Genomic DNA, 72089 nt, shown 5'->3' on the forward strand with positions numbered 1-72089 from the left:
GCAATCCGGTGGGTGAGGGATGGAAGGTCAGTCCCTTGGGTGCGGGTGAGGTTGGCGGTAGGCTGGTTTGTGCGTGCATATGTGTGTGTGTGTGTGTGTGTGTGTGTGTGTGTGTGTGTGTGTGTGTGTGTGTGTGTATGTGTGTGTGTGTGTGTGTGTGTGTGTGTGTGTGTGTGTGTGTGTGTGTGTGTGTGTGTGTGTGTGTGTGTGTGTGTGTGTGTGTGTGTGTGTGTGTGTGTGTGTGTGTTTACACTGTCGTGTTATGGTGAGGAAAGGGGGGGGCTTGTCGGTGGCGGCGTAATGTAACACACAGGTGTGAAAAACTAGTACCAAGCTGAGACTCTCAAGCTACTTTTTTGTATTTTAACTTACGTCCAGAGCAAATTTTTATATAAAAAACACTGTACACTGTGTATGACTGACTTTGAGGTGGTGGTCCAAATTCTTCCCTTCTCAGTCCGCTGGTGCCACTGTCTTGCCACAAACGCGGTCTTTTTTCAATTTTTTCCTTATCCAACGTTATAATAATTCACTATGTTGCGTTATCACTGCGTTGCTGTACCCTTCATATGACCAAAAACTATGTTTTGGGCTCACTGGTACGTAAATATCCCGAGAATATTGAACTAATTCGCAGACTGCCGTCCTACATTTGTGCCTTCCCTGGCCACAGAAGTGTGTACAGTGGATGTGGTCTGGTGATACAGTGCTTGTCGTCTTGTGCTACAGAGGTTGTAGACTGGTGCTATAGTGGCTGTGTTCTGAAGATACAGTGGTTGTAGTCTGGTGATACAAAGGTTGGGGTCTGGTGCTACAATGGTTATTGTCTGGTCCTACAATGGCTGTTGTCTGGTAATGAAATAGTTGTGATCTTGTGCTACAGTAGTTACCGTCTGGTGATAAAATCGTTGTGATCTTGTGCTACAATGGTTGTGGTATGGTGCTACAATGTTTGTGGTCAAGTGTTATAGCGGTTATGGTATGTTGCTTCAATGGTTGTTGTCTGGTGCTAGAATGGTTGTTGTCTGGTGTTAAAGTGGTTGTGGTCTTGTGCTACAGTGGTTGTGGTCTGGTGTTAAAATGGTTGTGGTCTGGGGTTATAGTGGTTGTAGTCTGGTGTTAAAGTTGTTGTGGTCTGGTGCTACAGTGGATGTGGGCTGGTGCTCCAGTGGTTGTGGTTTGGTGCTACAGTGTTTGTGGGCTGGTGCTACAGTGGTTTTATTCTGGTGCTACAGAGGTTTTGGTCTGGTTCTTCAGTTTGTGGTCTTGTGCTACAGTGGTTGTGGTCTTGTGCTACAGTGTTTGTGATCTGGTGTTACAGTGGTTGTGGTCTGGTGCTACAACATTTATGGTTTTGTGCTACAGTGGTTGTGATCTTTTTGCTACAATAATTAATATTTTGTGCTAAAATTGTTGTGTTTTGGTGTTATAATGTTTGTTGTTTTGGTGCTATAATGTTTGTTGTTTTGTGCTACAAATGTTATCTGGTGCTGTAATGGTTGTTGTCTGGTCATACAATGACTGTTGTCTAGTAATTAAATAGTTGTGATCTGGTGCTTCAATGGTTGTGGTCTTGTGCTAAAATGGTTGTGGTCTTGTGCTACAGTAGTTAACGTCTGGTGCTAAAATGGTTGTGTTCTTGTGCTACAATGGTTATGGTATGGTACTACCTTGTTTGTTGTCTGGTGTTATAGCGGTTGTGGTACAGTGCTTCAATTGTTGTTGTCTGGTGCTACAATGGTTGTGGTCTGGTGTAAAAGTTGTTCTAGTCTGGTGCTATAGTTGTGGTGGTCTGGTGTTAAAGTGGACTTGGTCTGTTGCTACAGTGGTTGTGGTCCTTTGTTAAAGTAGTTGTGATCTGATGCTACAGTGGGTGTGGTCTGGTTCTGCAGTGGTTGTGGTCTGGTACTACAGCGCTTGAGGTATGGTGCTACAGTGGTTGTAGTCTGGTGGTACAGTGGTTGTGGTTTGGTGCTAAAATGGTTGTGGTTTGCATCTTCAGTGGTTGTGGTCTCGTGCTACAATGGTTGTGGTCTAGTGCTTCAGTTGTTGTGGTCTGGTGCTACAATGGTTGTGGTCGGGTGCTACAGTGGTTTTGGTCTGGTGCTACAATGGTTGTGGTCGGGTGCTACAGTGGTTTTGGTCTGGTGCTAAAATGGTTGTGGTCTGGTGTTATAGTGGTTGTGGTCTGGTGCTTCAGTGGTTGTGGTTTGATGCTATAGTGGTTGTTGTCTGGTGCTACAAAGGTTGTGGTCTGGTGAACAAATCCACAAGGGCCGTGACAAGGATTCGAACGTGCATAGTGTGATCTCTGTGTGTGATGATGTAAGGGCGAAGAGGGAGAACGGCTTATTGACATAGCTCGGGTGCAGGGGGGAGGTTGTGTAAAAGCCCGGTGTTTGCCTCAGAGAGGCGACGGGATCCAGTAAGTTCAGTAGAACTTCGGTTTCAACCCTTTTAACCCTGTCGTAGCTCAGTCGATTAAGGCAGCGTCTGGGATGCTCCCGGACGCAGGTTCGAATCCTCGTCATGGCCCTTGTGGATTTGTTCATTTGCTGCATCACGTTAGTGTGATCTCTGTGTGTGTTGTGCTTTGGTGCGACAGTAGTTTTGGTTTGGTGTTACAATGGTTGTGGTCTGGTGATACAGTGCTTGTGGTCTTGTGCAACAAAGGTTGTAGACTGGTGCTACAGAAGTTGTGGTCTGGTGATACAGTGCTTGTGGTCTTGTGCAACAAAGGTTGTAGACTAGTGCTTCAGTGGTTGTGGTCTGGTGCTACAAGGGTTGTGGTCTGGTGCCAAAGAGGCAGTAAAGTGGTCCTACAATGTTTGTGGTGTGGTGGTGTTATAGCAGTTGTGGTATGGTGCTTCAATAGTTGTTGTCTGGTGCTTCAATTGTTGTGGTCTGGTGTTAAAGTGGTTGTTGTCTAGTGCTACAGTGGTAGTGGTCTTTAGTTAAAGTGGTTGTGGTCTGGTGCTACAGAGGTTGTTGTCTGGTATTAAAGTGGTTGTGATTTGGTGCTTCAATCGTTGTGGTCTGATGCTACAGTGGTTTTGGTCTGGTGATACAATGGTTGTGGTGTGGTGCTGTTATAAACTTAAGTGCTGTTATGGAGGGTATAGAGTATTAAAGAGAAAGGCCAGCAGTTAGAATCAGGAAGTATCAAATTTAGTGGAGATCAGATAGGCCCGGCCCCCAATAAGAATAGAAACAATATTAATTTAGTGGCTTCAAGAACAAATTTCAGGCTATAGGTTGGATCATTGGGGGAGCCGGTCGGCCGAGTGGACAGCACACGGGACTTGTGATCCTGGGGTTCTGGGTTCGATCCCAGGCGTCGGCGAGAAACAATGGGCAAAGTTTCTTTCACTCTATGCCCCTGTTACCTAGCAGTAAATAGGTACCTGGGTGTTAGTCAGCTGTCACGTGCTGCTTCCTGGGGGTGGAAGCAGCACGTGACCGGGCCGCGGGGACACCAAAACCCCGAAATCATCTCAAGATAACCTCAAGATAACCTCCTACACAGGAAGAATGGATACTCCTTTAAAACTAACTTATTTATTAAAGCCTCTTAACAACCCTCCATATACATTGACAACAATAACAAACTACTTTACCACACTATTTTAATTTAAAAGCCTTGGTCCACATACGCAGGATACAAGGTCTTACAACTAGGGCAAGCTAGGGTAAAGTCTACTAGTGAAGAACTTGAAAGCTTGAGGCAGCTTGGGGTAGTAAGCCCACGGGTACCCTATCACAACACAAACACTTAGGGATGCCCAAAACACCGGCTTATACTACACAATAACCATACAAATCACACAAGCATATCTAGAGCACAGTCCACAGGTTTTGCACTTATCTTAGTAGTTAAGGTATGGGAAAGGGAGAAGGAGGAGAAGAATCGAGATAGAGCCCCCACAGGAAGTTGTTGACACCACACAGAGGTCCGCGGTTGTTCAACGTCCTCCCAGCAAGCATAAGAAATATTGCCGGAACAACCGTGGACATTTTCAAGAGGAAACTAGATTTATTCCTCCAAGGAGTGCCGGACCAACCGGGCTGTGGTGGGTATGTGGGCCTGCGGGCCGCTCCAAGCAACAGCCAGGTGGACCAAACTCTCACAAGTCGAGCCTGGCCTCGGGCCGGGCTTGGGGAGTAGAAGAACTCCCAGAACCCCATCAACCAGGTATCAACCAGGTAACACAGCCCGACCAGAGAAGAAGCATCAGCCTTCGCACTTCCTCCCTCTGAATCGCTGCCAGCCGGATACTCCGATAATCGTACAGCAGCCCTCAATCCAAGTTTACTCAGACCTACTTTATTAATACTTTCTAATCATTTCTAAACACAGCTGATAACTAGCTCACTAATTAATAATCAACAAGACGCTCAGAGTCTGAATGCTCTGTGAGTAACAATTTTCATATTACATCTGGCAAGGAAGATAGGAAAAAATGTGCATCAGCAATCCTATCAAATAATGTAAAGTAATTATTTAGATCTCAATTTGACCTCTGGTTTCCAATTAAGGAACCCAGGGTCGTAACACTCCTTCCCCCTTCAGAGAAAAAAAATGTGGCTACTAGAATAGTAGTCATAATTTTTTTGTAAGAGTATACAGAGAATCAAAAGGAAAACTAAGCAATGAAAGAAAATTAAATAAAAACAAAAATTCCTCTGCAAGAAAAAGCAAAAATGAATTCTCTGCAAGAAAAAGCAAAAATGAATTCTCTGAAAGAAAAAGCACACAAAAATAAATTTTCTGAAAGAAAAAGCACACACAAAGGAATTCTCTGAAAGAAAAAGCACATACAAAATAAAACGGGGAAGTAAATAAATTTGACACGGAATATTTAATGTCACAGGAGAACCTAAAAATAAAATAACTAAAGCATGACAGTTGGTGTATGGCTTCCTGTGGCTCAGATGAATGTTACTCAGGTAACTGGGACAGAGTGTCAGCTATCATGTTGAGCTGGCCAGGTAGGTGGGCAATGGAAAGATTGAAGTCCTGTAGGTACAATGCCCACCTGAGGATGCATTTATTTTTCGCCTTCATTTGGTTCAAGAACACTAGTGGGTTATGGTCCGTGTACACTTCCACTATATTACCTGTAAGGTATACTTCAAATTTTTTACATGTAACACTAGCTCCAACGCCTCTTTTTCTACCACTGAATAATTGCGTTTCGCCTTTTCAAATTTCACAGAGTAATAGTATACTGGGTGGTCCACTTGATCATCCCGTTTGAAACAACACTGCACCAGCACCTGAGTCAGACGCATCAACATGAATTTTAAACGATCGGTCGAACCTTGGACTAACGAGCACTGGGTCAGAAGCTAAGATAAATTTAAAATTCTTAAATGCCTCTGCACAGTCTGTTGACCACTTAAATTTAACGGCCTTCCACATCAAGTCTGTGAGAGGAGTGGCAACACTGGAAAAGTTCTGACAAAAGCTTCGGTAGTATGCACACATACCAATAAATCTTTGAACGTCGTTTTTTGACCGGAGCACTGGATGCTCCAGAATGGCACTGATTTTATCTTGCCGAGGTAACACTTTTCCTTGCCCCACTTCATAACCGAGGTATGTCACTGTACCTTTTCCAAAATGACACTTGTTTGCTTTTGGGTTAGATTCACATTTTTCAAAACTGTGAACAACTGGCGTAACCTAGCTATGTGGTCAGTCCAAATACTATCAAAAAGCACAATGTCATCTAAATACGCCCGACAATTTGGCACATTAGCGAGCAGAGAGTTTATTAGCCTCTGGAATATGGCAGGGGCATTACGCAAGCCGAACGGTAACACTTGATACTCAAAGACACCATAGGGTGTTACGAACGCAGTTAGTTGCTTGGCACGTTCGGTGAGCGGGATCTGATAATAACCCCTTGAGAAGTCGAATTTCGAGACGTGCGTGGCGTTTCCGATCTCGTCGATGCAGTCTTCGAGAAGGGGCAGCGGATAGGCATCCACGATGGTCACCTTGTTGAGCTGCCGATAGTCGGTGCATAATCGCCAGGAGCCGTCTGGTTTGGGGACCAAAAGGCAGGGTGAGCACCAAGAGCCCTGGCTTGGCCGGATGAGGCTGTGCTGGAGCTGGAAGTCGACCTATTTCTGTATGATGGCCTTCTTTTCTGGACTCATCCGGTAGGATTGAAGGCGAATGGGGGTGTAGGCGATCAACTTAACATCATGGGTAGATGGCATCAGTCTGGGTCGGGACCTCCCCGAACAGACTGGAGAATTCGTCAAGCAACAACTGCACCTCTTCACGTTGGGCCATCTGCAAATGGGACAGTCCCTCCACAACAGCATTCACAGAACTAGAATTATTAAGAATGAGATTAGTTGGGTCCCCAGAACAATCATCCCCTCCCTCACTGGAAAAGGGAACATTAGTTAGTGCGATGGGCCCGGGGGCCCTGGAACTTCTTCAGCCAGTTGAAGTGTACGAGCATTACCTGGTTACGCTTGTCAGAGTGCCTCACTTTTTACGTGAGGTCCCCAGCTTTTTCTGTCACAATATAGGGGCCTTCGTACTTGTGGGACATAGGGTTTCCTAGTTGAGGCTTTAAGACCAGGACAGGGTCACCAGGCTGAAATATCTGCAACTTAGCCTTAGCATCGTGTCATTCTTTCATATTTTCTTGGGCCTTCCCAAGATACTTTAGTGCAGCCGCATTGCAGTCCCGGAGTCTCTGGTGGTATTGCGCAAAGAAAGCCGAACCTTCGGTCAATGTTACGCTCCCTCTTGTAACATTTCCATGGGTCCACGAACTTTATGGCCAAAGACGAACTCAAAAGGCGAACAACCCAGTGAACTTTGTAACCCCTCTTGAGCAGCAAACAAAACATAAGGCAGGTTCTCATCCCAGAAGCTTTGGGAACTCTCGCACGATGTCTTCAACATCTGCTTCAGAGTTAGATGGAACCGCTCAATTACCGACTGACTCTGTGGATGGTATGGGTTGGAAACCTTATGAGTTATTCCATGGTCTTTACAAAATTTTTAAAAAATATTAGACTTAAAATTAGTACCATTGTCAGTTTGCACGACCCGAGGCAGTCAAAAAGTAGAAAAAATGCCACATACGAGCAACAACAGTCTTTGCTCCGATGTTCCTTACAGCAAAAGCCTCAGGGTAATGGGTCATGATATACATCATCGTAATTAGGTAAATATTACCAGACTTAGTTCTAGGTAATGGACCAACACAGTCCATTACCACATGAGAGAATGGTTCCTCTGGCATGACAATAAGCTTTAGAGGAGCTATAGGTGGTGTCTGGTTAAGTTTCCCAACAAGCTGACAAGGAATACATGAGTTACAAAATTTTGCAACATCGCTTTTCAGCTTGGGCCAAAAGAAATATTTGAAAATTTTGTGATAAGTAATATTAATACCTTGGTGTCCCCCCATAGGATCATCATGAGCAGCTGCCATAACTCTCTCCCTATAGCAGGTAGGCAACATAACCTGGTGGACTACCTCCCATTCATTTGACAAGGGAGCACTCTGTGGTCTCAATTTTCTCATCAAAATCTGACCATTGTCGTAGTACCCAGTTGCTGCATCTTAAAACTCCTCCTTGGAGAGAGCTACCTCATGACATTCTACAAGACTGGGGTCAACTTTCTGCAAATCACTCAAGGGAGCATCCAGGCCTTGGTCAGATGCCAGTGGCCGAGGTTCAATAGTGTTCTCTTCCACCTCCTCACTACTCTTGGTAGGAGGCGATGGTAGGCTCTCCACAATGTCCTCCGCCTCGTCATCGAGTCAGGCCATGAACGTGTCTGCAAGGTCCACTTGGCTTTCACCACTTGGAAAGTTCCTCGTGTCCTCAGGATTTACCACCTTGGCAACCACAGGGCTGCCCTTACATTTAAGTCAAGTCCCATAGACCTGGTCACTGCGCATACAGGATACACAACATTATCCTCTGCGGCGGGTAGATCCAGGGAAACCTTAGGGGTAGGCAACATAATAGGCAGTTTAGAGTCCCCTACCTTATCCCCTGCTAAATCATTACCCAATATTACATCAGCATTAGGGAAAGATAGGTATGAAGTGACTCCGACTATACAAACACCCTTGTGGAAATCAGATACCAGGGTAACCATATGGAGGGGTACTGCTTGAGTATCACTAGTCACACCCTCAACCAGTACTACCTCTCCAGTGTCGAGTGTTGGCACCTTGCAGTCTGGTTAAGTTTCCCAACAAGCTGACAAGGAATACATGAGTTACAAAATTTTGCAACATCGCTTTTCAGCTTGGGCCAAAAGAAATATTTGAAAATTTTGTGATAAGTAATATTAATACCTTGGTGTCCCCCCCATAGGATCATCATGAGCAGCTGCCATAACTCTCTCCCTATAGCAGGTAGGCAACATAACCTGGTGGACTACCTCCCATTCATTTGACAAGGGAGCACTCTGTGGTCTCAATTTTCTCATCAAAATCTGACCATTGTCGTAGTACCCAGTTGCTGCATCTTAAAACTCCTCCTTGGAGAGAGCTACCTCATGACATTCTACAAGACTGGGGTCAACTTTCTGCAAATCATTCAAGGGAGCTCTAAAATTAAAGTCTGGATGGCACTGGTGTCTTGGAAGATCACCACGTCCTTCCAGGAAGAACCCTCATTCAAAAGTAGTCTCCCTTTCGATAAGAATGGGGTAAGCAGGTCCAACCAATATGGGTTGGAGGTCTTACTCCCTAACCCTTCAGAAGGCTCTAAGCCCTGTGTCACAACTAGAGCATTGGGACTTTTTTCTGGATACAGTTGCCAACAATGACTAGTAATGTGGTTTGCACGTTTACAGTGACCACAGACTCGTTGGGGAGAAGAGACATTACTAACAGGGATTGTCCTTTGGTTCACCCTTAGGTGCCGTGGGGCTAGACAATTTAACAGGGTTAGTTATGTCTGAAACAGAAGGTGCCATAGTTATAGGGTTTGAATGGGCTAGTCTGGACTGGCTGTGGGCATAAGTTTTGTTACTCTGCGAGACATAATTATTTTTATTGGGCCTTTTGCCAGCCAACTGGTAGTTTTCTGCCATGTTAGCCAAATCCATAACATTAGGATCTACCTCTGTCCTTCCTCTAAGGTAACGTGCTACCGGCTCTGGCATATTATCTATAAAATTCTCTACTATAACTAAATTCATGAGTGCCTCATATGTTTCGGCTTTAGCCGAGCGAATCCATTTTTCAAACAATCTAATTTGGTCATTTGTAAATTCAGTGAGAGGTTGGTTGTGAGTAGGCCTAAGGTTGCGATAAGCTTGGCGGTGAGCTTCAGGCGTAATTTCATATGCCCTCAAAATTCGTTCCCTGACTTTACTATTCTCAAAACACTCGTCGTCAGGCATGTTTATAAAAATATCTTGTGCTTTACCCCTAAGCCGCCCCTGTTAGATTTTTACCCACTCTTCCCTTGACCAGTTCATGGACATGGCCAGTCTCTGAAAATGGTTGAAAAACCTTTCAGGGTCTGACTCTGAAAATTCAGGTAAATTATGCTTTTTATCATAATGCCTGGGGTTTGAGTCCTCGGCAGGTGGGGGTGGTACAGAGGTATCTGCTCTAATTCTTGTTGCCTCATTTTTGAGCCTTTGCTCTTCTACTTTAGCATTTTGTTCTAACAATTTAGCATCTTGCTCTGCTACTCTGGCCTTTTGCTCTGCCAGTCTTAACTGGGCTAGTTGTAATTATAACTTCATATTTCTCCTAACTACACTTTCAGCTAGACTGGGTTGGCATAAAATTGTATCACTTGGCAGTAGTTCTTGGTCTATACAATTCTGTAAAATTTCATTCACCAAGGTCCACTTTTTATCAGTGTCGTTTAAGTCGAGCCCAAATTCGTTGCCTAACAATACTAAATTAGATTTGGTGAGCTTCTTCACCTCTGCCACTGAAGGTTCATTTGCCAGTTCCTGCATTTTAGATGCTATCACTAATAAATTTAGCTCCTAGCCAAAGAAAAAATTAAAAAATAAAAATTGTAAAAAAAAAATTTGCTCGGCCCCTATCACAAGGCTACACTTACCTCAGTCGTGAAGAAATCCAGCTGGTTGTCCAGTCAGTGCAAGATATATCCTTTGCTAGTTGAGCGGGGCCCTAGGCTAACACACAACCGTTCTGCGGAAAACAAGAATTTTTAGTTTTGGTACTCAAAAACCTAATTTTTTACAATTAAAATGTTCCTCCTGGTCAGGCCAACCACTTGTTATAAATTAAGGTGCTGCTTGGTATAAATTTTCGGTCTTTTTGTTGTGAATTTAGTTGCTGTTATGCGGGGTATAGAGTATTAAAGAGAAAGGTCAGCAGTTAGAATCAGGAAGTATCAAATTTAATGGAGATCAGATAAGAATACGGCCCCCAATAAGAATACGAACAATATTAATTTAGTGGCGTTAAGAACATATGTCAGCCTAGAGGTTTGATCATTGATCTCCTACACAAGAAGAATGGATTCTCCTTTAAAACTAACTTATTTATTAAACCCTCTTAACTACCCCCATATATACATTAACAACAATAACAAACTACTTTACCACACTATCTTACTTTGAAAGCCTTGGTCCACATAGGCAGGATACAAGGTTTTACAATTAAGACAAGCTAGGGTAAAGTCTACTAGTGAAGAACTTGAAAGCTTGAGGCAGTTTGGGGTAGTAAGCCCACGTGGAACCCAATCACAACACAAACACTTAGGGATGCCCAAAACACCGGCTTATACTACACAATAACCATACAAATCACACAAGCATATCTAGAGCACAGTACACAGGTTTTGCACTTATCTTATTAGTTAAGGTAAGGGAAAGGGAGAAGGAGGAGAAGAATTGAGGCAGAGCCCCCACAGGAAGTTGTTGACACCACACAGCCCGACCAGAGAAGAAGCATCAGCGTTCGCGCTTCCTCCCTCTGAATCGCTGCCGGCTGGATACTCCGATAATCGTACAGCAGCCCTCAGTCCAAGTTTACTCAAACCTACATTATTAATACTCTCTAATCATTTCTAAACATAGCTGATAACTAGTTCACTAATTATTAATCAACAAGACGCTCAGAGTCTGAAAGCTCTGTGAGAAACAATATTCATCTTATGTCTGGCAAGGAAGATAGGAACAAATGCGCATCAGCAATCCTATCAAAAAATGTAAAGTAGTTATTTAGATCTCAATTTGACGTCTGGTTTCCAACTAAGGAACCCAGGGTCGTAACAGGAGCTATAATGGTTGTGGTCTGGTGCCTCAATAGTTGTGGTCTTGTGCTACAGTGGTTGTAGTCTGGTGCTTCAGTGGTTGTGGTCTGGTGCTACAGTGGTTGTGGTCTGGTGCCTCAATAGTTGTGGTCTTGTACTACAGTGGTTGTAGTCTGGTGCTTCAGTGGTTGTGGTCTGGTGCTTCAGTGGTTGTGGTCTGGTGCTACAGTGGTTGTAGTCTGGTGCTACAATTAATGTGGCCTGGTGCTTCAGTGGTTGTGGTTTGGTGCTATAGTGGTTGTGGTCAGGGGCTTCAGTGGTTTTGGTCTCGTGCAACAGTGGTTGTGATCTGGTGCTACAGTGGTTGCTGTCTGGTGTTACAGTACTTGGGGTTTGGTGCTACAATGGTTGTGGTCTGATGCTTCAGTAGTTGTGGACTGGTGCTATAGTGTTTGTGCTCTGGTGCTACAATGGTGGTGGTCGGGAGCTAGAGTGGTTGTGGTCTGGTGCTACAGTGGTTGTGGTCTGGTGCTACAGTGGTTTTGGTCTGGTGCTATAGTGGTTGTTTTCTAGTACTACAGTGGTTGTGGTCTGGTGCTTCAGTGGTTGTTGTCTGCTGCTACAATTGTTGTGGTCTGGTGCTACAGTGGTTGTGGTCTGGTGCTATAGTGGTTGTGGTCTGGTGCTTAAGTGGTCATCATCTGGTGCTTAAGTGGTTGTGGTCTGGTGCTTCAGTGTTTGTGTCTTGTGCTACAGTGATTGTGGTCTGATGCTACAGTGGTTGTGCTCTGGTGCTACAGAGGTTGTGGTCTGGTGATACAATGGTTGTGGTCTGGTGCTACAGAGGTTGTGGTCTGGTGCTTTAGTGATTGTGGTCTGGTGCTACAATGGTTGTGGTCTGGTGATACAATGATTGTGGTCTGGTGCTAAAGTGGTTGTGGTCAGGCGCTACAGTGGTTGTGGTCTGGTGCAACAGTGATTGAGGTCTGGTGCTACAGTGGTTGTGGTCTGGTGCTACAGTGGTTGTCGTCTTCTGCTTCAGTGGTTGTGGTCTGGTGCTACAGTGGTTGTGGTCAGGTGCTTCAGTAATTACCTAAGTGTAATTACCTAAGTGTAGTTACAGTATGTTAGCTACGCTCGTGGTGTCCCGTCTTCCCAGCACTCTTTGTCATATAACGCTTTGAAACTACTGACGGTCTCGGTCTCCACCACTTTCTCCCCTAACTTGTTCCAACCGTCTACCACTGTGGTTGTGGTCTAGTGTTACAGTGGTTGTGGTTGTGTGCTACAGTTGTTGTGGTCTGGTGTTTAAGTGGTTGTGGTCTGGTGCTAATGTGATTTTGTTCTGGGTCTTCAGTGGTTGTGGTCTGGTGTTTTAGTGGTTGTGATATGGTGCTTCAGAGGTTGTTGTCTGGTTCTTCAATGGTTTTGTTCTGGTGCTACAGTGGTTATGGTCTGGAGCTACAGTGGTGTTGGTCTGTTGTTAAAGTGGTTGTGGTCTGGTGATACAGTGGTTATGGTCGGGTGCTACAGTGGTTGAGGTCTGGTGCTTCAGTGGTTGAGGTCTGGTGCTTCAGTGGTTGGTGTCTCGTGCTACAATGATTGTGGTGAGGTGCTACAGTGTTTGTGCTCTGGTGCTATAATGGTGGTAGTCGGGTGTAAAAGTGGTTGTGGTCTGGTGCTACAGTGCTTTTGGTCTGGTGGTATGGAGGTTGTGGTCTGGTACTACAGTGGTTGTGGTCTGGTGCTACATTTGTTGTGGTCTGGTGCTACAGTGGTTTTGGTCTGGTGCTACAGTGGTTATGATTTGGTGCTTCAATGGTTGTGGTCTAGTGTTACAGTGGTTGTGGTTGTGTGCTACAGTGGTTGTGATCTGGTGTTTAAGTTTTTGTCATCTGGTGCAACAGTGGTTGAGGTCTGGTGCTACAGTTGTTGTAGTCTGGTGCTATAGTTGTTGTGGTCTGGTGCTTCAGAGGTGGTAATCTGGTGCTACAGTGGTTGTTGTCTAGTGTTACAGTGTTTGTGGTTGTGAGCTACAGTGGTTGTGATCTGGTGTTTAAGTGGTTGTGGACTGGTGCTAATGTGGTTTTGTTCTGGTGCTTCAGTGGTTGTTTTCTTGTGCTACAGTGGTTGTGGTCTGGTGCTTCAGAGGTGGTAATCTGGTGCTACAGTGGTTGTGGTCTGGTGCTACAGTGGTTGTTGTCTGGTGCTACAATGGTTGTGGTCTGGTGTTAGAGTGGTTGCGGTCTAGTGGTACAGTGGTTGTGGTCTGGTGCTAATGTGGTCTTGTTCTGGTGCTTCAGTGGTTGTGATCTGGTGCTACGAAGGTTGTGGTGTGGTGCTTCAGAGGTGGTGGTCTGGTGCTACAGTGGTTGTGGTCTGGTGCTACAGTGGTTGTGGTCTGGAGCTACAGTGGGGTTGTTTGCTGCTACGGTGGTTGTGTTCTGGTAATTCAGTGGTTGTGGTCTGGTGCTTCAGTATTCACCTAGTTGTATTCACCTAGTTGTGTTTGCGGGGGTTGAGCTTTACTCTTTCAGCCCGCTTCTAAACAATCAATCACCGGTTCAATGGCGTGGTTGTGGTTTGGTGCTACAATTGTTGTGGTCTCGTGTCACAGTGGTTGTGGTCTGGTGCTTCAATGGTTGTTGTCTTGTCCTACAATGGTTGTTGTCTGGTGCAAAAATGGTTGTGTTCTGGTGCTACAATTGTTGTGTTATTGTGCAAAAATGTTTGTGATCTGGTGTTATAGTGGTTGTGGTATGGTGCTTCAATGGTTGTTGTCTAGTGCTACAATAGCTGTGGTCTGGTGTTAAAGTAGTTGTGGTCTGGTGCTACAGTGGTTGTGATCTTGTGTTAATGTGGTTGTGGTCTGCTGCTACAGTGGTTGTCGTTTGGTGCAACAGTGGTTGAGGTCTAGTGCTACAGTGGTTGTGGTCTGGTGCTACAGTGGTTGTGGTCTGGTATTTCAATGGTTGTGGTGTGGTGTTACAACGGTTGTGGTTTGGTGCTACAGTGGTAGTGGTCTGGTGTTAAAGTGGCTGTGGTCTGGTGCTACAATGGTTAAGATCTGGTGCTGCTGTGGTTATGGTCTGGTGCTTCAGAGATGGTGGTCTGGTGCTAGAGTGGCTGTGGTTTGGAGCTACAGTGGTTGTGGTCTGGTGCTACAGTTGTTGTGGTCTGGTGCTACAGTGGTTTTAGTCTGGTGCTATAGTGGTTGTGGTCTGGTACTACAGTGGATGTGGTCTGGTGCTTCAGTCGTTATTGTCTGGTGCTACAGTTGATTTGGTCTGGTGGTACAGTGGTTGTGGTCTGGTGCTCCAGTGGTTGTGGTCGGGTGCTATAGTGGTTGTGATCTGGTGCATAAGTGGTTGTGGTCTGGTGCTTAAGTGGATTGTGGTCTGGTGCTTCAGTGGTTGTTCTTTTGTGCTACAATGTTTGTGGTCTGGTGCACCATTGGTTCTGGTCTGGTGTACCATTGGTTCTGGTCTGGTGCTACAATGGTGGTGGTCTGGAGCTAGAGTAGTTGTGGTCTGGTGCTACAGTGGTTTGGTCTGGTGATTCAATGGTTGTGATCTGGTGCTATAGAGGTTGTGATCTGGTGCTACAGTGGTTTTAGTCTGGTGCTATAGTGGTTGTGGTCTGGTGCTTCAGTGGTTGTGGTCTGGTGCTACAGTCGTTGTGGTCTGGTGCAACAGCAGTTGTGGTCTGGTGCTACAGTGGTTGTGGTCTGGTGCTACAATGGTTGAGGTCTGGTGCTTTAGTGGTTGTGGTCTGGTGCTATAGTGGTAGTGGCCATGTGCTTCAGTGGTTGTTGTCTATTGCTACAGTGGATGTGGTCCGGTGCTTCAGTGGTTGTGGTCTGGTGCTACAGAGCTTGTGGTCTGGTGCGTCAGTGGTTGTTGTCTTGTGCTCAAGTGGTTGTGGTCTTGTGCTACAATAGTTATTGTCTGGTGCTAAAATAGGTGTGTTCTGGTGCTATAATGGTTGTGGTCCTGTCTTACAATGATTGTTATCTGGTGCTACAATGTTTGTGGTCTGGTGCTTCAATGGTTGTTGCCTGGTCCTACAATGGTTGTGGTCTCGTTATTAAATATATTTGATCTGGTGTTTCAAATGTTTGTTATTGTGCTACAATGGTTGTGGTCTTCTGCTACAATAGTACTTGTGCTACATTACAATGTCTGCTGCTGAAATGGTTGTGTTCAGGTTCAACAATAATTGTGTTATGGGGCTACAATGTTTGTGGTCTGTAGTTATAGCAGTTGTGGTATGATGCTTCATTGGTTATTGTCTAGTGCTACAATATTTGTGGTCTGGTGCTACAATGGTTGTGGTCTGGTGCTTCAGTGGTTGTGGCCTAGTGCTATACTGGTTGTAGTCTGGTATTTCAGTGGTTCTGGTCTGGTGCTATAATGATTGTGGTCTGGTGCTTCAGTGGTTGTGGTCTAGTGCTCTACTGGTTGTGGTCTGGACTATAGTGGTTGTGGTCTGGTGCTTTATTGGTTGTAATCTGGTGCTACAGTAGTTGTGGTCTAGTGCTACAGTGTTTGTGGTCTGGTGCCTCAGGAGATGTGGTCTGGTGCTGCAGTGATTGTAGTCTGGAGCTTTAGTGGTTGTGGTCTGGTGCTATAGATGTTGTGGTCTGGTGCTACAGTGGTTGTGGTATGATGCTTTAGTGGTTGTGGTCTGGTGCTATAATGGTTGTGGTCTGGTGCTACAGTGGCTGTAGTCTGGTGCTACAGTGGTTGTGGTCATGTGCTACAATAGTTAATATCTGGTGCAAAATGGTTTAGTTATGGTGCTACAATGTTTTTGGTCTGGTTTTATAGCAGGTGTGGTATGGTGCTTGAATGGTTTTTCTCTGGTGCTACAATGGTTATGGTCTGGTGTTAAAGTGTTTGTGGTCTGGTGCTCCAGTGGTTGTGGTCTTGCGTTAAAATGGTTGTGGTCTGGTGCTACAGTAGTTGTGGTCTAGTTGTTTAAGAGGTTGTGGTCTGGTGCTTCAGGGGTTGTGGTCTGGTGCTACAGTTGTTGTGGTCTTGTACTACAGTGGTTGTGGTCTGGTGCTTCATTGTTTGGTGTCTGGTGCTACAGTGGTTGTGGTCTTGTGCTTCAGTGATTGTGGTCTGATGCTACAGTAATTACCTAAATGTAATTACCTAAGTGTAGTTACAGGATGTTAGCTACACTCGTGGTGTCCCGTCTTACCAGCACTCTTTGTCATATAACGCTATGAAAATACTGACTGTTTTGGCCTCCACCACCTTCTCACCTAACTTGTTCCAACCGTTTACCACTCTGTTTATAAAAATGAATTTTCTTTTATAACTTCGGCAGCTTTCTTTCTTTAGTTTAAATCTATGACCTCTTGTTCTTGAAGTTCCGGGTCTCAGGAATTCGTCCCCATCAATTTTATCGATTCCTGTTACTATTTTGTACGTAGTGATCATATCGCGTCTTTTTCTTCTATCTTCTACTTTTTGCATATTTAATGCATCTAACCTCTCCTTGTAGCTCTTGCCCTTCAGTTCTGGTTGCCACTTAGTGGCATGTCATTGCACCTTTCCTAGTTTGTTGATATGCTTATTAAGATATGAGCACCGTACAACCGCTGCATATTCCAGCCTTGGTCTAACAAAAGTCGTGAACAGTTTCTTAAATATTTCTCCATCCAAGAATTTAAAAACAATTCTTAAGTTAGAAAGTGTGGCATAGGCTCCTCGCACAATGTTCTTTATGTGGTATTCAGGTGACATTTTTCTATCTAGAGCCACCCCTAGATCCCGTTCTTTATCAGAATTCTTTAAAGGTTTCACACGCAATTTATATGTCGTGTGGGCTATATATTCTCCAATTCCAAATTCCATAACATGGCTTTTATTCATATTAAATTCCATTTGCTAAGTGTTGCTCCATATACTTATTTAGTCCAGGTCATCTTGAAGGGCATGACAATCATCTAGGTTTCTTATCTTCCCTATTATCTTAGCATCATCAGCAAACATGTTCATATAATTCTGTATGCTATCTGGTAGATCGTTTATGTAGACAATGAACATTACCGGTGCAAGAACTGAACCCTGTGGTACTCCACTTGTGACACTCCTCCAATCCGATACATTGCTTCTGATTACGGCCCTCATTTTTCTGTCAGTTACGAAATTTTTCATCCATGTTAGAAGCTGTCACCACTCCAATATGTTCTAGTTTCCAGAACAACCTCTTATGTGGAACTCTGCTAAAAGCCTTTTTTAGGTCCAGATAGATTCAGTCCACCCAACCATCTCTTTCCTGTAAAATCTTATTGTGGCTCGATCATAGAAACTGAGTAAATTCGTTACACAGGATCTTCCAGAGCGAAAACCATACTGCCTGTCTGATATTATATTGTTTTTCTCCAGGTGTTCTAGCCATTTAGTTTTAATGATTTTTTCCAATATTTTGACAATTACACTTGTCAATGATACAGGTCTATAATTGAGGGAGACATCCCTGCTGTCGCTTTTGTAGATTGGAACAATGTTAGCCTTTTTCCACACATCAGCTGCAACTCCGTTACACAGGGATGCCTGAAAAATCAGTTGAAGTGGAATGCTGAGCTCAGGTGCACATTCTCTCAGAACCCATGGGGAAACTCCATCTGGACCAACTGCTTTGTTCTTACTTAGCTCCTTGAGCATTTTTTCCACTTCGTCTCTAGACATCTCTATGTTGTTCTCTGGAATTATTATTGTGTCTGGTTCCCTGATGATTTCATTTTGTACCAACACACTTTGGAACTTTTCGTTTAATGTTTCAAACATTTCTTTTTCATTTTCCGTGAATCTATTCCCCCATTTTCAACCTCTGAATATTATCCTTTACCTGCAATTTGTTGTTTATAAATTTGTAGAATAGACCTGGTTCTGTTTTACATTTGTCCGCAATCCCTATTTCAAAATTTGTTCTGCCTTTCTCCTCACTGACGTGTAGTTGTTTCTCGCATCTTTGTATCGCTGGTATGTTTGGGGGTTTGGCCTCTTCCTATATTGATTCCATTTTAGTGTATTTTGGTTTCTGGCCCTCTCGCAATTTCTGTCGAACCAACCCTGTTTCCTAGTTCTGCATCTCTGCTTTGGTATAAATTTTTTTGTGCCTTTATCATATATTTCAAGAAACTTGACATACATCTCATTTACTTCCTTGCCTAGCAACAAGTCTGTCCAATAATACTCACTAAAAAAAATTCTAAGGTCGCCATAGTGTCCTCTCCTGAAGTCAGGTTTTTCAACTGCTTCAACCTCCTTATTTTCTTCCAGATTATAACGCATTGCATACTTTATTCCCAAAAAGACATGGTCACTTTTACCCAAGGGAGGAAGGTACTGAATGTCAAATATCTCTTCTTCCTTCCTGGTAAATATCAAATCTAGCATGGAGGGTACGTCCCCTTCCTTCATCCTATTACCGTGTTTAACATGTTGGTATAAGAATGTTTCCAGGATGAGGTCTATAAATCTACAGGTCCAAAAATCCTCTGTTCTGGCTTTATATGCTTCCCAGTCTATGGGTTTTAAGTGGAAGTCGCCGACTATCAAAAGTCGTGATCTATCTTTATCCGCTCTTACTATAATCTCTCTCATTATTGTTATAAGACCCTCTCTTTTACTATCTAGCTCCTCCTTTGTCCATGTGTTGCTTGGCGGTGGACTATATGCATTTATGATCATTAGTTTATCATCCTCATGGCAGATTTCTAGTGCTATTACGTCAACCTCTCGTGGATTAGCAATCATTATTACGATCACCTTTAGGTGTTCTTTCACCAGCACAGCAACGCCGTCGCCTTTTCTAATGTTTCTGTTCCGTCTCCAAATTGGGTAGGCCCTTGGGAATATGACCTCATTTAAAATAACATCTTCAAGTTTTGTCTCCGTAAGTGTAACAATATCTGGTGTCTGCAGCTGTATTACATCACTGAACTCCAGTATCTTCGATCTCACTCCATCTACATTGGTGTAAACTATTTTCAGGAACATGTTCCCCTTCTCCTTATTCTTCACTACCCTCTCTCTAGCAATTTTGTTGGTTTGCCTTTTTGTACCATTTTACAGGCCTGCCTACCCCTATCACTTTGTAGAAAAAGAATTGATTTTTTCTTCATTTCTGCACTTATTTAGCCATTTTGCCTCTACGAGGTTTAGTTTCAGCTTCTCTCTGTCTTCTGTTGACCATTGGTTGTGGTCTGGTTTTACAGTGATTGGGTCTGGTGCTACAATGGTTGTGGTCTGGTGTTTTAGTGGTGATGGTCTAGTGCTACAGTGGTTGTAGTCTTGTGCTTCAGTGGATGTGGTCTTGTGCTACAATTACTGTGGTCTTGTGCTACAGTGGTTGTGGTCTGGGGCTACAATGGTGGTGGTCTGGTGCTGCAGTTGTTGTGGTCTTGTGCTACAATGGTTGTGGTCTGGTGCTCCAGTGGTTTGGTCTGGAGTTACAATAGTGGTGGTCTGGTGCTACAGTGGTTGTGGTCTGGTGATACAGTGGTTGTAGTCTGGTGCTACAATAGTTGTGGTTAGGTGCTTCAGTGGTTGTGGTCTGATGCTACAGTGATTGTGATCTGTTGCTACAATGTTTGTGGTCTGGTGCTACAGTGGTTGTGGTATGGTACTCCAATGGTTGCGGTCTGGTGCTTCAGTGGTTGTGGTCTGGTGCTACAATGGTTGTGGTCTGGTGCTACAGTTGTTGTCGGCTGGTGCTATAGTGGTTGTGGTCTGGTGTTTCAATGGCTGATGTCTGATGCTTCAGTGGTTATGGTCTCGTGCTACAGCGGTTGTGGTCTGACGCTTCAGTGGTTGTGGTCTGGTGCTACAGTGGTTGTGGTCTGGTGCTACAGTTGTTGTAGTCTGGTGCTATAGTGGTTGTGGTCTGGTTCTTCAGTTGTTGTGGTCTTGTGCTTCAGTGGATGTGATCTGATGCTACATGGCTGTGGTCTAGTGCTTCAGTGGTTTTGGTCTAGTGCTACCTTAGTTGTTGTCTGGTTCTACAGTTATTGTGGTCTGGTGGTACTGTCGTGTTGGTCTGGTGCTACGGTGATGTTGGTCTGGTGCTAAAGTGGGTGTGGTATGGTGATAGAGTGTTTGTCGTCTCGTGCTACAGCGGTTGTGGTCTGGTGCTTTAGTGGTTGTGGTCTTGTACTACAGTGGTTGTAGTCTTGTGCTACAATAGTTAATGTCTGGTGCTAAATGGTTTGGTTCTGGTACTATAATGGTTATCGTCTTGTGCTTCAATTGTTGATATCTGGTGCTACAAAGGTTGTAGTCTGGTGCTCCAATGGTTGTTGTGTGGTCCAACAATTGTTGTCGTCATGTGATAAAATAGTTGTGATCTGGTTCTTCAAATGTTGTAATTTGTGCTACAATGGTTGTGGTCGTGTGGCACAATAGTTAATGTCTGATGCAAAAATGGTTTTAGTATGGTGCTACAATGTTTGTGGTCTCGTGTTATAGCGGATTTGGAATGGTGCTTCATTGGATGTTGTCTTGTGCTGCAATGGTTGTGGTCTTGTGTTAAAGTGGTTGTGGTCTGGTGCTACAGTGGTTGTGGGCTGGTGGTAAAGGGGTTGTGGTCTGATGGCACAGTTGTTGTGGTCTGGTGCGACAGCAGGTGTGACCTGGTGCTACAGTGGTGAAGGACTCGTGCTACAGTGGTTGTGGTCTGGTGCTACAGTGGTTGTGGTCTGGTGCTACAGTGGTTAAGGACTGGTGCTACAGTGGTTGTGGTCAGGTACTACAGTGGTTGTGGTTTGGTGCTACAGTAGTTAAGGACTGGTGCTTCAGTGGTTGTGGTCTGGTGCTACAGTGGTTGTGGTCTGGTGCTTCACTTTTTGTGATCTGGTGCTACAGTGGTTGTGGTCTGGTGCTACAGTGCTTTGGTCATTGTGCTACAATGGTTGTGGTCGTGTGGTACAAATGTTAATGTCTGGTTCTAGAATGGTTGTGGTCTGGTGCTACAATGGTTGTGGTCTGGTGCTACAGTGGTTGTGATCTGGTGCTACAGTGATTGTGGTCTGGTGGTACAGTTGTTATGGTCTGGAACGACAGCAGTTGTGATCTGGTGCTAAAGTACTCACCTATTTGTGCTTACCTATTTGTGCTTGCAAGGGTTGAGCTTTGGCTCTTTGGTTCCGCCTATCAACTGGTGTACAGTTTCCTGAGCCTACTGGGCTCTATCATATCTACATTTGAAACTGTGTATGGAGTCAGCCTCCACCACATCACTGCCTAATGCATTCCATCCGTTAACTACTCTGACACTGAAAAAGTTCCTTCTAACGTCTCTGTGGCTCATGTGGACACTCAGTTTCCACCTGGGTCCCCTTGTTCGCGTCCCACCAGTGTTGAATAGTTTATCCTAGTTTACCCGGTCGATTCCTCTCAAGATTTTGTAGTTTGTGAACATGTCTCCCCTTACTCTTCTCTCTTCCAGTGTCACAAGGTGCATTTTCCGAAGCCTTTCCTCGTAACTCATGCCTCTTAGTTCTGGGACTAGTCTAGAGGCACACCTTTGGACTTTTTCCAGCTTCGTCTTGTGCTTGTCAAGGTACGGGCTCCATGCTGGGGCCGCATACTCCAGGATTGGTCTTACATATGTGGTGTACAAGATTCTGAATGATTCCTTACACAGGTTCCTGAACGCTGTTCTGATGTTTGCCAGCCTCGCATATGTCGCTGACGTTATTCTTTTTATGTGGGCTTCAGGAGACAGGTTTGGGGTGATATCATCTCCTAGATCCCTCTCTCTGTCCGTTTCATTAGGTACTTCATCTCCTATTCTGTATCCTGTGTCTGGCCTCCTGTTTCCACGGCCTAGTTTTATTACTTTGCATTTACTCGGGTTGAACTTCAACAGTCATTTGTTGGACCATTCGCTCAGTCTGTCTAGGTCATCTTGTAGCCTCCTACTATCGTCCTCAGTTTTTATCTTTCTCATAATTTTTGCGTCATCGGCAAACATTGAGAGAAACGATTCTGTACCCTCTGGGAGATCATTTACATTCATCAGAACAGTAATTAAGGACTGGTGCTACAGTGGTTGTGGTCTGGTGCTACAGTGGTTGTGGTCTGGTGCTACAGTGGTTGTGGTTTGATGCTACAGTGGTTGTAGTCCGGAGCTTCAGTTTTTGTGATCTGGTGCTACAGGGGTTGTGGTCTGGTGGTACAGTTGTTGTGGTCTGGTGCTACAGTGGTTAAGGACTGGTGCCGCAGTGGTTAAGGACTGATGCTACTGTGGTTGTGGTCTTGTGCTACAGTGGTTAAGGACTGGTACTACAGTCGTTAAGGACTGGTGCTACAGTGGTTGTGGTCTGGTGCTACAGTGGTTGTGGTCTGGTGCTTCAGTGGTTATGATCTGGTGCTACAGTGGTGGTGGTATGGTGCTACAGTGCTTCAGTCTGGTACTATAGTGTTTGTCGTCTACTGTTAAAGGGGTTGTGGTCTGGTCCTACACTGATTGTGGTCTGTTGGTAAAGTGGTTGTGGTCTGTTGCTATAGTGGTTGTGGTCTGGTGCTTCATTGGTGGTGGTGTGGAGCTACAGTGGTTGTGGTCTGGCGCTACAGTGGTTGTGGTCTGGTGCTACAGTGGTTGTGGTCTGGTGCTATAGTGTTTTTTGTCTGGTGAAACAGTGGTTGTGGTCTGATGATGCAGTGGATATTGTCTGGTTCTATAAATGTTGTGGTCTGGCTTTACAGTTGTTGTGGGCTGGTGCTAAAGTGGTCGTGGTCTGGTGCTACATTGGTTGTGGTCTGATGCAACACTGGTAGTGGTCTAGTGTTACAGTGGTTGTGGCCTGGTGCTACAGTGGTTGTGATCTGGTTCTACAGTGTTTGTAGTCTGGTGCTATAATGGTTGAGATCAGGTGCTTCAATGGTTGTTGTCTGGTGCTACAGTGGTTGTGGTCTGGTGCTACAGTGGTTGTGGTCTGGTGCTACAATGGTAGTGGTCCGGTGCTACAATGGTTGAGGTCTGGTGCTTCAGTGGTTGCGGTCTGGTGCTACAGTGGTGTTGGTCTGGTGCTATAGAAGTTGTGGTCTGGTGTTACAGTGGTTGTGGTCTAGTGCTACAATGGTTGTGGTCTGGTGCTACAGTGGTTGTGGTTTGGTGCTATAGAGGTTGTGATCTGGTGCTACAGTGGTTGTGGTCTGGTGCTTCAGTGGTTGTGGTCTGGTGCTATAGTGGTTGTGATCTCGTGCTAAGTGGTTGTAGTCTGACTCTACAGTGGTTGTGGTCTGGTGCTATAGTGGTTGTGGTCTGGTGCTTCATTGGTTAAGGACTGGTGCTACAGTGGTTGTGGTCTGGTGCTACAATGGATAAGGACTGGTGCTACAGTCGTTAAGGACTGGTGCTACAGTGGTTGTGGTCTGGTACTACAGTAGTTGTGGTCTGGTGCTTCAGTGGTTATGGTCTGGTGCTACAGTGGTTGTGGTCTAGTGCTACAGTGCTTCTGTCTGGTACTACAGCGTTTCTGGTCTGCTGTTAAAGAGGTTGTGGACTGGTCCTACACTGGTTGTGGTCTGTTGATAAAGTGGTTGTGGTCTGTTGCTATAGTGATTGTGGTCTGGTGCTTCAGTGGTGGTGGTGTGGTGCTACAGTGGTTGTGGTCTGGCGCTACAGTGGTTGTGGTCTGGTGCTACAGTGGTTGTGGTCTGGTGGTATAGTGGTTGTTGTCTGGTGCTACAGTGGTTGTGGTCTGGTCCTATAAATGTTGTGGTTTGGTTTTACAGTTGTTGTGGTCTGCTGCTTAATTGGTTGTAGCGTGGTGGTACAGTGGTGATGTTCTGGTGCTTTAGTGGTTGTGATCTGGTGTTAAAGTGGTTGTGGTCTGGTGCTACAGAGGTTGTGGTCTGGTGGTAAAGTTGTTATAGTCTTGTACGACCGCGGTTGTGGTCTGGTGCTACAGTGGTTAAGGACTGGTGCTACAGTGGTTGGGATCTGGTGCAACAGTGGTTGTGATCTGGTGCTGCAGTGGTTGTGGTCTGGTGCTTCAGGTTATGTGGTCTGGTGCTACAGGGGTTGTGATCTGGTGCTACATTGGTTGTGGTCAGGTGCTACAGGGGTTATCGTCTGGTGGTACAGTTGTTGTGGTCTGGTACGACAGCAGTTGTGGTCTGGTGCTTCAGTTTTTGTGATCTGGTGCTACAGTGGTTGTTATCTGGTGCTAAAGTGGTTGTGGTTTGGTGCTACAGATGTTAAGGACTGGTTCTACAGTTGTTGTCTTCTGGTGCTACAGTGGTTAAGGACTGGTGCTACAGTGGTTGTGGTCTGGTGCTTCAGTCGTTAAGGACGGGTGCTACAGTTGTTGTGGTCTGGTGCTACAGTGGTTGTGGTCTGGTGCTTCAGTGGATGTGGTCTGGGGCTACAGTGGTTGTGGTCTGGTGTTACAATGGTTGAGGTCTGGTGATACATTGATTGTGGTCTGGTGCAATAGTGGTTTTAGTCTGGTGCTTCAGTGGTTGTGGTCTGATGATTCACTGGTTGTGGTCTGGTGCTTCAGTGGTTGTGGTTTTGTGCTACAGTGTTTGTGGTCTGGTGCTTCAATGGATGAAGTCAGATGCTTCAGTGGTTGTTGTCTGGTGCTACAGGTGTTGTGGTCTGGTGCTACAATGGTTGAGGTCCGGTGTTTCAGTAGTTGTGGTCTGGTGCTACAGTGGTTGTGGTCTGGTGCTTCAATGGATGAAGTCAGATGCTACAGTGGTTGCTGTCTGGTGCTACAGTGGTTGTGGTCTGGTGCTACAATGGTTGAGGTCAGGTGTTTCAGTAGTTGTGGTCTGGTGCTACAGTGGTTGTGGTCTGGTCCTTCAGTTTTTGTGATCTGGTGCTTCAATAGTTGTGGTCTTGTGCTACAATAGTTTTGGTTGTGTGGTACATTAGTTAATGACTGATGCAAAAATGGTTGTGGTCTGGTGCTACAATGGTAGTGGTATGATGATACAATGTTTGTGGTCTGGTGTTAAAGCGGGTTTGGAATGGTGCTTCAATGGATGTTGTCTTCTGCTACAATGGTTTCCGTCTTGTGTTAAAGTAGTTGTGCTACAGAGATTGTGGTCTGGTAGTAAAGTTGTTATGGTCTTGTACGACAGCGGTTGTGGTCTGGTGCTACAGTGGTTAAGGACTGGTGCTACAGTGGTTGGGATCTGGTGCAACAGTGGTTGTGATCTGGTGCTGCAGTGGTTGTGGTCTGGTGCTTCAGGTTTTGTGGTCTGGTGGTACAGTTGTTGTGGTCTTGTACGACAACGGTTGTGGTCTGGTGCTACAGTGGTTAAGGACTGGTGCTACAGTGGTTGTGATCTGGTGCTACAATTGTTGTGGTCTGGTACGACAGCGGTTGTGGTTTTGTAATGCAGTGGTTAACGACTGGTGCTACATTGGTTTTGGTCTGGTGCTACAGTGGTTAACGGCTGGTGCTACAGTGGTTGTGGTCTGGTGCTACAGTGGTTAAGGACTGGTGCTACAATGGTTGTGGTCTGGTGCTACAGTGGTTGTGGTCTAGTACTTCAGTTGCTGTGGACTGGTGCAACAGTGGTTGTCGTCTGGTGCTTCAGTTTTTGTGATTTGGTGCTACAGTGCTTGTGGTCTGGTGCTATAGTCGTTGTGGTCTGTTGGTAAAGTGGTTGTAGTCTGTTGCTATAGTGGTTGTGGTTTGGTGCTTCAGTTTTTTTGGTCTGGTACTACAGTGGTTGTGGTTTGGTGCTTCAGTGGTGCTGGTCTGGTGCTACAGTGGTTGTGGTCTGGTGCTAATGTGGTTGTGGTCTGGTGCTTCAGTGGTTGTGGTCTGGTGCTATAATGGTTGTGGTCTGGTGCTACAGTGGTTGTTATCTGCTGCTGCAGTGGCTATTGTCTGGTCCTACAATTGTTTTGATCTGGTTTTACAGTGGTTGTGGTCTGCTGCTTAAGTGGTTGTGGTGTGGTGCTACAGTGGTTATGCTCTGGTGCTTCAGTGGTTGTGGTCTTGTGATTCAATGGTGTTGGTCTGTTGCTACAGTGGTTGAGGACTGGTGATACATTGGTTGTAGTCAGGTGCTACATTGGTTGAGGTCTGATGCTACAGTGGTTGTTGTCTGGTGCTACAATGGTTGAGGTCTGGTACTTCAGTGGTTGTGGTCTGGTGCTACAGTGTTTGTGGTCTGGTGCTTTAATGGTTGTGGTCAGGTGCTTCAGTGGTTGTTGTCTGGTGCTACAGTGGTTGGGGTCTGGTGCTTCCGTGATTGTGGTCTTGTGCTATAGTGGTTGTGGTTTTGTGCTGCAGTGGGTGTAGTCAGGTGCTTCAGTTGTTGTGGTTTGGTGCAACAGTTTTTGTCGTCTGGTGCTACAGTGGTTGAGGTCTAGTGATACATTGGTTTTGGTCAGGTGCTACAATGGTTGAGGTCTGGTACTTCTGTGGTTGTGGTCTGGTGCTTCAGTGTTTGTGGTCTGGTGCTATGCTGGTTGTGGTCTGGTGCTTTGGTGGTTGTGGTCTGGTGCTACATTGGTTATGGTCTGGTGCTTTGGTGGTAGTGGTCTGGTGCTACAGTACTTGTGATCTGTTGCTTCAGTGGGTATGGTCTGGTGTAACAATGGTTGTTGTCTGGTGCTACAATGGTTGTCGTCTTATGCTACAATGATTGTCGTCTGGTGCTCTTGTGGTTGTGGTCTGGTGCTGCAATGGTTGTGATCAGGTGCTACAGTCGTTGTTGTCTGGTGCTTCAGTTTTTGTGGGCTTGAGTTATAGTGGTTGTGGTTTGGTGCTTTAGTGTTGGTGGTCTGGTGCTACAATGGTTGTGGTCTGGTGCTACAATGGTGTTGGTCTGGTACTATAGAGGTTGTGGTCTGGTGCTTCAGTGGTTGTGGTCTGGTGCTACAATTGTTGTGGTCTGGTGCTACAGTGGTTGTGGTCTGGTGCTATACAGGTTGTAATCTGGTGCTACAGTTGTTGTGGTCTGGTGCTTCAATGGTTGTGGTCTGGTGCTACAGTGGTTGTGGTCTGGTGCTACAGTGGTTGTGGTCTGGTGCTATAGTGGTTGTGATCTCGTGCTAAGTGGTTGTAGTCTGGCTCTACAGTGGTTGTTGTCTGGTGCTACAATGGTTGTGGTCTGGTGCTACAGTGGTTGTGGTCTGGTGCTATAGAGGTTGTGATCTGGTGCTACAGTGGTTGTTGTCTAGTGCTTCAGTGGTTGTGGTCTGGTGCTATAGTGGTTGTGATCTCGTGCTAAGTGGTTGTAGTCTGGCTCTACAGTGGTTGTGGTCTGGTGCTATAGTGGTTGTGGTCTGGTGCTTCATTGGTTAAGGACTGGTGCTACAGTGGTTGTGGTCTGGTGCTACAATGGATAAGGACTGGTGCTACAGTCGTTAAGGACTGGTGCTACAGTGGTTGTGGTCTGGTACTACAGTAGTTGTGGTCTGGTGCTTCAGTGGTTATGGTCTGGTGCTACAGTGGTTCTGGTCCAGTGCTACAGTGCTTCGGTCTGGTACTACAATGTTTCTGGTCTGCTGTTAAAGAGGTTGTGGTCTGGTCCTACACTGGTTGTGGTCTGTTGGTAAAGTGGTTGTGGTCTGTTGCTATAGTGATTGTGGTCTGGTGCTTCAGTGGTGGTGGTGTGGTGCTACAGTGGTTGTGGTCTGGCGCTACAGTGGTTGTGGTCTGGTGGTATAGTGGTTGTTGTCTGGTGCTACAGTGGTTGTGGTCTGGTCCTATAAATGTTGTGGTTTGGTTTTACAGTTGTTGTGGTCTGCTGCTTAATTGGTTGTAGTGTGGTGGTACAGTGGTGATGTTCTGGTGCTTTAGTGGTTGTGATCTGGTGTTAAAGTGGTTGTGGTCTGGTGCTACAGAGGTTGTGGTCTGGTGGTAAAGTTGTTATAGTCTTGTACGACAGCGGTTGTGGTCTGGTGCTACAGTGGTTAAGGACTGGTGCTACAGTGGTTGGGATCTGGTGCAACAGTGGTTGTGACCTGGTGCTGCTGTGGTTGTGGTCTGGTGCTTCAGTGTATGTGGTCTGGTGCTACAGGGGTTGTGGTCTGGTGCTACATTGGTTGTGGTCAGGTGCTTCAGGGGTTATCGTCTGGTGGTACAGTTGTTGTGGTCTGGTACGACAGCGGTTGTGATCTGATGCTTCAGTTTTTGTGATCTGGTGCTACAGTGGTTGTTATCTGGTGCTACAGTGGTTGTGGTTTGTGCTACAGATGTTAAGGACTGGTTCTACAGTTGTTGTCTTCTGGTGCTACAGTGGTTAAGGACTGGTGCTACAGTGGTTGTGGTCTGGTGCTTCAGTCGTTAAGGACTGGTGCTACAGTTGTTGTGGTCTGGTGCTACAATGGTTCTGGTCTGGTGCTTCAGTGGATGTGGTCTGGGGCTACAGTTGTTGTGGTCTGGTGTTACAATGGTTGAGGTCCGGTGATACATTGATTGTGGTCTGGTGCAATAGTAGTTGTAGTCTGGTGCTTCAGTGGTTGTGGTCTGATAATACACTGGTTGTGGTCTGGTGCTTCAGTGGTTGTGGTTTTGTGCTACAGTGTTTGTGGTCTGGTGCTTCAATGGATGAAGTCAGATGCTTCAGTGGTTGCTGTCTGGTGCTACAGTGGTTGTGGTCTGGTGCTACAATGGTTGAGGTCCGGTGTTTCAGTGGTTGTGGTCTGGTGCTACAGTGGTTGTGGTCTGGTGCTTCAATGGATGAAGTCAGATGGTACAGTGGTTGTTGTCTGGTGCTACAGTGGTTTTGGTCTGGTGCTACAATGGTTGAGGTCAGGTGTTTCAGTAGTTGTGGTCTGGTGCTACAGTGGTTGTGGTCTGGTCCTTCAGTTTTTGTGATCTGGTGCTTCAATAGTTGTGGTCTTGTGCTACAATAGTTTTGGTTGTGTGGTACATTAGTTAATGACTGATGCAAAAATGGTTGTGGTCTGGTGCTACAATGGTAGTGGTATGGTGCTACAATGTTTGTGGTCTGGTGTTAAAGCGGGTTTGGAATGGTGCTTCAATGGATGTTGTCTTCTGCTACAATGGTTTTCGTCTTGTGTTAAAGTAGTTGTGCTACAGAGATTGTGGTCTGGTGGTAAAGTTGTAATGGTCTTGTACGACAGCGGTTGTGGTCTGGTGCTACAGTGGTTAAGGACTGGTGCTACAGTGGTTGGGATCTGGTGCAACAGTGGTTGTGATCTGGTGCTGCAGTGGTTGTGGTCTGGTGCTTCAGGTTTTGTTGTCTGGTGCTACAGGTGTTGTGGTCTGGTGCTACAGGGGTTGTGGTATGGTGCTACAGGGGTTGTGGTCTGGTGGTACAGTTGTTGTGGTCTTGTACGACAACGGTTGTGGTCTGGTGCTACAGTGGTTAAGGACTGGTGCTACAGTGGTTGTGATCTGGTGCTACAATTGTTGTGGTCTGGTACGACAGCGGTTGTGGTTTTGTAATGCAGTGGTTAAGGACTGGTGCTACATTGGTTTTGGTCTGGTGCTACAGTGGTTAACGACTGGTGCTACAGTGGTTGTGGTCTGGTGCTACAGTGGTTAAGGACTGGTGCTACAATGGTTGTGGTCTGGTGCTACAGTGGTTGTGGTCTAGTACTTCAGTGGCTGTGGTCTGGTGCTTCAGTTTTCGTGATTTGGTGCTACAGTGCTTGTGGTCTGGTGCTATAGTCGTTGTGGTCTGTTGGTAAAGTGGTTGTAGTCTGTTGCTATAGTGGTTGTGGTTTGGTGCTTCAGTTTTTTTGGTCTGGTACTACAGTGGTTGTGGTTTGGTGCTTCAGTGGTGTTGGTCTGGTGCTACAATGGTTGTGGTCTGGTGCTAATGTGGTTGTGGTCTGGTGCTACAGTGGTTGTGGTCTGGTGCTATAGTGGTTGTAGTCTGGTGCTACAGTGGTTGTTATCTGGTGCTGCAGTGGCTATTGTCTGGTCCTACAATTGTTTTGATCTGGTTTTACAGTGGTTGTGGTCTGCTGCTTAAGTGGTTGTTGTGTGGTGCTACAGTGGTTATGCTCTGGTGCTTCAGTGGTTGTGGTCTTGTGATTCAATGGTGTTGGTCTGTTGCTACAGTGGTTGAGGACTGGTGATACATTGGTTGTGGTCAGGTGCTACATTGGTTGAGGTCTGATGCTACAGTGGTTGTAGTCTGGTGCTACAATGGTTGAGGTCTGGTACTTCAGTGGTTGTGGTCTGGTGCTACAGTGTTTGTGGTCTGGTGCTTTAATGGTTGTGGTCAGGTGCTTCAGTGGTTGTCGTCTGGTGCTACAGTGGTTGGGGTCTGGTGCTTCAGTGATTGTGGTCTTGTGCTATAGTGGTTGTGGTTTTGTGCTGCAGTGGTTGTAGTCAGGTGCTTCAGTTGTTGTGGTTTGGTGCTACAGTTTTTGTCGTCTGGTGCTACAGTGGTTGAGGTCTGGTGATACATTGGTTGTGGTCAGGTGCTACCATGGTTGAGGTCTGGTACTTCAATGGTTGTGGTCTGGTGCTTCAATGGTTGTGGTCTGGTGCTATGCTGGTTGTGGTCTGGTGCTTTGGTGGTTGTGGTCTGGTGCTACATTGGTTATGGTCTGGTGCTTTGGTGGTTGTGGTCTGGTGCTACAGTGGTTGTGATTTGTTGCTTCAGTGGGTATGGTCTGGTGTAACAATGGTTGTTGTCTGGTGCTACAATGGTTGTCGTCTTATGCTACAATGATTGTCGTCTGGTGCTCTTGTGGTTGTGGTCTGGTGCTGCAATGGTTGTGATCAGGTGCTACAGACGTTGTTGTTTGGTGCTTCAGTTTTTGTGGGCTTGAGTTATAGTGGTTGTGGTTTGGTGCTTTAGTATTGGTGGTCTGGTGCTACAATGGTTGTGGTCTGGTGCTACAATGGTGTTGGTCTGGAACTATAGAGGTTGTGGTCTGGTGCTTCAGTGGTTGTGGTCTGGTGCTACAATGGTTGTGGTCTGGTGCTACAGTGGTTGTGGTCTGGTGCTATACAGGTTGTAATCTGGTGCTACAGTGGTTGTGGTTTGGTGCTTCAATGGTTGTGGTCTGGTGCTATCAATGCATACATCAGACACAGGTGGCACACATCACATCAGACACAGGTGACACACATCAGACACCACCATCAGGTGATGGTCTGGAGCTACAAGGGTTGTGGTCTGGTGCTACAGTGGTTGTGGTCTGGTGCTTCATTGGTTGTAGTCTTGTGCTACAATGGTTGTTTTTTGGTGCTACAGTGGCTGTAGTCTGGTGCTACAATGGTGGTGGTCTGGTGCTTCAGTGGTTGTGATGTTGTGCTACAATAGTGGTGGTCCGGAGCTACAGTGGTTGTGGTCTGGTGCTACAGTTGTTGTGGTGTGGTGCTACAGTGGCTGTAGTCTGGTGCTACAATGGTGGTGGTCTGGTGCTTCAGTGCTTGTGGTCTTGTGACACAATGGTTGTGGTCTGGTACTACAGTGGTTGGGGTTTGGTGCTACAATAATGGTAGTCTGGAGCTACAGTGTTTGTGGTCTAGTGCTACAGTGGTTGTGGTCTGGTACTACAGTTGTTGTGGTCTGGTGCTACAATGGTTGTGGTCTGGTGCTTCAATGGTTGTGGTCTGTTGCTATAGTGGTTGTGGTTTGGTGCTCAGTGGTTGTGGTCTGGTGCTATAGTGGTTTTGCTCTGGTATTTCCGTGGTTGTGGTCTAGTGCTACAATGGTTGTGGTCTGGAGCTACAATGTATATGGTCTGGTGCTGCAATGGTTGTAGTCTGGGGTTTCAGTGGTGTTTGTCTGGTGCTATAGTGGTTGCGGTCTGGTGCTTCAGTGGTTGTGGTCTGGTGCAACAGGGGTTGTGTTCTGGTGCTACAGTGGTTGTGGTCTGGTGCTACAATGGTGGTGGTCTGGAGCTAGAATGGTTGTGGTCTGGTGCTAATGTGGTTGTGAGCTGGTACTTCAGTGGTTATGGTTTGGTGCAACAATAGTTGTGGTCTGGTGCTAAAGTGGTTTGGGTCTGGTGCTATTGTGGTTGTGGTCTGGTGCTACAATGGTTGTGGTCTGGTGCTACAGTCGTTGTTGCCTGGTGCTTCAGTGGTTGTGGTCTGGTGCTACAGTGGTTTTGGTCTGGTGCTTTTGTGGTTGTGGTCTGGTGCTAGAATTGTTGTGTTCTGGTGCTACAGTGGTTGTGGTCTAGTACTACAGTTGTTATGGTCTGGTGCTACAGTGGTTGTGGTCTGGTTCTACATTGCTATTGGTCTGGTGCTACAATGGTTGTGGTCTGGCGCTTCAGTGGTTGTGGTCTAGTGCTATAGTAGTTATGGTCTCGTGCTAAGTAGATGTAGTCTGGTGCTACAGTGGTTATGGTCTGTTGCTTCAGTGGTTATGGTCTTGTGCTACAATGGTTGTGGTGTGTTGCTACTGTGGTTGTGGTTTGGTGCTACAATTGTGGTGGTCTGTTGCTTCAGTGTTTTTTTCTGGTGCTACAGTGGTTGTGGTCTGGTGCTACAATTATTGTGATCTGGTGCTACAATGGTTGTGGTATGGTCCTACAGTGATTGATGTCTGGTGCTACAAGGGTTCGGGTCTCATGCTGCAATTTTGGGCTTCATTCTATCTTCTGTGTTGTCGGACACAATTATTCTCCCATTGTATGACTCCCATTTTCGTTTAAAACTATTTATTTAAAAAAATTTCTTAAAATTTTTAGGTATTTATAAACAAGCAACATTGTTTTGAACTTATTAACTTCTATTGCTTAACATCTTTTGTATAATCTTTGTGTAACTGTTGTATAGCATTAGTACAAAATTTATTCTGTTTGATTTCATAACTCTAACATGAGTTCTTATGCAGGAATCCTCCTGTTATTATAGTTCCTAAAGGATGGATGAGGACCATAGTGCATACAGATGTACAATGCAATTAGAAAGTAGAAATCGGTAATTTTAAATTTGGACAAACCGGAAAACGATTTTCTAACTACGTTGCACCGACAAACTACCTAAACTTAACCTAATTTTACTATGTGTGATGTTCGTTATGTGAGGTCTAATGTAGTACATATGTGTGGTATAGTAGGCCTAGGAAAACTTAAGTTTGTTTTTTAGCTTTATTTTTTCGGACGCAGGCCCACATATTCAACACAGCACGGTTGGTCCGTCACTTGTTGAAGAAAACTATTTAGTTTTCTCTTGAAGATGTCCACGGTTGTTCTGTCAATATTTCTTATACTTGCTGGGAGTATTTTGAACAACCGTGGACCTCTGATGTTCATACAGTGTTCTTTGGTCGTGCCTATGGCACACCCTGTTCTTCACTGGTTCTGTTCTGAATTTTCTTCCATATCGTTCACTCAAGTATGTTGTTATTTTTCTGTGTAAATTTGGGACCTGACCCCTCCAGTATTTTCCCCTTATATATTATTTGATATCTCTCTCGTCTCCTCTGTAGTGATAGGAGCATTTCGAGAGCTTTTAGACGATCCCAATAATTTTCGTGCTTTACTGCGTCTATTTATACTGTATATGTTCTCTGTATTCCCTCTATTTCAGCAAATTCTCCCGCTCTGAAGGGAAGAAGTGAGTACTAAGCAGTACTCAAGATGGGACAGCACAAGTGATTTGAATAGTACAGCCATTGTGATGGGATCCTTGGATTTGAAGGTTTGTGAGGGAATGGAGTTCCCAGCATGTTTGTGTACTATTGTATGAGTGTACAACCAAAAAAGGCAATTGCTCTAAGCCTGTGCACCAAGTCATACTTTTGGAAATATTTAAGGGGCCCGGTGACGGAGGAGATTTTTCCAAATATGAAAAATAGTGAAAAAATTTAAACAAATCTTGTCGGAAAACCCGACACTATTTACTAATATTAAATACAATAGGCAGATAATATTGTTGCTGTTGTATACACAAGTTAACCCATAGAAAATGTATCTTGTTGTGGAATTTTCCATCAATAGAAAATGGGTATCATTGCCACATAGCGCTATAAATTCTACCATCATCAACACGCTGTCAACATCTAACAAGGGAAGTGTCTTTCCGAAATCTTATCTAATTCATTTCTGGCCAGTAATGTAAAAGGTAGATAGGATTATTTCCGGTTAGATCACGAACGAACGACTCAACCCAGTAACAAGAAGAGGAAACAAGAATTAATCTTGATACATCAGTTACTTGGGTGGTTGATGCTAGCCTCACCCAGAGGATTATTTAGTGTCTACATGCTAGTTATTGCTGGTGGACTAGGCCTACCATACAATAAGATAAGGCACCTCCAAAATCTATTTACTAATATATATAGTTAAATACTGTAGTTTGATTGGCTGCATATATATAAATTTAATATAACCCCCCCCCCCTAATGTGTAAGAATCGATTTGAGAATATTGCAGAAAAAAAGTCCACTAAATTTCATATAAATTGCTATCGAAATATATAAATTACAGTAAATATAAATTCTATATAAATTCCTATAAATTAAATAAATATAAATCTCACAGGTCGGTTTCCCATAAATCTCCCGCTATTTGTCATGAGCATCGTAAAAATTTCATCCCAATATGTTAAGAATTTGTTTACGTATTTTTTGTAAAAATAAATGTGTGCGGCGAAGGGCGGCAACTGATAATAACGATAACACCTATTTACTGGTAATCAGGGATAAAAAAAAATGCCAACACTTGTCCGATACACAAAGAAGAAAAGTTGTAGTAAGGAGGTTCTATAAAGTGGGTATGAAGCTGGTGGCACCTGGAGGGCCAGATTTCACACATAATAAAGTATGTTATTATGCTGTATTTTATTATATATAATATCAATACATTGCCCAACGGCAATATTTCTTATGTCCCTAAGTACGAAAAGCTGACAACCATTTATTTGTTTTTTTCCTTTGTTTCTATTGTAACTTTTACATCTTGGAGAATCCATATCCGGCACTAAGCATGAAGTTGGAACGAAAATGTTTAACATGTTAATCAGCCACAGATGGCGGGAGTTGTGACTCTTATTTTTTTGGGCCAAAATATTTAAAGATTTCAAACTCTATTCTCTTTGTCTATCTATTTTGTCAATATTAGGATGTATTGACGAATTTAGACCTTACGATGAGGGGCCTTACCACTTTTATATGACCAATAAAGTTACTGCAATATATGTTTGTTACTGTTCAATCAGGCTGTGACTCACACGTCAGGTGCGAGCAGCTGCGTCCAACAGCCTGATTGACCACTTCAGCAACGAGAAAGCAACGAGAACCGAGCCGCAGGGATGCTAAGCCCAGAAACCATCTCAAGGAAACCTCAAGATTATCCCTAACGTATCCCTATATTTTTTTTTTTTTGTGGGAGGGAGGGGATATTTTCTTGACATCATTCAACACATATTGACCTACAACTTACATATATTCAAATACAAATGCCAAGCAATGTTTATTAAAACATATAAAAAATTCATTAATTAGAACTACCATTTTCATTGTCGATAACTTCAACTTCAATTATCTCTAAAACATTCCGGAATTTCAACTTTGAGACTTGAAAAAAACACAGTTTATGACCGATTCTCACCATTTTTACATGCTATGTGTAAAGATCTTAGTTATAAGGTTTTCTTTTTGTCGTTTAGTCATAAAGCCATAACATTTAGAGTTATATTTTTTTGCGTCTAAATTCTGCATATATTTGGATGCCTACATTAAAAAAATGTTTTATGGTAAACTATACTCTCAAAGTATATTTTTCAAAAAGGAAAATGAACTTTATTCCATAACTAGACCATAATTAATATAATAACAATTGGTTACGTTTTAATATTTTTACCATTAATTTAAAATTGTGATTTTTTTTAACTTTTTTCTGTTCATGGTATGATGTTGATCCATTAGGAAAAGTTGGAGCATTTATCATGAAGATATTATTCACAAAAAAATAGTGTGTTTGAGGAAATTTAGGCTCACCGTCACAGGGCCCCTTAACCTACACATGTTTGTTGGGTGTCTCTGGACAGCTTATGACAAGACGTTTCCAGCAAGACTATAGGGGTCACTGTAGCAAGTTTGTAAGGAAAGGTACAACATTGAGTCTGTTTCATGTGAGTTTCTGTAGCAAGTGAAGAGGGATTTGGGTGAGGGGTGGATTTGAGCACAGAAAGGACCCGTTTGTCCGGTTCGGGTTTGGGCGTCAAAATTCATTCTGACCTGTGTCATTGTGTTCAGTGTGTGTGTGTTTACATGGCTTGGCCACACAAACTCACACACATTACGGCCACACACACACACACATTACGGCCAGTTACGTAATACACCGCCTGTGGCGACACTGATATTACATCCATCTCATCGTACATCGATGTGACTTTGTCGTATATATACAGAATCCGGAATTCGTGAGCGAAAGTACCTTGATTAGGTGAGGAGTGAACTTAAAGTAAAGTCGAGCCAACCACGTGATCGTCACTTTAGCAGGAGGCAACAGACTGTTAGTGAATCCGCGTAAGACTTTCGCATCCCTGGTCATTAAGTCTTTTTGACTAAGATACCTAGTATTAGAGGTATCCGGGAGGCTCTACATGCAATCTGGGAAAGTGTTCAGTTAAAATTCTGGGAATTTCAGTCCAACGCTTAGAACTCTTGACATTACCTCTACCGTGCCATTATTTCGTCCACGCCTGCACCCTGTGTATGGAGCACTGTTGCTCCAGCCTGTGTGTGTGTGTGTGTGTGTGTAGGGAGAATGATTAGGCATGTATCAAATGTCGCGAGCTAGTCTCGCTATGCCCTAGTCTCTACCCCTGGCTCACTGCCATACTGCGCTGTGACTGAGTTGAGTGATTGTGTATGTATGAATGTATGTATGAATGAGTTGAGTGATTGTGGAGGCTAGCCTGGTTAAGTGAGTACCCTGTTTTGCTTTGGTGCATTAAGTCACTCAATTGGCGTGAAGCCGGACCCCAGCTGCAGTTGTCCACAACACCTGTTCAAGGTGAGGAAGAAAGGTGGCAGGAGACGCACCTGTGGAAACGTCAAATTAGTCGTGAGATGGGCCCGACTGTGTAAAGACGTAATAGTGTGTACTGAGTACACTTGGAAAACATTTAGTTGTGTCATTGTGCAACCCGTTCTCGCACTTGCTTTTAGTCAATATTGGCTTATTTAATAAGTGCATATGTGACATACTAATTGATTGTGAATATTTTAGTTTACCTTGAAAAGCTTCATAGAAAACACCGACCTCACCTAACCGTCTTTGTATGTTAAGATAAACATCTTATTGCTTCTTAATTAATATTATTACTTAACCTATACCATTGATAGGTTAAGTAATAATTGTAAATAAGAAGCAATAAGATGCTTATCTTAACATACTAAGAAGGTTAGGTGAGGTCGGTGTTTTCTATGAAGCTTTTCAAGGTAAACTAAAATATTTACAATCAATTAGTATGTCACATATGTATTTATTAAATAAGCCAATATTGACCATAAGCAAGTGCGAGAACGGGTTGCATTGTGACGGCTAGTTACCATCAGGGCAGTAATTTTTCATTGTGGGGGCAGTGTCAATTTTATATATATCATGCTGTATGTACCATGTATGTGATATCCTTGCAGAAACTAGCCAGTGTACTGGAAGTGTAACGATTGTGTAACTGTGACAGTGTACTCGGAGATTTCCAAGTGGTGTATTACTGTAATACTTTGCCAGTGTAAATTGTTTACAAAGTGTTGTGTTATTTGGGTGGTGAATACTAATTATATTTCAATGTGGGTGGTGTGACATTCATTGCAGGCTACTGCAAAGTGTACCATGCTGTGTTGTGTGTTACTTGTCTGTATGATGGCTGACGTGGATTGCAGGATGGGAGTAACTCTTCCCACTGTAGTGTGAGCTCAGTCCGTGAACCTCGAATTTTCTGGCCGAGCTGGATATACTGAGGTGGGGCTGGTGCTGTGTGAAATGCTGTGGGTCCTTGTGGTGGACGTTTATGGCATTTAACTGGTGACTTCCCACAGGATGATTATCAAATTTACGACGGAGGAGGTGTACCTAGCGTTTTTACGTCATTTCGAGGGGGCGGTCTCAGATTGGAGTCGTACCATCACGTATGTTAGCATGCATGGGGCGCCCTTGGAGTTCCCGGACGGGCTGCTGCGGCGTTATTTCGGCCAGATTGGAGCTGTTGTTAGTGTGCAGTTGCACCTGCTCTCCTCAGGAACGCTTAAGGGTGTGCAATCGAACATTCGCACCCTGGGAATGAGGCTGCGGGCAAACATTCCGTCTTCAGTGAAGCTCCTGGTTTGTTATATTCGGATGCATTACGCCTGCCAGCCTCGTACGTGTTACCGTTATGGCCTCTTGGGCCATCAGGCTGCTGGGTGCTCTGCGCCTGTCGTCGCACCCATCAACTTCTTTTGTGAGGAGGACTTCCCGCCGCTCCCTGTGAAGGAGGCTTCGGTGGCTATGGATGTGGACGACTCTTTGGCTGCTGAGGTGCCCACTGTATCGCCTGTTGCGCCTCCAGTTGCTGTCGCTTTTCTTCCGGAAGTTGAGTCGCCGTCGGGTGCTCGTCCTGCCAAAGTTGATATTCGTGATGTTCCCGCGGTTCTTCCGGCTGCCCTCTGCACGGCTTCCCCATCTTCATGTTCTTTAGCTGTTGTGCCTCTCCCTGTACCCTCGCCATGTGTCCGGGCTGTGCTGGGTGCTGGGGTGGCTGTAGGGCCTCCCACTGTGCTCAACCTGGTTCTCCGTGTGGTTGAGGCTTCTGCTGTCCTGTGGAGAGCGTCGGTTCGCCCGGCTTGTGTTGCTCGGGTCTCTGGGTCAACATCCGGCTCTGATGATGTGCGGCCGGTGCCTAAGCGTTCCCGGCGTTCTTCTCTTGTCTGGGCTGATTTGGGAGAGTTCGACGACTGTGGTTATTCCGGTGACGGCGAAGTGGTTCCGGTTGCGTCACATTCTTCGGTGGTGGCGGAGGTCCATGTGCCTGCGGCTGCCGGTGACAGTGTCTCGGTCTTCCCTTCAGGTGTGGTGCCTGTGTATCTTGCTTCGGGTGCCTCACCCACATTGGATGGTTCTGGTTCTGCATGGGGGGTGGTTTCCCCTGAGGAGGTTCGTGATGAACGTGGTGATCTGGTGGTGGTGTTGAAAATGGCTGCTCGCTCTGGGAGTTCCCCCCAGCCTCGATCCCTGTTTCATCGGCGGCTGTTTTGGCGCCTCTCCCGTCTCCAGCCGTCTCTTCTGCATCTCCTACGGTGTCAGGAGTGCTGTTACCATCTCGGCAGCCTTCGCCTTCTTCTCCTGTGCATCCGGCGGTAGGGCCGTCTTGGCGGCCTATTTACGCTTCTTCGGGTTCTTCTGCTTCCACGGAGGGGGTGGTTCGCCATTTCCCTCCTCGTTATGCGACTTTTGTCGAGCACCTCCGGGAGCTGACATTTCCGCCTGATTTAGTGATTCCTGAGTATATGCGGGCCCCCTGACGCAGGGGAATCGTTACCCTACCGACATAGAGTATTTGATATGGAGGCCTATAAGGACAAATATCCTCTGTATGAGTTCCATGAGAAATATTCACCTACCATTGAGGTTTGTTCTCCTTTCAAGCGATTTATTTGTTTGCTATATGGTGTGGGGTTGTGTCCGTTTGTGTGCGTGGATATGGGATGTGGATGCATGTGTGTGTGTGTGTGTGGGGGTGGGCCAGGTTTGTTTTCCCGGTTCCTGCGTGCTCATTATTTCCAGTTCCTCTGAGTTCCCCTTATGGACTTGTTCGTGGAGTGGTTGCGTGCCCTTTGGGCTGCTTGTGTGGCCGTGCCTGTTTTTGGTTCCCATTATTATGAATTGCCGCTGTTCATTTCTTTTGGTTTATGTGTTATATTTTTATGTTTCTTTTCTTCTTATTGTCATTTTGTATTGGTGCCTCTCCGTGTGTGGTTTCCAGGACCGGTAGGTTTGTTTTGTATTATTTCGATGGTTGGGTTGTTGGGTGCGGGTTTGGGTACTATGTATTGTCCTGTTATTATTTTTGTAATGTCTTGCATTATGTTTGTACTTTTTGTTGGGTTTTTGTTGTGGCCCTTCAGGCTGGTATTTTATGTCTTTGTAATTGTGTACTTTTGTGCTTTTGTGATTTTGTAACTTGTGATTTGTGGTCTGTTTGTTTTGTTCTAGGTTTATTGTATTTCTACGCATGCTTGCGTGTCAAGATAACATTACCCCTCATGTCTTGTACTGTGTTATTTATGTACTGTATTGCGTTGTGTTTGTGTTTATTGTTGTGTTTTTGTTGTCGGCCCTTCAGGCCGGTATTTAGTGTCTTTGTAATTTTGTACCTTTGTACTTTTGTGATTTTTTTAATTTGGGATTTGTTCTGTTTGTTTTGTTCTCGTTTTATTGTATTTATACGCATGCTTACATGTAAAAAAAAAAAAATTGTTTGTATGACAAGGTCCTGGGTATAATTATTTTTTGGGCTCATGAAGGATTCAGTAAGCATTAATGAGGGGTCATTAACACCACCCAATGGATACACATTGCTTGATGAGGGAAACTGTTGTGCTGAGACAGCATTGGAATTATCGTAATACGTACGGGGGCAATTAGTGGTCCGTGGGACAGCTAAATGGTCACTCTAGCTAATTGGGGTAATTAGCATCATCATAGTGAAGTCACACAGAGGTGAGGTACTGCAGGGAGGGCGACAGTAATTGTGTTAACGTAATTTCTAAACTAATTATCTGTCCATGGGACTGCTATTTAGTGGCCAAAGTTAATTATGGTAATTAACGCCGGTCACTTCGTGAATTCAGTGTTTGATGAGCCCTGCTTAGGCAGTGTGGAGAGTAACGTATACGAGTAGTATTAATTATCTATCCGTGGGGCATGAAATTAATTGCTCAAAGTTAATTTGCATGATTATCCCTCATTAAAGTAAATTTGATATAGACTGAGGAGACAACTGTCGATAGGCTAACAGTAGTATCTAAGCAGAACTCATAGTGGATTATTGGGCTGTCAAGTCGGCAGTAATTAATGGGTAATTACTCACTGAATGTTTGATGGGTCAAGTATAATGTAATTAAGGGCGAGCGTGTTAGCGTGTTGACGGTTGAATGTCTGACAGATACGATTGTGTTTAACATAAACACTAACTGTTGCTGACTGCTGTTGACAGTAAATTAATGTAATTAATCATTGAGGATCAATTAGTGAAAATTTTATTCTATTGTTTGACTGAGTCTTGAGTGATAAGTGTTAACGTAGAATGTAAGTATAATCTAATGGTCTATATAATCTATAATACAAGGTTACCTGTGTTGCCACTTAACCACCTAGTCATTGTGATAATATCGCAAAAGGAGGGGCTGCAAGTGCCATTGCAAGTTGTGATTTTATAATTTATATCACAGAGTAATAAATAATTTTGATTGCAATGTTGCGTCTTCAGTGAACACTCCGAATTGTTCAGTTAGTTCAGTATTCAGCCTCGTGGCAAAGTAGAGGACTTGTTGCTTGGCTGGTATTAGCTGTCTGTGTCGTGCCACTGAAAGACATTAACTTAACGTAAAGTCTTTGCTGTAGTAGTCTTTGTTTTTTATTGAATAAATTGTTATTGTTATAGAGAACGATCTTTATGTCAATACCTCCCATAATAAGGCTGCTCAACACACCTATTCTGCAGTGTAAATCTTTCTATGTGAATTTTAATGAAGGCCTGCTTCTGAGATTCGAATCTGATTCATGGCACCACACATCAAAATAATTTGGTGTTACAACCCGTGTCCTACCCTTCGTAGTGCCTTATTACTTGAGGACGTCAACGACCTAGTAGATAGGGATTCCACATAGGTGAAGTCCTGGTGGTTGCTCCTGCCTTTCTATGGTCTCTTGCCGTTAAGGGCCCAAAGGTCGTTAAGGGCCCTTTTTGCCTTCAACACCTACAGGAGCCCCCCAAAAAATATCCCCCAAAAATTTCGTCCTATAAAAGTGTTCATTTGTGTTCCCTGATCACGGAAAAAAATAACAAAAAATCGTAGGTGGCATATTTTGAGAGCAATAGGGCGTGGGAAGTCTGGCAAAAAAGAGGCGTTGACAGAGCAGGCGCCAGACGAGGTCTGCTCTGTCCCAGCGTTCAGGTGGGGGGTTGCCACAAATATATTATTATCTAATTATTTCAATGTCTGTGATTGATTTTTTCTTTGTTTTTTTTGCAGTAATACTATTCAATAGTGTGTATTGTGATATATTTATATAATAAAACTAGCTGTACCCGGCCACGCGTTGTTGTGGCTCAGCAACGCATGTGCATTACTGAGCCACAGCAACCTTCCCCTGTCCCCCGAATCCTCCTCTCCATTCCCCCTATGTCCATCCCCTCGTCCTGCCAACCATTCCCCAGTCCCTTTGTCCTCCTAACAATTCCTCACTCCCCAGTCCCCCTCGTTCTCCCCACCATTCCCCCCCTTCCCGTCCCCTTGTCCTGCCCACCATCACCCACTCCACCATCCCCTCGTTCTTCCCATCATCTCCCGTTCCTCCATCCCCTCGTCCTCCTTACCATTCTTGCCTACCCCATCTCATCGTCCTCCCCCACTCCCCTGTCCCCCTTTTCCTTCCTCACTATTCTACATTCCTCTGTCACCTCGTCTCCACCATCCCCAACTCCCCCTTCCCCTCGTCCTCCCCACCATTACCCCCCTCCCCTGCCTCTCATCCTCCCCACCATTTCCCACTCCCGTCCCCTCATCCTCCCAACCATTCCCCACTCCTTCACCCGATGCATTCCCAAATGATTTGATGTTCCCATCAGAAAATTGAGAACATCAAATGATCTGATGTTCCCATCACTGAAAAACAAGAAGAACAGCTACAAACTTAAAAACAATGAAAAAATATTAAAAATAAACTTTACTCATTAAATGAATGGAATGGTAAACATCACAGCTCAATTCCAAGTAATGCCACACAGATTAATTAAATCAAAATGAAAATAAATCGAAATCTATGAAAATTCAATTTATCAATGAAATCAGAAACCTTGAAATGGTATCGTAACATACTTAGTATAGCGTGTGTTGCTCTTACATGCAACAGATGGTGCTGTTTAAAAAAAATTATTTTTACCTGTCACAGGTGTGGCATCTATACTTATACTCATGAATTTAACGGAATGGTAAACAACACAGCTCAATTCCAATACAATGTCTCACAAAATACATATATCAAAATAAAAAAATCGAAATCTAGGCAAATTCAATTTGTCAATGCAATCAGAAACATTGAAATGGAATTGTAACATTATTAGTATAGAGTGTGGTGCTGTTTCTTAAAAAAAAATTTTTTACCTGTCACAGGTGTGGCATCTATACTTATACATACGAAGTGAAAGGAAGGTAAACAACACAGCTCAATTCCAACGCAATGTTACACAAAACAAATAAACTAAAATGAAAATAAATAAAAATCTATGAAAATTTAATTTATCAATGTAATCGGAAAGATTGAAATAGCATCATAACATATTTAGGATAACGTTTGAATAAATTATCTGTTTATCTGTTGCATGCTATTACATGCAACAGATGGCATTGTTTTTCAAAAAAGCTTGTTTTTACCTGTCACAGGTGTGGCATCTATATAGTAGGTATATAGATATATGTATATATTTGAATGGAATGTAGTGTCAAATTTTCAAAGCAATAGGTGAAGATTTTTCGGAGATTACAGTGTGTGTGTTGCTCTTACATCCTATAAGGCCTGTATATAGTAGGTGAGGCCTGTATATAGTAGGTATATACATGTGCCTATTTGAATGCAACGTTGTGTCAAAATTTCGAAGCAATCAGTAAAGAGGGTTCGAAGATTTCCCTCACATGAAAAACACATGAAAAACACAGTTTTTCAGAAAAAAACATGTTTTTTCCGGTCACAGACATGCCAGCTATATAGTATGCATATAAAAACACGCTTGGATGCGAATGGAAAGTTGTGTGAAAATTTCAAAGCAATCGGGGAAGAACTTTCGGAGAATAGCGATTTGAACAAACGAACATTTTCATTTTTGTTTCTATAGATGGGTGAACCATCGCTGTACTCAAAATTATGGTGTCCTTATTAGGATTCAATTATATCCATAAAACAATAAACAAATAGTTTTGTTGTTATTACACTATATACACATGTTATATATAAGTATCTGCATGTTTTGTTCACCATAAAGAATCACTAAGTTGGTATTGTGAGTCAAAAAGCAACGAAGAGTGGCCTTCACCTCCAGCCAGTCAGCCACTTGCCACCACTCCTTCACGCACATTCTCACTCGCCAACATACTTCTCCCACCATACTGTTTTTGCTTTTATTCACTATTCACAGACGTTATATATAAGTATTTACATGTTTTATTCACCATAACTGTACATCTAAACTTGTATGGTGAGTTCGTAAGAGACGTAGCTACACACACGCAGTCAGCTGGTGGCTGCCGCCGTCACTGGTTCAAGGCCAAATGCACTAATATTTTTCCTCCAATAATAATGTTTGTGGTGTTATTACACTATATACACACATTATATATAAGTATCTACATGTTTTATTCACCATACCTGTACAAATAAGTTGATATGGTGCCTAAAGATCATAGTGGCCACCCGTAAACAACTTGACATGTCATACAGACGACGCACCTCTCCTCACCAAAATGGCAGCTCCCAATATACTCCTATTGCTGTTATTACACTCTATACAAAGGTTATATATAAGTATCTACATTTATGTGCACCATAGCGAACCACTAAGCTGGTATGGTAAGTTCAGTCAATAAAACGTGGCCACACACAGTCGGAAGACGACACCACCTCTCACCCTCAGCATTACTCCTCCCACCATGGAGCACAGTGCTATATATCACCACAATCCTGCTATTATCAGAATCATGGTCAGTTTTATCAGTCAAGGGTCTTCTGTAATACTATGATCGCTAAATAATAGCATGTACATATATATTTTGACATTTTTAGGCTATGCTGTGGTCACTAAGCTGAACAGCGGTGTTATGAGCTCATGCTACGTGCACCAGCCTTGGTGGTTCACTCAGTTCTGAGGCTCTCACACCCGGGAATGTTGCCCACGAATTTTTTTTTCTAGATGGCGTCTGTTGTGGGGAAATCTGGCTCTGGTTTATTACAAAAAAATGGAAAATTCTATAAATGCAAATAAAGATTAAATCTAAGATAGCTCGAAGGACCAGAATGCGTTGTTAAATGAGAGAACCAGTGACTTATGGATATCTATGATTATATATAATTAAATTATATTATTCTATTAAGCAATGAACCGTAAATTCTATACCTTCCAGAACCAGTTTCCCATGACACATTTTGGGGGGGGGGGTATTCTATGAGATTAATCTACGTGCAACATATATTATGTAATAATAATAATGATGATGTGCATACACCTAGATAATGAGAAAAAATATGTAATGCAAGAAATACTACAGTATATTAAAATCAAATCATATATATGATTAATATGCAATAATTAGAAAATGCTTGACTCTCAATAATTAAAAGGTACTATATGAAAACTGATTAAATCTCAGCTGTGACAGTGGGACGTAGGTGGAGTCCAATCTCTACAACAGTCTAGAAACAGCTTGAGATAGTGATCCTTGGAACACGTGAGTATATGACAGTCACACGCTTCCTCAGTGGTGTTGCCCCATGCTGCAATAATTAAATTCCATAATTTCCACTCCAAATTAGTATTCACACACATAAATGCAATATCTAAATATTTGGAGGGGTGGAAACAGCACTCACCTGGGATTTTTTTATCGTCTGCAGCAGACATGGCACCTATGTGCCATGTCTGCTGCAGGAGTAAAATGTAAAAAAAAATGTTAAAAATGTAAAAATGCCTGCCGAACTGGTGTCCGTGATTCTGGTAAGCTGAGTTCTCAATCTGAAGTCAATGTCAATGATGTAAGGATGGTTGCTAGATTGTGGGATTTGTAAGGACCGCTTCGGAACACAGTACTGCCAGTTGATCGAAAATGGCAGGAGTCTTTTTTTCTTCCCAAAAGTCGCGCATGCGCATAGCTCCCACTGGGGGGGGCCCGAGTATAAATTATATTTATTTATTAAAGCTAAATAAGGAAGGAAGCGTTTATAAATATTGCTTATATCTCAATGAAATACTTTTTGTGGCGATGTTTGATTCTCACAGTGCAGGTCGGTTAATGTAGACTGCACAAATAAAACAAGAATCCTTTGGAGGTTGAAATTATTTTAGATTATGATATGATTTACTGAAACAGCAATCAAGCTGGGTAAAGGAATTCCAGTAAACGTTTGTATACTAAATAAAGTAAACCTATTACTAAATAATTATCCCTAATGAAGGAAAGTAAATGGCTGAACTTCTATTAGATCTACAGATATGTGGAAATTTATTCTCCGTGGGTGGCTGATGTAACACTGCACAATTTTAGGAGAAATTACATGATGTTCTATATCTTAATGCAATGAATACTATGATACTAAGCTACGGATTAATATTGTTAGTTAATTATTATGCTTAGTACTGGAAATACATCTCATTGTACTAAGGATTAGTAAATGAGTATGAAGACTAATACAGGAAATACATCCTATTGTATTAGAGATGCGAATAATTGTTGGAAATTTCCAACATCTGTTAACTATCGGTCGTGGCTGGACTATAGCTGCCCCTATCCCTCGCGGGGCATTTAAAATCTAGTACTGAAATGTCTTTGTGCTTTAGCTCACTCAAACGTCTATTGATGTATTACGCGGTATCAGTAAGGTTACTCCCATCGGCTATGCATGTATTGCAAGGTCTAAGGGTTAAAGTGCAAGCCGCTTCCTCCACTTAACGTGTTGGCTAAGCAGTTCATTCTGTGTGAGGTCCACCTCTTAAGACAGGTAAATATAGAAAAATCTCACAAGGTTCTCGTAATCCATCCTATCTTATTTTTGACTGATGCAATACTTGCTTGGTTATGTTCCATAAATATTAGGTCGTCAACATCGTTCTTCCTAGATCCTTTACATATTGCTTTCCTACTGTGGCCAGACTTGATTGTGTTTTGTACCCTGTATTTTGTTTTAGGTCCTCATTTTTATTGTACCTGAGTACCTGGAATTTATCACTGTTAAACATCATGTAATTTTCTGCTGCTCAGTCGAAAACTTTATTAATATCTGATTATAGTTTTCCATGTTTTCATATGTAATTTTCATACTAATTTTTGTGTCATCTGCAAACGATGATACGAAGCTGTGACTTGTATTTTTGTCTATGTCTGATTTGAGAATAAAGAAAAGCAATGGTGCAAGGACTGTACCCTGAGGCACAGAGCTTTTAATTGCGCTTGGACTCGATTTTATTTGGTTGACTGTTACTCTTTGTGTTCTGTTTGACAAAAAATGTAATATCCACCGTTCTATATGTAAATATCTACCGTTCTGTAATATCTACCAGTTATTCCCATTGACTTAATTTTGTGTGGTATCACTCCATGGTCTCATTTATCAACGGCCCTTGCGACCTCCGCGTATACCACATTTCCATTTTGTTTTTCTTCTAATTCCTCAGTGATTTTGTCGTAATGGTCAAGTAGTTGTGAGAAGCATGATCTTCCCACTCTAAATCCATGTGGGGCTGGGTTGTGAATGTCTTTGGTCTCCATGAAACTGGTGACCTGATTCCTGATTACTCTCTCAAATAGTTTTATTATGTGGGACGTTAGTGCAACTGGTCTATAATAATTTATCAATTCTTTGCTCCCTTCCTTGTGTAGAGGAGCTATGTCTGTAGATTTAAACGCATCTAGTATCTCCACCGTGTGCAAGCTCTTCCACTACACTTTACTGAGTTTCTGTGCTACTTGTACTTTGAAAATTCTACAATCTAATCGCTTAGTACGTCAATATTTGTACAATGGTGCACATAGTTACCAAAAAGTAACATATAAACAGGCGGATTGGTTGTCTTATGATGATGCTGTAGCAGCTTCATTAATAATAATACAAATCTGATTTGTGCAATATAATTATGAGTCTGCCTGGCGATGGAGATGTACACCGTTGTGTATGGCTGCTCAGTGTGGTGACTGATGGGTAGGTTAATCAACCACCTGTCATTCATGGAATTAACGTGAGACTTGTTAGAATGTTTTTATGTATCATTTATACGCTCTGTGATTGACTACTACAATGCTCTACATCTCACACTGTATACAGACAAAGACCTGAAATCTCTTGAAACCTTGCAAAATGAAGCTATGCGTCTCATCCTTGGGGCTCCAAAGTCCACGAGAATAGTTAATATGAGAGCAGAGTTAAAATTACCTACCATTAGTGAGAGAATTTTGTCTATTAGCACAGTTTTTGGCGTGAAGGCATTGAGTAGAGATCTCGGCAACACATGAAGTTTCGAACTAAACTTTCTAATATCCTACACTCACCTGAGGTCAAGAGAAGAAGAGCGAAATCTGATTATGCATTTTGGTTCTACAAGGTCGCCAACTCCATAAAAATAATAAATATGTACCCAACTCAATTAATGATTTATCAACCAATTCCTCCATGGAATAACTGGGATTTATCAGTTGATTTTGTAAATGCACCCAAGAAAGACAGTGTACACTCTACATTATTAAAACAGTTAACACTGAAAAGCATCACTGAGAGTATTCAGAGTATGGGTAACGATGTGTATCAGTGCACTATCAACGGTTCTGTAGAAGAAGGAGGACGATGTACCGGATGCGCATGTAATATATTTAAACAATCTTCTCTCGTACATACAGCAATGAAGCGCATAAATGATTGGACAAATACGACTTAAACCAAACTTGCAGGCCTATATCTTGCCACGGAATTTTTAAAAGACAAAGGCAGTGGACTTATATATTGTAACTCGCAGAGTGCACTCCTGGCATTGAACGCACACAGTAGTAACACCCAGAAAATAGTCATTGATATTCGAATAAATGTTTTAGCTGCTAAAGAAAACAGATTTGAAATTAAATTCCTATGGACACCATCACATACTGGCATTTCAAGGCATGACACTGGTGATATGCTTGCAAAGACAGCCTATAGAAAACAAGTAGTGGAAATTGATATGGGTGTTTCATTAGCAGTGACAAAGAGAATAATTAAACATATATTTAATGAAAATCTCACCGACCTAATAAATTCACAAAGACCTGAAAGTTATAGCATTAAATATTATGATAGATATCGTGAGGAGACATTCACATATGGGACTAATAGAACAAGAACCCGGCAATGTGATCTTATAGTGGCCAGAATACGCCTGGAATATATACGTATCTGGCAGCTTTCTCAAACCCCGAATGTCGAGTACACAATGTGTTAACTTTGTGAAAGAAAAAACATGCACTCACTTGAACATTATATAGTAGAATGTCTCATGTTGACTGACTTTCGCCCTCCTGGGCTGAGGTATGCTGAACTATGTGACGACTATATGAGTACTTGAACACTTGATAATATATTGGACTTGCACCATAGATTGACCATGTAATGTATCAATTATACAATGAATGTATGTGATATAACTATATAACCTGAGCTTGTAAAAGCATCTTAATCACCTTCAGTGGTTAAGTGCTTAATTGCACACTAGTTTCTCTATCAGCTATCTCATCATGTCAGAGTAAATTAGATAAATGTGTGTGTATGTATGTGTGTGTATATATGTATGTATATATGTATATGTATGTATATATGTGTGTATGTATATGTGTGTGTATGTATATGTATGTGTATAAAGTATATGTGGAAGCTGATCAGAATTACATTTCACCTTTGTAAATGCACATTAATGATACTATGTATCATTAATCGAACATCGAACACTTTATGTAGGGCATACGTAAATCTGTGTATCTATGTATTTGCGCATGTAGGTTAGCTTAATATTTTAAGAGGACTACAATCACCTTCTGTGGCTGATTGTTCAATACCTGAACTATATGGTTAACAAATCTCTCACCCTGTCCATGGAAGACAGAAGAAAATGTATATATTCTGGTTAGCATTGTAAATGTGTGGCCACGTCTGTGGTAGAAAATATTCTATATAAATAAAAATGTAAATGTTCGTTTGTTCAAAATCGCTAATCTCCGAAAGTTCTTCACCGATTGCTTTGAAATTTTCACACAACGTTCCATTTGCTTCCGATCAGGTTTTTATGCACATACTATATAGATGTCAAGTCTGTGATGGGGAAAAACATGTTTAAAAAAAAACTGTGTTTTTCATGTGAGGGAAATCTTCGAAACCTCTTTACAGATTGCTTTGAAATTTTGACAAAACGTTGCATTCAAATAGGCGTGTGTGTTTGAATACCTACTATAAACATGCCTCACATGTGACTGGAAAAAAACATGCGTTTTTTTAAAAACAGCGCCATCTGTGGACGTAATAGCAACACACACACTGTAATCTCCGAAAAGTTCTTCACCGATTGCTTTGAAATTTTCACACAACGTTACATTCAAATGCATGCGTGTTTTTAAATACCTACTATACAGATGCCACATATGTGACAAGTAACAACATGCTTCTTTGGAAAAACAGTGGCATTTGTTGCACGTAATAGCAACACAGCTATACTAAATATGTTAAATTCCATTTCAATGTTCCCGATTGCATTGAAAATTTAATTTTCATAGATTTCGATTTATTTTCATTTTGATTTAATTATTTTGTGTGGCATTGCATTGGAATTGAGCAGTGTTGTTTACTATACCGTTCATTTCGTGAGTATAATTATAGATGCCACACCTGTGACAGGTAAAAAGCTTTTTTTTTAATAAAGTGCCATCTTTTGCACGTAGGAGCAAACTATGCTATACTAAATACGTTACGATTACATTTCAATGTTTCCGAATTCATTAATAAATTGAATTTTCATAGAATTCGATTTATTTTCATTTTGCTTTAATTATTTTGTGTGATATTGCTTAGGAATTGAGCTGTGTTGTTTACCACACTGTTCATTTCGTGAGTATAGTTCATTTTTTATTTTTTCATTGTTTTTCAATTCGTTTTTTACTGTTTTTCTTATATTTCAATGATAGGAACATCAGATCATTTGATGTTCTCAATTTTTTTATGGGAACATCAAATCATTTGGGAATGCATCAGACTAGGGAGTGGGGAATGGTTGGGAGAATGAGGGGATGGGAGTAGGGAATGGCAAGGAGGACTAGGGGAGAAAGGAGCGAGGGGGTGATGGGGAAGACGCGGGGACGGCGGATTTGAGGATGGGGGGACGAGGAGACAGGGGAGTGGGAGAAGGTGGGGAGGATGAGGAGAGGGGAAGAGAGGGTGACAGAGAAAAACATGCTTTTTTTGAAAAACTGTGTTTTTCATGTGATTTTTCAAGTGGTTATCTTGAGATGATTTCGGGGCTTTAGTGTCCCCGCGGCCCGGTCCTCGACTAGGTCTCCACCCCCCAGGAAGCAGCCCGTGACAGCTGACTAACACCCAGGTACCTATTTTACTGCTAGGTAACAGTGGCATAGGGTGAAAGAAACTCTGCCCATTGTTACTCGCCGGCACCCGGGATTGAACCGGGGACTATAGAATCCCAAGTCCAGTGTGCTGTCCGCTCGCCCGAATGGCTCGAGTGAGAGAAATCTTCACAACCTCTTTACTGATTTCTTTGAAATTTTGACACAAAGTTGCATTCGAATAGGCGCATGTTTCTATATATCGACTACATACATGCCTTACCTGTGACCGAAGAAAACATGCTTCTTTTGAAGAACATCGCTATCTTGGATGTAAGAGCAACAAACACTGTAATCTCCCAAATTTCTTCACCGATTGCTTTGAAATTCTAACATAACGTTCCAATCAAATATCCTCATCTTTTTATTTACCTTCTATATAGATGCCACCCCTGTGACAGGTAAAAATATGCGTTTTTGAAAAACAGCACCATCTGTTGCACATAATATCAACAAGAACACTATACTAAATATGTCACAAATTAAATTTCAGTGTTTCCCATTGCATTGATAAATTTTATTTTCATAGATTTCGATTTATTTTATTTTTTATTTAGTTATTTTGTGAGACATTGTGTTGGAATTGAGCTGTGTTGTTTATCATACCGTTCATTTCATAAGTATATATATAGATGCCACACCCTTTACAGGTAAAACTATACTTTTCTTGAAAAGCAGTGCCATCTGTTGCATGTAAGAGCAACACACATTCTATACTAAATATGGTACAATTCCATATCAAAGTTTCTGATTGCATTGATAAATTGAATTTTCATAGATTTTGATTTATTTTCATTTTGATTTAATTATTTTGTGTGAATTGCATTGAAATTGAGCTGTGTTGTTTACCATACCATTCATTTCGTGAGTACAGTTTATTTTTTTATTTTTTCATATTTTCATTAAATTTTTTAACTGTTTTTCTTATATTTCAGTGATGGGAACATCAGATCACTTGATGTTCCCCAAGTTTCTGATAGGAACATCAGACTATTTGGGAATGCATCTGATGAGGAAGTGGGAAGTGGGGAATGGTGGGGATGACGAGGGGACGTAAGTAAGAGATGGTGGGGAGGACGAGGGGACAAGGAGGGGTTAATGGTGGGGAAGGACGAGGGGACAGAGGAGTTTAGGATGGTGAAGACGAGGAGATGGGGGAATGGTGGGGAGGACATACGTACGACGGAGTGGGGCTTGGTGGGAAGAAAGAGGGGATGGTAAAGTGGGGAATGGTTGGGAGGACGAGAGGACGTTGGAGTGGGGAATGGTTGGAAGGCCGACGAGACGTGTGAGGGGGGAATGGTGGGGTGGACTGGGGGACAGGGAAGGTGGCTGTGGCTCAGCAACGCACATGCGTTGCTGAGCCACAGCAATGCGTGGCCGGGTACAGTTAGTAAATAATACAAAATAAAAATAAATAAATCAACGACTCTATATGTAAATACTTGAAAAATTAAACTTATGATAATTGTTACCATTGCAGGTCCCTGTGGTTCGTTACACACCTCACTGTGCCGGAAACACGCGGGCCGAAAGTACCCGCGGAGCCCTGACCTTGATGAACCAAGGGGAAGGTTTGTCTACCAACGACTGTACCCCGGCCAAGTCACTCTACGACTGCCCAGCCCCGTCCACATCTTACGCTCTCCTGAAAGTGAGTCTCCATTTATATCTCAGTGTCTCTAACCAGTTGGCAGTCTGACCAGACACTCACTCAGAAGTTGAGTCCTTATTATGTGACAAAAAATTTACGTGGTCTTCCTCTATGTGTGAATTTCTGCATCATTATGTAAAATTCAATCTACAGTAAATTCCTTCTAAATGTAAGTCTCCCTCCACACGTGTGTTTCTCTGGAAGTGTATCTCCTGCCTTAGCCGAGTTGTTCCTTCTCAAAAATCGTCATCTATACAAGAATTTGAATTCTTATGGTTAATGTTGACGTTACTTGTGACGTTAATCTGAAAGAGTAGAGCCGTGGCTACTCTGGCTGGTGTTAAGCCAATCACATAAAAAAAGTAAAATAAAGTAAATAAGACTGCTTCTGACCTCTTTACGGTGTGAGAGCTGCGGGTAAATTCCAAAAGAATAAAAAACTTTAAATTTTTAATACAATAAAAATGACTTTAACAACAAATAAAACAATTCCCATATTCTACTTGGCGATACACAATACAATTTTTTTTTTTACATGCAAGTTAAATACAATAAAACAACAAAACAATAAGTAAAATATTAGAAAACAAAACAAGAAACTGCCGGCCAAAAGGACCGACAGTACAACAACAACCAAAACAGGAGAACTTTACATTAAACGGATGAGAAAATCACAAATAGATACAAAACAAAAAAACAATTACAAACAAGCAAGCAATGCAAGCAAAACAAGAAAACAGAGGAACAATTTAAAACATTATAAAACATTATTGCAGTATAAATCAAAACAGACAAAAGCACCGGCCTGAAGGACCGACAACAAAGCACATCAGTATGAACAACATGAAATATAACAAGAAACACATCACACAACAAGCCATGAACAAACAAAGGAAAATAAAAAACAAACACAACACTTAGAGCATGAATAAAACACACAGGGCAAAGTAACAACACAAAAAACAAATACATGAATAATAACACCCCCCCCCAAAACACCTGCCTTGCCACAAACAAAGGGAGAAGCACGGGCACAAACTACAAGAGGGTAAACAAACAGCCAGAAGGGCACACAGAACAAGAGTAAGCACAGAAATAGGAAATCAGCAGACATACTTGCCCGGAAACATGACCCAAGGGAACCGTACATTTAACGCCTCCCAGAGCAACCACTGCCAAGGGCCTGGACCATCCACCGGGGATGCCATGTCATCCAGAACCTTGGCAACAAACACCCGCAAACAGGGGACCCAGATGGTATCACTCCTGAGGCCAGTGATCGGCACACGCTCCCACACCAAGGGAATTGTCTCATCACTAAAGTCCCGCTGCTCCTCGTATATCGGTAACGCAGCAATCACCGACCAGTGACCCAGCGGCATCACAGATGCTGGCAACACCTCCCCCAGGTCCCCAACGCGCTCCCTCACAGGAGGGAACCGGACAGAGGGCACCACCACAGGGGCACCAGCGGCCACGGGCACACCACCGGACGACTGCCGGGAACCCGAGCGGCGCGCATCTCTCTGTGGGGTCACCACCAAGCCACGCTCAGCACCAGCATCCCCACCATCCCTGGCAGCAGAAGCCACCACTCCCCACCGCGGAGAGGCCTCTGGTGGAGAAGAAACAGAAGGCACACCTGAGACACGGACACCACCACCAGCAGGCACATGGATCTCTGCCACCACCAACCGCGGAGCTATCGACGCATCCGGATGCCCACCGTCAACACCCGAAAACCCACAGGCACTGAATTCCCCAACATCGGCCCAGGCAGACGACGAACGCCTGGAACGTTTTGGCTCCGGTCGGATATCGTCAGAGCCGGAAGCTGACCCAGAAACACGGGCACCACCAGCCGGACGAACCGACACCCGACGCAGAACTGCAGCAGCCTCTACCACAAGGCGAACCGGGCCACACACAGCAGGATGCTCTGCAGCCACCCTAACACCCAGCACATCTGGGACCCGAGGCAAGGACAGAGGGCCAGGCGCTCCAGCTGGAGACGAGGGAGAAGACGGCGACGCCTCACATTGAGCACCAGGAAGGCCCACGAGAGCAGCAGGAACATCGATAGGATCTGGTAGATCAACTGACTGCAGTGCAAACCCCGGAAGAGGGTCCGCAACAACCAGAGAAACGACGGACGACGCAGGGGGAGCCGTATCAGCTAACCGGACGTCCACCCCTCTCAACCCCGGAGTCCTCCTCCAGAGGGAGTGACGGGAAATCCTCTTCACGGAATAAGTTGACTGGAGCAACCGGATCCGCAGTGCACCCGGCAGCCTGATGTCCCAACATGCCACACTGGAAACAAGTACGGGGTTGCCAGGCATAAAACACCCGCACGTAGTACCCTAAAAGGCGGACAGAGGATGGAATGTCCGACCTCAGTCGCATCCCGTGGGTACGAATGTTGGTCTTCACACCCGAATATTTCCCTGAAGACAGCGAGTTCATCCGCACACTGACGACGAAGCCATACCTCTGGAAGAAACGCCGGAGGAGGGTCTCAGGAAACTCCAGATCCAGACCGGATCCGCAGTGCACCCGGCAGCCTGATGCCCCAACATGCCACACCGGAAACAAGTACGGGGTTGCCGGGCATAAAACACCCGCACGTAGTACCCTAAAAGGCAGACAGAGGATGGAATGTCCGTGTTACGGACCCGAGTCCATCGTTGGAGCACGGAGCAGCGACGACAACGCCCTCTGTGAGTCCGCTTCCGAAACCTCCGCCAAATGGACAACGCTGTCTAGTGAGGACCGGATATGCTGGCAATAGGCGCTGGATTCCTGTCTTAATTGACTAGTGGAGTAGCCGCTGCTGACCTCTGGTGAGGTAGTGCTTAGACAGTGAACGCCATCTATGGAGTGAAGAGGTGGACGTTTCTAAGCTAGTAAGTGATGTTTCCTAGTGGTCCCAGGTAGTGTTCCAGTATACTAATGACGTGTCTGCTTGCAGAGTCGACCTGGGACTGCTATGTTGGATGATGGATCAGTCTACCCAAGGCAGCCAAGGTCTCTTCACCAGTCTGCTTTGAAGAAGCTGTGAGCCACCCCCAGACGAACTCTGTTGAGAGTATAAAAGCCTGCCTGAGGAGTGGCAGTGTTGGGAATCGCCTTATCCGGGGTTGGCTGGTGGAGGAGACCACCCACTGGAGTGCTGTATGAGGAGAGTGACTAGTGAGTCACACGAGGCTCCTGCTTAGGGCTCGCAACCCTAGTATCAGTCATGGAGTGGCCTAAACAGCGAGACTGATCGGTACCTGCCAGCCACAGGCTGGATTGTGGTTGAAGGCCATCATGACAGAGCGCCCATTGGGACTGTGGTTTGCTTGGCCTGTGGCCAGGGTAGATTCGTGATAGTCATCGTGGATTCATCGTGGGCCACGGAAGAAGGAACCAGGGCTACCCAGAGCGAGCATCGCCGAGTATCCAGTGTCTTCGGAGGAAGACGGAACTGTATATATTTTTGTGTAGTAATAATCCCTGCATGCGACTGTTATTTATTTATATATGGTGGTGGAAAATATATCAGAAAACTGGAATATTTGTATCCCTCCCCCTTTAATTTTACTTGCATTACGGAACACACCCCTTGAAAACCTCTACTAACTTGGGGCCGGATTTCCAAACTCTACTACCATCGGAGAAGAACCCGGTTGCGTCCCAGTAGGGCTGTAACAGTTCGACCTCAGTCGCATCCCATGGGTACGAATGTTGGTCTTCACACCCGAATATTTCCCTGAAGACAGCGAGTTCATCCGCACACTGACGACGGAGCCATAGCTCTGTAAGAAACGCCGGAGGAGGGTTTCAGGAAACTCCATGGGGGCTCCATGAATACTCACATACGTCACTGCACCGCTTCGGTCCAAAATGGCCACAGACCCATGGCCGTCCTGCAGCTGCAAAGCGCGCCCCTCGTACCGTCTGGGAAAGTCACGGTACACTGACTCTCCCACAAACTTGATAATCACACGGCGAGAGGTGACCAGCTCAACACCGTAGACGTCCATAACAGGGACCTTGAGCATGTCACACATGACCAAATCCACGAGAGGGTATCCCGCACAGCCAGTAAACTCCAAACCTATGGAGTTTACCCTCACGACAGGGGGAAGATGGTCGCCCATCGCAAAAGCGCCACGTCCACACCACCAGGAACAGCTGGGAGGGTAGAGACACACCCCCTGCCAGCAAAAACAGCAACCACCCCAGACTACCGGAGCGGTCAGGCGACACATCCTCACCGCACAGCAGCTCAGGAGCAACTCTCATACACAATACAAATGAAATATGAACATGTGACAGTTACGTTAATGGCAAAGAAAGGTGCAAACTGTATACAATATAAAAGACGCTGTACACATCTACTGTTTCCTGGGAGTACATGTTCATGGGAGTTCATCTACAGTACATGTTACGGCTTTGAGAGCACGAAGCATATTCTGATGACTGGCCGGTGGTGAGCTGCTTAAAAAGGCAGGCAAGGCTTAGTGTAGATGGTGCTAATGTGCAGGTAACTATCGCCAGCAGTCTCAAACAAGTAGTTAATAGCTGGTCGACCGGCGAGTGGCGTTGGGGCCCAAACAGGTGTCCAGGTGTCTTGGGTACTTGAGGGTGGAGGGGGATGGTGTCTCAAGACACGCACTTCTGAGCACCTATTGTAGTTGCTGGTGATGTTGATTTCTTATACTGGAGTATGCAGATATGTTGTTGAGTAGGTGATAAAGGAATAGGCAGGATCTCCTTGCCTAAGCAGGAGATTATCATAACAGCTCTCCCCCGATACCTGTTCCTATTGCCTATGATGCTGCTGTGGAGTAGAGAGTTGAAGTGGGAGGTTCCACCTCGTGAATTCGGGAGAGAGCACGCTCATTTAAAGACACACCAATATGGCTGGGAACCCAACAAAACTCAACCGACTAAAATTTACTGTGAACAAGAAACAGCCAATGCTGGATCTCGACAACTACTGGACGAACTGGATTAAAGGACCCGAGAGCCATGAGGGCACTACGAGAGTCAACAACAACTACAAAGGAAGACTGACAACGAGAAAGCAGGAGACGAAGAGCATAGAGAATAGCATAAAGCTCTGCTGTGAAGATGCTAGTCTCCGGAGGTAAGCGACACATATAAGTGCGATCAGGAAAAACAACAGAGTAGCTAGTACCATCCGCAGACTTTGACCCATCAGTGAAGAAAGAAACGGAGCGGGAGTGAGAAGAAAAGTGCTCGAGGAAAAGGCGTTTTAGAGCCGTAGGAAGGGTAAAAGCTTTAGTGATACGGGTTAAGGATGTACAAAACCGCGGAAGAGGGACTCTCCACGGGGGCAAAGAAGGAACAACACGAGGAGAAACATCAGAAATACGAACGGAAAGAGAATCCTGTAGGCAAGATAACTGGACAGAAAGATGGAGGTGGTGAAGAGGAACAGGAACCGCAGGAGGGGTAAAAGTTAAAGCACGACAGAGGCGAGAGGAAGGATGTTGTAAGGATCGCGCAAGATAGCGAAGACAGTAGCGATCACGGCGGTCCTGGAGAGACAGGAAGCCAGTGTCAACATAAAAGCTAAGGACGGGAGTCGAACGAAAGGCACCAGAACTGAGGCGCAACCCAGTATGGTGCAAAGCATCAAGACGGCGAAGAGTAGAATGAGAAGTAGATGAGTAAGCAGGGCAACCATAATCGAGCTTAGGCAGGACGAGAGAGGAATGTAAAGCAAGGAGAGTGTGCCTATCCGCTCCCCAAAAAGTATGGGACAATACCCGAAAGAGGGCAAGGACCTTAGAGCACTCAACACGGAGGTAAGAGATATGGGGAGACCAAGACAAACGAGTGTCAAGGAATAACCCCAAAAGCTTCGCGGAATCTTTGTACTCAAGAGGATGACCATAAAGTGACAAAGAGGGACGAAGAACGACCCGTTTCCTAGTAAAAGACATGGCACAAGTCTTAGAAGTAGAGAACTTGAAGCCATGATCGGTGGCCCAAGACGATATGGCATCAATCGCAAGTTGAAGCCGGCGCTGAAGGAGTGGCGAATCATCACCCTGACAGCAAAGGGTAAGATCATCGACATAGAGAGCAGAGAAGACACCTGAAGGAAGAGAGGAAAGAAGACCATTGAGGGCAACCAGAAAAAGAGTAGTGCTCAGAACACTACCCTGGGGCACACCTTCGTACTGCTGAAAAGAGGCAGAGAGAGCGGTACCAAGGCGCACCCGAAAGGAACGACGAGAGAGGAAGCTGCGGAGAAAGAGAGGGAGATGACCACGAAGGCCAAAAGAATGAAGCTGGGACAGAATATGATATCGCCAAGTGATGTCGTAAGCCTTTTCCAGGTCAAAAAGGACGGCAACAACAGAGGTCCTCGCAGCAAAAGCAGTACGAATATAGACCCCCAAGTTCACCAGGACATCTGTCGTACTGCGGCACTTGTGGAAACCAAATTGAGAAGGGGAGAGGAGATGATGGTGTTTCAGGAACCACATCAGACGAACGTTAACCATACGTTCAAAGAGTTTGCAGACACAACTTGTGAGGGCAATAGAGCGAAAGTCCTTAGGGGAAGTTCCCAGAGACCCTGGTTTGCGAACAGGGAGGACAACGGCATCGAGCCAGTCCTCAGGGACTGACGACGACTCCCAGATCCGATTATACAGACTCAGTAAATACTGAGACGTGCACGGAGGGAGATGGCGAAGCATCTCATAATGAATACCATCGGTGCCCGCCGCCATAGAACCGCAGAGGGCCAGGGCAGAACGAAGTTCAGAGAGAGAGAAGGGATCGTTATAGGAAAGTCAAAGACGAGTGCAGAAATCTAAAGGACGAGACTCAAGGACAGGTTTACGAAGAAGGAAAGATTGGGGAAGATGAAGACCAGAGGTAACAGAAGAAAAGTGCAGTTACCCAGTTCGGTAGCGACCTGCAATGGGTCCACAAGAGTGCCACGGAGGTGAAGGACCGGGGAAACATCGGGAACGATCTTACCCGCAATCTTGCGGATACGCTTCCAGATCTGTGGCAGGGGAGTTTCGGACTTAATTGTAGAGACATAAGAAGTCCAACATTCAAGTTTAGCCATACGAATGGCCCTACGGGCCACCTCACTCGCTTTCCGAAAGATATGAAAAGAATCGGTCGTCTGCCGACGGCGGTGCCTCTTCCAGGCTGCACGCTTACAGCGGACAGCCCGAGCACAGTCCGCATTCCACCAGGGAACGCACTTCCGTGGACCCCGAGCGGAAGAGCGAGGAATAGAGCGGAGGGCAGCGTTGAAGACATTGTCATGAAAAAGGAGGAGAGCGCGAGAGAGAGGCAGAAGGGAGAGGTCAGAGAGAGCAGCACTGAGGGTATATAGGGTCCAGTCCGCCTTAGCAAACTGCCACCCAGGAAAAGAGAGGGAAGGGCGAAACGAGAAAAAGGAAACAAGGATAGGGAAATGATCACTGCCGTGGAGGTCATCAAGAACATGCCACGTGAAATCTAAGTAAAGAGAAGAAGAGCAGAGAGAAAGATCAAGACAGGAAAGAGAGTGAGTCCGAGAGTCCAAATGAGTGGGCTCACCAGAATTCAGAAGAGACAGGCAAGAAGAGAGGAGAAACGGCTCAAGAAGGCGACCCCGGGTATTCGTCAGAACATCACCCCAAAGAGAATGACGACAATTGAAGTCACCCAGCAGGAGCACAGGCTCCGGCAAGGAGTACAAGAGGTGTTTCAAATCAGGAAGAGAAAGCGGGACGCACGGGGGGAGATAAATGGAACAAACTGTGTACCATTTCCCCACAAAGATACGAGCAGCAGAACAATGGAGAGGCAAAGGAAAAAGTAAAGGAACAAAGGGAACATCAGCGCGGATCAAGAGAGCAGAAGAATTAGGAGCCCCAGCAACGGCTGGGGGGGAGAGAAAGGAATAGCCACGAAAACGACCAGGACGAGCACCAAGCATCGGCTCCTGGAGACAGACACAAAGGGGCGAAAACCGCGAAATCAGAAGTTCGAGTTCGATGAAATTGGCGTAATAACCTCGAACGTTCCATTGAAGAATAGACATCGACGAGAAAGGAAAGCACAACAACAGAGAACAAGGAAGAAACAAAGGCGAAAGAGCAACAAAGCACGTTAAAGAATATCAGGGTCGGGATCATGGTCAGCAAAGTCAGGGTTAGGGGGCATGGGTAAACTGAGCAAAGACGGAGGGAAGGAAGCGGGAGAACAGACCAGAGGTGGGCGGGCGGGGTCAAGAGGAGGAGGAGGAAGAGCAGGAGACAACGGAGAGGAGCAGTCAAGGACAGCAGCAGGAAGAGGGGGAGTAGAAAGAGGGGAGCGCACCCCAGCAATAGCAGCAACCGAAAGGGAAGCAGGGGCCAAAGAAACCTCCATAGCAGGAACAGGGGGCGCAATCACTGAAACGGGAGGGGAAGGAGCAAAAGAGCCAGAAGTAGGAGCTGAGGAAGAAAGCGAAGCCTTCTTACCTGCCGGGGAGGAGGAAGGAGAGGAGCCAGGCTTACGCTTCTGACTTAAAGAGACTGGTGTCCCAGCAACTACGTACCGGCAACGGATTCCAGTGTGTCAACAGGAGAAGCCGAACGAGAGCACACACGACTGCCGTTAGGAGAGCGATGGACATCCGCCTGCACCGACAGGCGGCGGGGAGAGCCGATAGATGGAGGAAGAGGATGGGAAGGAGGATCGGAGGGGGACGAGGAAGAAGACACAGGAGACATGACAGACCGGGTAGAAAGAAGGGGAACCCCAGACAGAGGACCAGGAGGGGGACCCCTCGGGACAGAACACAAAGGGATAGAGGAGGGGGCAGTGGGCGCATCAGGGTCCAAGGCCCGGAAACGGTTGTGAGTCTGAGGAAGGAGGGAAGGACGAGGAGAGGAAGAGCGCAACACGCAAGCATAAGAGATGTTAGTATAAGGCGGGAGCCGGCGAACCTGGCGCCTCGCCTAAGGAAAAGATAAACGCTCCCGGTGCTTCAGGTTGAGGACGGCTGCCTCAAGCTTGTAATGGACACAGGCACGGGAGAAGGTAGGATGGGCCTCACCGCAGTTGAGGCAGCGAGCTTGGGGAGAAGTGCACTCCGACTTAGAGTGACCTTCACCCCCACACAAAGGACAGAGAGAGACAGTCCCAGAGCAGCGGAGGGCACCATGCCCAAACCTCCAGCACTTGTTACAAAGCCGAGGAGAAGGAATATACTCCTGGACAGAGCACCTAGCACCAGCAAGAATGAAAGAGGATGGAAGGGTCCTACCATCAAAGGTGATCTTCACAACGCGAAGGGGTTGACGGCGACGACCACGAGGGGGACGAGTAAACGAGTCAACCTGGAGGACAGAATGGCCTTGGGCATCAAGGATATGCCGAATATCATCGTGGCAATCCTGCAGATTCCGAACACCGGTTGCAACATGGGGTGGGAGGAGAATAGTGCCAACACTGGCATTCATCTGAACGTTCTTGGAGACCCGAACAGGGATCTCGCCAAGGCAAGACAAGGCAGCCAAGCGGGAAGCTGCATCCTGAGAAGGAGCAGCAACGACACGTGTACCGAGATGAGTGGGGTTGAAAGTAACAGACGCATCCACGGAATCTACAAGATGCCGATGGAAGGAGAAATCGTCAGGAGGCGCAGAATCAAGAGGGAGGAGATCAAAGTATTTGGCCCATGAAGCGGGACCAAACAAGGCCTGATACACGGCAGTATGGAAAGGAATCGAGCGAGTGCAGCTGGGGCGCGAACGGCGTTGAGAACCCCGTGAGAGAGAGGGGGTCAAAAGGCGCAGTAGTCACAACGAGAGACTTTGCCGCACCAGGGGACGAAGTGGTCACACCTGGGGCTGTAGGCTCGACCCAACCACAGAGGAGGGAGGGGAGCTGGGGGAAGAAGTCAGGACGGTCAAAGGAGGAGCAAGGTCGGGGCCCAACGCAGCGGGAGCTACAGAGCCTGGTCTTCCAATACAGGCCGACTCGGGGGCTTGGTCGCCCACCCCACGAGCCTGAGAGGGTACAACGGAAACATTTATCGACATAGAGACGAAGAGAGAGAAATTCATCCACGAATGTGCCCCCATACCCACCATGGAGCCACAATTAGAGGCAGGACACCCAACAGGAAGCTATCGCCGATCATGCCGGGACCCCCTAGGGGTGCGTCGTGATTATACGCCCCACAAACGCCACCTTAAGAACCGTCAGTCCGTCAAGATCGGGTTCAGCGACGAAAGGGGGATTGACAATAAAAGGTTCCCCTCGCTCGAGACGTCGGGTACAACAGTTCTACGGGTGCAAGAGTATGCCTCCTCAAGCACCCGGGCGTCAAAATAGAAGTAGTCCAAAGAAAGATCCAAAACAAGCAAAAGGTCGGCAGGAAACAACAAGCAGATAGGAGAAGAGGGGGGAGAAAAACGAAACAGAAGGAATAGGAAAAGGTGCTCAGCACAATTGGAGAGGACGGCAGCAGGAGCACATAGCTAGAAAAGGACAGAGGACTGTCCCAAGGAACATGTGTTAAAGCCAAGTACAACTAACAGAATTTTAATTAAAGGATCTAGGAGCATTACCTGAGCAAGACTCCTAGACAGCCCCTCCCCCTCCCGCCAATTATGTGACGTTAATTTGAAAGAATAGAGCAGTGGCTATTCTGGCTGGTGTTAAGCAAATCACATAAAATATAAAAGTAAAATAAAGTAAATCAAACTGCTTCTGACCTCTTTACAGTGTAAGAGCTGTGGGTAAATTCCAAAAGAATGAAAAACTCTATATATATAATACAATAAAAATTGTTTTAACAACAAATAAAACAATTCCCATATTCTTCTTGATGATACACAATACAAATTAAATATGAACATGTGACAGTTATGTTAAAGGCAAAGAAAGGTGCAAAACTGAATACAACATACAAAAAGCTGGTAAGGAACTGAGGAGTCCGCCCTGAGCAACCGTGGAGTGAGGACGTGTTCCGGCTTACGTGACTGCTGGGGTTGTTTGCCATTTGGTCGCCAGGTGGTGTGGGCGTCACTGCCCTCACAGTGTTGTTACCTGCCTGGCTGCGTGCTGACGTGGCAGTTTTGACATGGGGGCCTTGCAATTCCTCATGTTCTGCGGGTGAATTCCGTGAGACTGGAGTTCTCGTGTAAGGCTGGTTATCCAGCAATTGAGTTGGTGATGTGCGACATGCTTCGTGTCCCGGTGGAGGCTGTCTACGGAGTTGAGCTTGTTACGGCCCACCGGGTGACTATCAAGTTCGTGCGGGAGGAGGAGTATCGGGACTTCCTCCGTCGGTACGAATGGCGTTCGTTGCAGTTGCCGGATGGCGCCGGTTCTGTTTCGGTCTCGGACCGAAGTGGTGCCCTGACTTATGTCAGTGTACACGGTGCACCCCTGGAGTTCCCTGAAGACCTTCTCCGGCGCTTCTTCGGGAGGTATGGTGCAGTCATCAGTGTGTGGGTGAACACGCTTTCCTTGGGAAAGTATGCTGGGAAGCAGACGAACATCCGTACCTTAGGTATGCACCTGTGGTCGGATATCCCATCTTCTGTCCGGCTGCTGGGTTACTACGTTCGGGTGTATTATGCCCGGCAGCCCCATACCTGTTTCCGATGTGGCCAGTTAGGGCATCAGGCTGCCAGGTGCTCTGAGGCCCCTGCTGCACCTGTTAACTTGTTTCGGGAAGAGGATTTCCCGCCGCTCCCTCAGGGCGTGGATTCCGGAGACGAAGAGGGGCAGGTCCCGTTCGCTGCTGATGCGGCCCCCCCCCTGCGTCCCCCGACATGCCCCCGGTGGTTGTTGTCCCTCCTCAGGGTGTTCCGGTGGCTCCTGTCGCTGGTCAATTCGCTGTGCCAGTTGCTCCCAAGGATCTTCCGGATGGTCTCTGCGAGTCGTCTTCATCTTCCTCGTCTCCTGCTGCTGCACCTGGTCCTGCACCCTCGCCAGGTGTTACGGCTGTGTTGGGTGTTGGGGGGGGTGAGCTGCAGAGCGGCCCGGTTCCCCCTGTGGTTGAGGCTGCTGCCGTATTGCGGCGGGCCTCGGTTCGCCCGGTTTGTAAGGCCTGTGGTTCTGGGTCCGCCTCCGGCTGTAAGGATGTGCGGCCAGTGCCCAAGCGTTCCAGGCGTTCTTCTACTGCTTGGGCTGATGTGGAGGACTTCGACGCAGGTGGAGCTCCGGGCAATGATGTGGCGGTTTCGGGTGCTTCGCGCTCTACGTCGCTGGTGGTTGCTACCGTCCATGTGTCTGCTGTTGACGATGGTTGTGCGTCTGATTTACCTCCTGATCTTTCTCCTGCAGAAGGTTCTCCGCAGTGGGGGGTGGTTGCTCCTATAGACGTGGGTGGTGAGGGTTCTGGTGCGAGCCGAGGCCTCAAGCTGGTGCTGAAGAAAGATGCCAAGCGTAGGGGGTTCCTGCTGGTACAACGTCCGGTGGTTGACGCGGGGCCCTGTGAGGCAACCGAGGAGGCTCCCAGTGCGCTATCCATTGCCCGGCATCGTAGGAAGGAGCCTCTCCCTCTCGTCTTGGCCTCCGGCGTGGCGTATGATGATAAGAATCCTTTGCAGTTTGAAATTGTTGACCGCGTGTGTCCTGTTCCGTGGTGCCCTTCTTCCATCTGGGTTCAGCGGGCTCGGTGTTTTATTGTGGGTGTGCCGGAGTTGATGCCTGATCCTCGTATGGTTCATAATGAACCTGTTCCGGAGGACGTCATGTTACTTTGGGAGGCGTATTGTGTTCGATTCCCGGCGGCAGAGTGGCCGGATAAATATGAGAAATTTGAGTAGTCTGTGTGCTTGCTGTGTGTTTGGTGTGTGCTTGGACCTATGGTTTGTTTGCAATGTGTTGTACCTATTGTGCGCCCTTCAGGCCGGTGTTATATTTGTTCTCATAACCGTTGTTTTGTTGTATTTCTTGTATTTCCGGTATTGTTGTTTCTTTTTCCTGTGTTTCATTATATTTCTGTTCATTGTTGTGTTTTTGTTGTCGGCCCTTCAGGCCGGTATTTAGTGTCTCAGTATGAATTTGTATTGATTTGTTTTGTGCTGAAGTGTCTTGTTATGTTTCTTGATGTACTTTCTGTTGTTTTATTCTCGGTTCTTCAGGCCAGTGCTTGTATGTTGTTGTGTTTGTACCTCTTTTGTTTTCAGGTGTGCGTGTTTTGCTTGTTTATTTGTATTGTTTATTTTGGCCTCGCCCTTTGCTTGTTATGGGGCGGATGGCTTGGTGTGTGTGATTTTATTCCTGAATTGTTTCTGTGCTGTACGTTTGACCTGGTGTTTTCATATTGCTTTACCTGTTGTACGTGTTTGTTCTTTATGTTTTGTTTGGAATGTATTGTTTGTCCTCTTATGTTTCCTCTTATGCCTCTTGATGTATGTTTTGTTTTATGAAGGTTTTGTTTTGTGATGTTACTGTGATTGCTAGTTTGCCATTGTATTATGTTTTGTGCCTTGATGTATGCTGTATTTTTTTATGCATTTATCGTGTTTGTGTTTTGTTGTGCTATGCTGTCGGCCCTTCTGGCCGGTGGTCTATTGTTTTATTTTGTTCTATTATGTATTCTGTATTTTTTTATTGTATTTAAATTGCATGCTTTGCATGTAAATATATATATATATATATATATTAGTATATTTTGGTAGCAGTCTTTCCTGTAGACATATTTTATTAAATATGACCGAAAAAGTAAGATTAATAATTCTAACACGAATTTTCTCAATCTTTCGTACATTATGCTTCACTGTTGGAGGTAAATCAAAAATCACTTCTCCAAAATTCATTTTTATTTCTAGTCTGACGCGACACGGGCGCGTTTCGTAAAACTTATTACATTTTCAAAGACTTCACAAATACACAACTGATTAGAACTTGCATTTCCCTGATTTTATATCTACTTTTGAGTGAGGTGGGAAGGGTGATGTGGCATTACATTTGAGTGAGGTGGGAAGGATGATGTGGCATTAGAGGATATTAATAGGGTATTAAAAGTATCAACACAAGACAGAACACGAAACAATGGATATTGAATAGAAGTGTTTGTAGAAAGCCTATTGGTCCATATTTCTTGATGCTTCTATATTGGAGCGGAGTCTTGAGGTGGGTAGAATATAGTTGTGCAATAATTGGCTGTTGATTGCTGGTGTTGACTTCTTGATGTGTAGTGCCTCGCAAACGTCAAGCCGCCTGCTATCGCTGTATCTATCGATGATTTCTGTGTTGTTTACTAGGATTTCTCTGGCGATGGTTTGGTTATGGGAAGAGATTATATGTTCCTTAATGGAGCCCTGTTGTTTATGCATCGTTAAACGCCTAGAAAGAGATGTTGTTGTCTTGCCTATATACTGGGTTTTTTGGAGCTTACAGTCCCCAAGTGGGCATTTGAAGGCATAGACGACGTTAGTCTCTTTTAAAGCGTTCTGTTTCGTGTCTGGAGAGTTTCTCATGAGTAGGCTGGCCGTTTTTCTGGTTTTATAGTAAATCGTCAGTTGTATCCTCTGATTTTTGTCTGTAGGGATAACGTTTCTATTAACAATATCTTTCAGGACCCTTTCCTCTGTTTTATAAAAAAACAGAGGAAAGGGTCCTGAAAGATATTGTTAATAGAAACGTTATCCCTACAGACAAAAATCAGAGGATACAACTGACGATTTACTATAAAACCAGAAAAACGGCCAGCCTACTCATGAGAAACTCTCCAGACACGAAACAGAACGCTTTAAAAGAGACTAACGTCGTCTATGCCTTCAAATGCCCACTTGGGGACTGTAAGCTCCAAAAAACCCAGTATATAGGCAAGACAACAACATCTCTTTCTAGGCGTTTAACGATGCATAAACAACAGGGCTCCATTAAGGAACATATAATCTCTTCCCATAACCAAACCATCGCCAGAGAAATCCTAGTAAACAACACAGAAATCATCGATAGATACAGCGATAGCAGGCGGCTTGACGTTTGCGAGGCACTACACATCAAGAAGTCAACACCAGCAATCAACAGCCAATTATTGCACAACTATATTCTACCCACCTCAAGACTCCGCTCCAATATAGAAGCATCAAGAAATATGGACCAATAGGCTTTCTACAAACACTTCTATTCAATATCCATTGTTTCGTGTTCTGTCTTGTGTTGATACTTTTAATACCCTATTAATATCCTCTAATGCCACATCATCCTTCCCACCTCACTCAAATGTAATGCCACATCACCCTTCCCACCTCACTCAAAAGTAGATATAAAATCAGGGAAATGCAAGTTCTAATCAGTTGTGTATTTGTGAAGTCTTTGAAAATGTAATAAGTTTTACGAAACGCGCCCGTGTCGCGTCAGACTAGAAATAAAAATGAATTTTGGAGAAGTGATTTTTGATTTACCTCCAACAGTGAAGCATAATGTACGAAAGATTGAGAAAATTCGTGTTAGAATTATTAATCTTACTTTTTCGGTCATATTTAATAAAATATATATATATATATATATATATATATATATATATATATATATATATATATATTATATATATATATATATATATATATATATATATATATATATATATATATTATATATATATATATATATATATATATATATATATATATATATATATATATATACAAAAAGCTGTACATATCTACTGTTTCCGGGGAAGACTACAGTACATGTTATGGCTTTAAGAGCACAAAGTGTACTCTGAAGACTGGCCGGTGATGAGCTGCTTATGTAGGCCGGCCAGGCATAGTGTATATGGCATTGATGTACAGATAACTATTGCCGGCAGTCTCAAACAAGTTTTTTATTTTATTTTTTATTTTTATTTTTATATGCAAACATGCGAATAAATACAATACAATAAATACAATAAAATAAGAAACCAATAACAAGCAATCAGACAACAAAAAAAATACAAAAGCACAAAGCAAAGTAATACAAAGTAACACAAATACACTAACTACCGGCCTGAAGGGCCGACAACAAAAACACAACAATGAGTATAAACACAATGAAACACAGGAAAAAGAAACAACAATACCGGACAGAAGGGTAACGGAAATACAATAAATACAACAAAACAACGGTCATGAAAAACACAACACCGGCCTGAAGGGCGCAGAATAGGTACAACACATTGCAACAAACCACAGGTCACACCAAGAACACAGACTACCCAAATTGTTCATACTTATCCGGCCACTCCACCGCCGGGAATCGAACACAATACGCCTCCCACAGTAACATGACGTCATCCGGAACAGGTTCATTATTAACAGTACGAGGATCAGGCATTAACTCCGGCACACCCACAACAAAACACCGAGCCCGCTGTACCCAGATGGAAGAAGGGCACCATGGAACACGATGCACGCGGTCAATAATGTCAAACCGCAAAGGATGCTGAGCATCATGTGCCATGCCGGAGGCCAAGACGAGAGGGAGGGGCTCCCTCCCACGAGTCCGGGCAATGGGCAGCGCACTGGGAGCCTCCTCGACTGCCTCACAGGGCCCCGCGTCAACCACCGGACGTTGCCCCTGCATGGACCCCCCACGCTTAGCATCCTTCTTCAGTACCAGTTTGAGGCCTCGGCTAGCACCCGAACTCTCACCATCCACGTCTGTAGGAGCGACCACCCCCCACTGCGGAGAACCTTCTGCAGGAGAAAGAACAGGAGGTAAATCATACGTACAACTATTGTCAACAGCAGACACATGGACGTCAGCAACCACCAGCGACGTAGAGCGCGAAGCACCCGGAGCCGCCATATCATCGCCCGAAGCTCCACCTGCGTCGAAGTCCTCCATATCAGCCCAAGCAGTTGAAGAACGCCTGGAACGCTGGGGCACTGGCCGTACATCCTCACTGCCGGAGGCGGACCCAGAACCACGGGCCTCACAAACCGTGCGAACCGACGCCCGTTGCAGTACGGCAGGAGCCTCAACCACAGGGGGAACCGGGCCGCACACAACAGGATGCTCCGCAGCCCCCCCAACACCCAACACAGCCGCAACACCTGGCGAGGGCTCAGGGCCAGGCGCAGCAGCAGGAGACGAGGAAGATGTAGATGACTCGCAGAGACCATCCGGAAGACCCTCGGGAGCAACTGGCACAGTGAAGTGACCAGCGACAGGAGCCACCGGAACACCCGGAGGAGGGACAACAACCACCGGGGGCACGTTGGGTGATGCAGGGGGGGCCGCATCAGCAGCGAACAGGACCTGCCCCTCTTCATCTCCGGAATCCACGCCCTGAGGGAGCAGCGGGAAATCTTCTTCTCGGAACAAGTTAACAGGTGCAACAGGGGCCTCAAAGCATCCGGCAGCCTGATGCCCCAACTGGCCACAACGGAAACAGGTACGGGGCTGCCGGACATAATATACCCGAACGTAGTAACCCAGCAGCCGGACAGAAGATGGGATATCCGACCGCAGGCGCATACCTAAGGTACGGATGTTCGTCCGCTTCCCAGCATACTTTCCCGAGGAAAGCGTGTTCACCCGCACACTGACGATGGCACCATACCTCCCGAAGAAGCGCCGGAGAAGGTCTTCAGGGAACTCCCGGGGCGCACCGTGTACACTGACATAAGTCAGGGCACCACTGCGGTCCGAGACCGCAACAGAGCCGGCGCCATCCGGCAACTGCAACGAACGCCCTTCGTATCGACGGAGGAAGTCCCGATACTCCTCCTCCCTCACGAACTTGACAATCGCCCGGTGGGCCGTAACAAGCTCAAGTCCGTAGACAGCTTCCACCGGGACACGAAGCATATCGCACATCACCAACTCAACGGCTGGATAACCAGCCTTACACGAGAGCTCCAGTCCCACAGAATTCACACGTAGAACAGGAGGAATTGGAAGCCCCCCCCCCCCATGTCAGAACTGCCATGTCAGCACGCAGCCAGGCAGGCAACAACACTGGGAGGGCAGAAACGCCCCCACCACCTGGTGACCAAAGTGGCAAACAACCCTAGCAGTAACGGTGGACGGGACACGTCCGCACGCCACGGCTGCTCAGGGCGAACTCCCATCTCAAACAAGTAGTTAAGGGCTGGTTGACCGGCGAGTGGCGCTGGGCCCCAGACAGGTGTCCAGGTTTCTCGGGTACTTGAGGGTGGAGGGGGTGGTGTCTTGTCTAGATACAGGCTTTTGAGCACGTATTGTAGTTGCTGGTGATGTTGATTTGTTATACTGTAGTATGCAGATATGTTGTTGAACAGGCGGTAAAGGAATAGGTAGGATCTCCTTGCCTAAGCAATAGATTATCGTAACATACTGTATACCCCATACTCATCATGAAAGCAGTAGTTTATTACACAAACGTACTCTCCTATGAGAATTAGTGTATTGTACACTCCATACTCACAATGTGAGTGGTAATGTATTAAGCAACCTTTACTCACCCCTGAGAGACGAAGTTAACTGTGTCCTATACTCACCCAGTGAGACGAAATTTATTGTGTATTATTACTCACCCTGTGCGAAGAAGTTTACTGTGTACTATATCCACCCTGTGAGACGAGGTTTACTGTGTCCTATACTCACACTGTGAGACGAAGTTTACTGTGTCCTATACTCTCCTTGAGAGACAAGATTTTTTGTGTCCTTCACTAGCCCTGAGCGACGACGTTTACTGTGTACTATACTCACCCTGAGAGACAAGGTTTACTGTGTACTATACTAACCCT

Source organism: Procambarus clarkii, chromosome 54 (assembly GCF_040958095.1).
Source record: "Procambarus clarkii isolate CNS0578487 chromosome 54, FALCON_Pclarkii_2.0, whole genome shotgun sequence".
NCBI lineage: Eukaryota > Metazoa > Arthropoda > Malacostraca > Decapoda > Cambaridae > Procambarus > Procambarus clarkii.